At 43.0% G+C, this 72,089-nt stretch overlaps 3 protein-coding genes and 2 pseudogenes across 9 annotated transcripts; 3 read left to right on the top strand and 2 right to left on the bottom strand.

Moving 5' to 3' along the window:
- The first annotated feature begins 16,936 nt into the window (after positions 1 to 16,936).
- Positions 16,937 to 28,307, top strand: LOC136483404 (uncharacterized; annotated as a pseudogene).
- On the top strand, positions 28,169 to 28,803 carry LOC136479220 (zinc finger protein CO3-like). The gene is made up of 2 exons (XM_066477153.1): positions 28,169 to 28,414; positions 28,495 to 28,803. Exons 1-2 carry the CDS (start codon positions 28,169 to 28,171, stop codon positions 28,801 to 28,803), a joined length of 555 nt encoding a protein of 184 aa, XP_066333250.1.
- Positions 28,804 to 36,519: 7,716 nt separating this feature from the next.
- On the bottom strand, positions 36,520 to 42,759 carry LOC136481340 (kinesin-like protein KIN-5A; annotated as a pseudogene).
- A 3,988-nt stretch (positions 42,760 to 46,747) lies between these two features.
- On the top strand, positions 46,748 to 62,063 carry LOC136483402 (phototropin-1A-like). Of its 7 annotated transcripts, none has more exons than XM_066480460.1 (28): positions 46,748 to 47,444; positions 49,442 to 49,913; positions 50,020 to 50,202; positions 50,287 to 50,378; positions 50,470 to 50,746; positions 50,862 to 51,072; positions 51,190 to 51,260; positions 51,377 to 51,483; positions 51,680 to 51,729; positions 51,826 to 51,909; positions 52,340 to 52,399; positions 52,485 to 52,574; positions 52,803 to 52,879; positions 53,009 to 53,093; positions 53,186 to 53,266; positions 53,391 to 53,494; positions 53,676 to 53,725; positions 54,587 to 54,693; positions 54,802 to 54,924; positions 55,054 to 55,105; positions 55,188 to 55,300; positions 58,090 to 58,222; positions 58,765 to 58,853; positions 58,940 to 59,062; positions 61,234 to 61,364; positions 61,473 to 61,491; positions 61,593 to 61,752; positions 61,859 to 62,063. In XM_066480460.1, exons 1-27 carry the CDS (start codon positions 47,432 to 47,434, stop codon positions 61,701 to 61,703), a joined length of 3,108 nt encoding a protein of 1,035 aa, XP_066336557.1. In that variant the 5' UTR covers positions 46,748 to 47,431; the 3' UTR covers positions 61,704 to 61,752; positions 61,859 to 62,063. The 7 variants fall into 7 exon arrangements, 4 of the variants coding, with proteins under 4 accessions (XP_066336557.1, XP_066336558.1, XP_066336556.1 ...); XM_066480459.1 differs by having other exon boundaries at positions 46,749 to 47,444; positions 61,473 to 61,498; XR_010765431.1 differs by lacking the exon at positions 61,859 to 62,063 and having other exon boundaries at positions 58,940 to 59,045; positions 61,593 to 61,711.
- Positions 62,064 to 62,929: 866 nt separating this feature from the next.
- Positions 62,930 to 65,554, bottom strand: LOC136479218 (uncharacterized). The gene is given in 3 exon segments (XM_066477152.1): positions 62,930 to 63,581; positions 63,757 to 64,505; positions 65,459 to 65,554. Coding segments are annotated over 3 exon segments (1,497 nt in total).
- Between the last annotated feature and the right edge of the window lie 6,535 nt (positions 65,555 to 72,089).

Below are 72,089 nucleotides of genomic sequence, written 5' to 3'. Positions count from 1 at the left end.
TTTATTCCCACTTGTTGCAGATGGGCAGATGTATTACGGCTACTGTATCAACTGCCTGTATCCTGCGATGGGTGATGCTTAGGACCATGGGCATGGTCATTCCTTACGTCTCATCTGATGCTTTTGTTGGAGATGATCATTCGCTGGCACTCTATTTAAACTCCGTGTGTGTGTGTGTAGTTTGAACCAATGACTTCCGCTATTTTCATTCGAACTGGTTTGTAATAACTATGTTGAAACTCTGATGTATTTGAGATCGCGAACTTTTATGTAATATGTGATGGTGACCGCTAAACTTATTACGATCATGGCTGGGACACGAGTTGGTTTGAAATCCTTCGTGATTTCACGGACTACCGGGTTATACGGGCTTAAGTTTGCTCAATCGTCTGCTCTGATGGATGATTTTCTTACTTAATTTTGTATAATTGGTCGGTTCTGTTACAGCTGGTATCAGAGCATGGTTTAGCGTGTTACTGTTCACAAGTGTATTTAAAACAAAAAGGCATTTGAAAAACGTGATTTTAAAACTATAAAGTGTGCCAGTGATCATATCCGTTATGCCCAGTTAAGGACTTTAGGTGGCTTAATTAAGTACTGACTGGGGTTCTTGCATCATATTTCTCTTTCGTCGCTCATACGGCGTGCTATTGTATGAGTGCCACTTGTTGAGTGGTAATGAATGGATCATTTGCCTCTACGCCTCGGTAAGTGTGAGTTGTGAGAGCATGATCGGATACACCGCCGATCTAGGGTGAATGCTTATTTGATGCCGGAGTAATTACATGTTTTACAAAGGTATCTCATGTATGGGTCTTCCGTCTATGGAGGCGATGCCGTCAATAGGACGATGGTTCGGGTAGTTACTACCGTTGTACACGTATCTGGGGATTCGTGTAGAGCGTGTAGATAAAACTTTACTGCTTTTATGCATTCATTGGGAATTGGGCTGAAATGAATTTTCTACAGGTACATAACAACGCTATCGTGTAGAACGTATTAGCTACGTATTGAGAGATCGTTGTATGCCACCGAATTAGTCGTTAGAAATTATTTATTTCCTAAGTTTGTGAGAACGTACGACCCGTACATACATCATGTTACTTGTGCATCTCATTCATCTCATGCATACCTCCCCTTATAAATTGATTATCTCATTTTGATAAAAGTGTATCACCTAAAATATGTTTCCCCGAAGTAATAAGAGAACTTTTGCTACAGATGGCCCGCACGAAGCAGACCGCCCGTAAGTCCACCGGAGGAAGAGCACCTCGACGTCCGTTGGCCCTGAGGGAGCACCGCACCACGGACACCTTCTTGAGCGAGTTTGGCATGCCGACCTTGCTTTGGAGAGTGCTCCATGATGTGGGGTACCCAGAGGGTCAAGAGCTGGTGTACTCTTGGAATGAAAGCCAGTTAGCAGAGGATGGACTCGCAGTGGTGGAGATCACGGTTCCTGCTCTCGGTGATGCTCCAGATTGGGATGGTTGGCATTTGGAGTTTGAGGGTCGCACTCCAGCTGAGGGTGCAGAGGGAGCAGCCTTCCGTGTCATCAGGGACATTATGAGCAGATTTCCCAGTGAGCTTGCAGCAGCTCTAGCTGGTACTTTTCCTAGGGATGATCCTCGCGACGCCATTTGGGTTCAGCCTCAAGGAAGTGCATTGGTCAGAGGTCCAGCTGAAGGACAGGCTAGCGACAACCAGGCAATGAGTGCTATGTTCGCCGCTATCAGAGCGTATGAAGGTCTTGAGAGTACTTACTGGACTTTGACTGGCTTGCGTAGTGAGGATAAGCTAAAAGGGAAGCAGCAGAAGAAGAGACAGGCACAAGCTATAGCTAGCTTGCAGGAGCAGTTGGCTGATATGAACTTACAGCGAGATCAGGCGGTTGAGAGAGGTGATAGAGCTATGCAGCGAGTGCATACGTTGACTCAAGCCAACAACAATGCAGACCGCATGATTGGACAGTTGGTTCGGGAAAGGAATGAAGCCTGGAACGCAAGAAACCTTCTGTTGCAGAGAGTCGATGAGCTAGAGGAATACAACGGCAACCTGCACGAGGAGTTTCACGCGCTCTACAATGGGGTTGGCCCATATGCTCCACCGAATGCCGCTGGCATGGACATCGATGACGACAACCAGAACAAGCCTGTAGTTTCACTGGGAGGCGATGGTGACGTCTCCGATCCCGACGATGGCCCCGAGGAGTAGGCTAGTTGCTTTTGCGCTAGTATCTAGGTCCTGTCGCGATGACCTTTCTTTTGTTGGCATGTAATCCATCGTATGTTGTTTCGAACGTATGAGACTTGGTATGTAGTTGGAACTGATTCTCGAATGCGATATCTGAACGCATAAAAAGTCCAGTGTATGTATGCTGGCAATGTGATTGTATGGACACGATGTTTGCCGTTTAAGTAATTCGATTAAGTGCTGTTGTTTTAATTGGAATGCGATTATTGTGCCTCTGTTTTATTGCATGAATTTATTCTCTCCAGTAAATTCAGTACGGCATAATTTTTCCTTCACTCGCAATTATTACAGCTTCACTCAATCGTTACTTGTTGCTGAAATATGCAGATGACAAACACTCGCCGAACCACGTACGAGGCCGCTGAGCCCGGTGCTAACGGTACGGGGACTGGTGGTGGTGGTGGAAACCATGGAAACAACAATGAACCTCCCCATGAACCACATTTGCCACCTCCTCCCCCATTTACCCCGGAGATGTTTCTCGCACAGCTGCTTGGGAGTCAGCGCAACACGGAACAATCCCAGAAGAACATGGAAGATTTTCTGCGCACCATCGCCAACAACGTTCAACGTGGTAACAATCAAGGCGGTGGCATGGGAGTAAACCAATATAGCAGCTTCAAAGATTTCATGGACACCAGGCCACCCGTATTCAAGGAAGCCACAGAGCCACTCGATGCTGAGGAATGGATCAACATGATGGAAGATAAATTCTGTGTGTTGAGGATGACTGAGGTTCTGAAAATGGAGTATGCTGCACTTCAATTGCAAGGACCGGCGGGAATGTGGTGGAAGCACCATCGCACCACCTTCCCTCCAAATGCTCAAATTTCTTGGAGAGAGTTTGCTGAGGCCTTCCATGGAGTCTATATTCCACCAGGGCTGACCGAGATGAAGTTGGGAGAGTTTCTGGCATTAAACCAGGGCACCAAGACCGTGACGCAATACCTACATGCTTTCAACAACTTGTGTTGCTATGCTCCCGACATGGTTGACACAGATGCTAAAAGGATAGCCAGTTTTAAGAGGGGTCTCAATCCAAAAATGATGAAGCATGTCGGTACCAACAACCGCGTCAGATTCAATGACTTCATCAGCGACTGTCTGAAGCAGGAGAAGAATAACAACGCTAGCACCGCAGCCAAGACACGCAAGAGAGCCTTTGAAGGAGGGCCGTCTCAAGCTAGAGCACCTATGGGAGGTCGTCCCCCATATCTCCCATCGGCACCTGGTGCTAGATTCAGGCCACCTCAGCCAAGAAGCCAGAATTTCCGTGGACCTCAAAAGCCGTACAAGATGGCAGTACAACCCAACAAAGCAGCCGCAACTGCGGTGCAAGGCAGTTCCAAGGGAGCTGTGGGATCTGCCGGGACAGTAAGAGGACCCTGCTATAACTGTGATCAACCCGGTCATTTCTCGAAGTTTTGTCCGTACCCGCCCAAGAAGAAGCAGCAGACTTATAATGCTAGAGTGCACAGTACAACAGTGGATGAAATCCCAGAGGGAGAGCCTGTCACTGCTGGTAAGTTTCCTATCAACGAAAACCCTGCAGTTGTTCTATTTGATTCTGGATCATCGCATTCTTTTATGAGTCAAGCATTTGCACAGAAACATGAACAACTATGCACAGAATTGGGTTATGGTTACCGTATAAGTTCAGCAGGGGCTGATGTTTTGACCAACCGGATGGTTCGAGGGGCAACCCTTGAATTAGGTAGCAGGAAGTTCCGAGTAAACTTGATAGTTATGCCTGGGTTAGTCTTAGATGTCATTATAGGGATGAATTGGATGAAGGATTGGGGAGCAGTCATAGATACTGGAAGTCGAGTACTTACCCTTAAGGATCCCCTAGGTGAGGGTACTTTCCAAGTACCATTGCCTCGGAGAACAGACCTTATAAGTGTTACATGTGCTACGGCAGTCATTCCTATTCATCAGATTCCGGTAGTGTGTGAATTTCTGGATGTATTCCCGGATGAGCTACCTGGTCTTCCGCCAGATAGGGAGATTGAGTTTGGAATTGAGTTAGTCCCCGGAACGGCTCCGATTTCAAGGAGACCCTATCGGATGCCTCCAGATGAGTTAGCTGAGCTAAAGAAGCAATTAGAAGAATTGTCAAAAAAGGGGTTTATTCGGCCAAGCAAGTCTGAATGGGGATGTCCCGCTTTGTTTGTGAAAAAGAAGAAAGAGGGCACGTTGAGAATGTGCATAGATTATAGACCACTCAACGCTGTGACCATCAAGAATAAATATCCCTTGCCTCATATTGATGTTCTGTTTGACCAATTATCCAAGGCCAAGGTGTTCTCAAAAATAGATTTGAGATCCGGTTATCACCAGATCAAGATTAGGCCACAGGATAAACCAAAAACTGCATTTTCCACCAGATACGGGTTGTATGAGTATCTTGTCATGTCTTTTGGCTTGACAAATGCTCCTGCATATTTTATGTTCTTGATGAATACAGTTTTCATGCCAGAATTGGATAAGTTTGTGGTAGTGTTCATCGATGACATTCTGGTGTACTCCGAGAATGAGAAAGATCATGAAGAGCATCTGAGAACTGTCTTGACCAGACTTAGAGATCATTAATTGTATGCTAAGTTTAGCAAATGCGAATTCTGGTTGAAGGAAGTTCCTTTTCTTGGTCACATTTTGTCAGAGAATGGAGTTTCAGTCGATCCAAGTAAGGTGCAAGAAGTTATGAATTGGAAAGCACCGACCACAGTTCCTGAGATTAGAAGTTTCTTAGGACTAGCGGGTTATTACCGTCGCTTTATACCAGATTTCTCGAAGATCGCCAAACCGATGACAAGTCTCCTTCAGAAGGATCATAAATTTGTGTGGACAGAAGAGTGTGAAGCAGCTTTCCACACTTTGCGGAAACTGTTGACCACTGCTCCTGTTCTAGCACAACCAGATATCGAGAAACCATTTGATGTGTTTTGCGACACATCGAAGACTGGATTGGGCTGTGTTCTTATGCAAGAAAGGAGAGTCATTGCTTATGCATCACGTCAATTGAGAAAGCACGAGGTCAACTATCCAACACATGATCTTGAACTTGCTGCAGTTGTGCACGCCCTAAAAATTTGGAGACATTACCTACTTGGTAATGTGTGTAATATTTTCACGGATCACAAGAGTCTTAAGTATATCTTTACCCAACCAGAGCTAAACATGAGACAACGTAGATGGTTGGAATTGATCAAAGATTACAACTTGAATGTGCAATATCATCCTGGTAAAGCCAATGTAGTGGCAGATGCTTTGAGCAGGAAGTCACATTACTTGACTGTGCAGCCATTACTTGAAGATGGATTCGATCTAATGCATCCTGCTGTGTTAAATAGTATTCAGATTAGTTGCTCTTTGGAGAGTAAGATAATAGAAGGTCAGAAAACTGACAAGGGGATATTCCACATCAAAGAGAAAATAAAAGAAAAGCCGTCTCAACACTTTAAAGTGGATGAACAGGGCGTATTATGGTTTGACAACCGTCTTGTGGTTCCCAAGGATCGAGAGCTTAGAAGTAAACTCATGGATGAAGCTCACCTTTCTAAGCTATCTATCCATCCCGGAAGTAGTAAGATGTATCAAGAACTAAGATCTCGCTATTGGTGGACCAAAATGAAGAAAGAAATTACAGCATATGTTGCCAGATGTGACACATGTTGTCGAGTGAAAGCCATTCACATGAAACCTGCCGGTATGTTGCAACCCTTATCAGTCCCTAGTTGGAAGTGGGACGATATCATTATGGATTTTATCACAGGTTTGCCCACTACTCAAAAAGGACATGATTCAATTTGGGTAATTGTGGATCGTCTTACCAAGACCGCTCATTTCTTGCCGGTCAAAACAGATTTTCGACCACCTCAATATGCTGAGAAGTATATCGCAGAAATTGTGAGGTTGCATGGTATACCAAAGACCATAATATCTGATAGAGGCTCACAGTTCACGGCTCATTTTTGGGAACATTTACACAAAGGCTTAGGAACTAGTTTGATTCGCAGTACCGCTTATCATCCTCAGACAGATGGTCAGACTGAACGAGTGAATGCTGTTTTGGAGGATATGTTAAGAGCCTGTGTATTGTCTTCTAAAGGATCATGGGAATCATGGTTACCGTTAGCTGAGTTTTCTTATAATAATAGTTATCAAGAAAGCATCAAGATGGCCCCATTCGAAGCTTTATATGGCAGAAAATGTAGAACACCATTGAATTGGGTCGAACCTGGAGATAGAAGGTATTATGGCATTGACTTTGTAGAAGAAGCCGAGAAGAAAGTTCATATTATTCAGCAGAATATGAAAGCGGCCCAATCACGTCAGAAAAGCTATGCAGACAAAAGGAGGAGACCCCTTGTGTTTGAAGTTGGTGACTATGTTTATCTGAAAGTCACGCCAATGAAGAAGAAAAGGTTTGGAATCCGAAGAGAGCTTGCTGCGAGATTCGTAGGACCATACAAGATCTTGGAACAAAGAGGTCCGGTAGCCTACAAGTTAGAGTTACCTGAGACAATGAGTACAGTTTTCCCAATTTTTCATGTATCACATCTCAAGAAATGCTTACGTGTTCCGGAGGAAAGAATAGAACCTCGAGGTATTCAACTCAAATCAGATTTGGTGTATCGTGAGCAACCAGTCCGGGTGTTAGACACTAAGGAACGTGCTACTCGGAATAGTGTGGTGAAAACATACAAGATACAGTGGGATCATCATGATGAGGGAGATGCAACTTGGGAAACAGGAGAGTATCTACAAAAAGCTTATGAAGAATTTTATAACAAATGGTTCGTAACCCAAATCTCGGGACGAGATTTTTATAAGGGGGGAGGGCTGTAACACCCTGGTGTTATGCCTGCATTTAGGCATTGCTAATCATACATATCGTGCATCATCAAGCATCCTATTCATACATGCGTAATCTTGCATATAACAACTGAAACATTACTTCGAAACATACGAAACATGTTTGTGAAAAGTAAATGATGCATACACTTATTAGAGTTGTTTTGCTCTGATTCTTGCTTGCTAGTTGAGTAGAAACTGTTGGTTATGCTTGTAAATCATCTAGAATTGTTTAGCAAAATTTTTGGAGCAAGGTTTGTATTCAAATTAATTCAAAACTTTGCTTCCAAAGTAAATTCCCAAAATTAGGGTTTTGAGTTAAAATTTAACTTTGATTCTATAATTTAAAAATCTAGATAGAATTGGACTTTGGTCATAAAAGCAAAGTTGTAGGGAATTAAATTCTAAGCAACTTTCATTTTTGGTACATTTTCAAAAGAGGTCATTTTCTTTCTCAAAATAATGTTTGAAAGTTGGCATTTAAAAATATCTTGAATTTTTATTTGAAAAAGGAATTTTCTCCTTCGCGGGCCACCGCCTCGCATCTGGCCCACCAGCCGAAGCCGGCCCGGCCTGCCTCCGCGCCCGCCGCCAGCTCACCCGCCTTCGCCTCGGCCCAGCTGGCTCGCCGTGGCCCAGTCCACCGCGCGCTGCCTTCTCCTCCCGCGCGCCGCGCCCGACCGCGTCAGGTACGCCGCGCCGCGTGGCGAGCGCATGCCGGTGACGCAGGCCGGGTGGCGTCCAGTGGCCCCCGCAAGCACGCACGCCGCGCCGATATCACGCCACCGCAGCTTCGCATCCCCGCTGTCCGAGCGCATCACTCCGCACTCAGCCAGCCGCAGCAGCTCCTTCCGCGCGCAGTGAGCTCCACCACCGAGCGCCGCGGTCGTTCCGCCGGCGAATTGCTCCCCCTCCCTCGCCTCATTCTCCGATTCCTCGCGCCAGCAGCTCCGCCTCGTCAAGCCCCTTCAGTTGCGCCCGTGTGTGGCTGCCGTCGATGAGGTGAGAGGCCGTGGTGACCGTTTTCTTCCTCGCTCGGCCATGGCCAAGCTCATCGGAGCTCGTGCCGTGCCGGTGAACCGCTCCACCTCGGTCTTCCTTATCTCGCGCATCAGCACCGCTCTGCCCCCGCGACCTTTGTGCGCGCTTTTCCATGGGTTGCCGTGGCCGGGAAGCGCTGCCCGCAAGTACGCCGCGCCGCCGCGCCTGTGCAAACGCCGGTGAGGCGCTCTGCCTCGGCTGGCCAGGCCGAGCCAGGCCGGGGGCTGACGCCCTGTTGGGCCGTCTCCCCTCCCTCGCGCTCGGGCCGCGCAGGCCGGTGATGGCCGTGGGCCAGCTGTTCCCTTCAGGCCGGCCCAGTATTGTTTAAAGTGAATTGATTTCCTTTATTATTTGTTATTTGAAATCAAAAATGGTTTGAAAAATGTTTGGATGATCAAACTTGTTCCAAATTTGTTGAAACAAAATTTGCTAGGTTCCTTATCACCAGATCTACTTGGGAAAAATAGTGCATGTCATTTTTGATATACTTTTCTGTAGGATTTTATTTCATCATGAATATTGCTGATAACTTGAAAAATGTGTAGAAAAATCTATAGTCTTCAAAAAAATATGATTCCAAGTTTGTTAATCTTATTATGTCATGTACTTCCTAGGAAAAATATGTTTCATACATGTGCTGTGGGAAAATTTTGAGGTGTAGTTCAAGTACTTTTAATGGCTGATTTTTGTTATTTTTGCTAGAAAGCAAACTTTGTATAAAACATGCATGTGGTAATTTTTAGACAGTCATTATATGCTATTAAAAACCTAGGAAAAATACTAATTCTGTTGTTTGACACTTTTCATAGTACAAAGTAATTTCATGCTCATTTTTATGCTATAGCTTGTCATTTTTGTGTAGGATAGTTTACTTATCCAAATGCCATGAAATTTTTATGGTAGTCTGTTTAGGGTAGTAGTATGCTACTGCAATTTTCTCAGATTTTTAGGAGCATCAGAAATATAGGTTGCTATTCAAACCTATTATTAATTAGGGTTTAAGCAAGTGTTGCTTTAAGTGTGATTAAGAAATTAGTAAAGCTTTGGTGTATCTTTGAAGCATTTCATAAGATAGGTTAACTTAACATATTAGTAGTAGAAGAGAATGCAGTAGATGACATGTGCTTATAGTATAGTTTCTTGGATGATGTTGACTACCTTGTATTTCAACATATCCATCGCATTCATCTCCTTCGATGCACCGTTTGCATAATCCCTTACGCGCATTGCATCATACAGGATCGCAAACCGAGAACCCAGTCGTCATACCCGAGGAGCCCGAGGAGCAGCTCGAGGTGCAGCAGCAGGAAGTGCCAGAAGCCGACGAGGAGGACGTTGAGGAACTTCCGGAGTGCCCCGATCACCGTCCGAGCTCCTTCGAGAGAGGCAAGCCCCGGAGCATTTTTCTCCCGGTTTGCAATGATTTAATTAAATGCTTTACTTTAATTGATGCATTACGTTCAGGAGTTGTTTGCAACCGTTGCTGCATTATACCTTGCTTACCTTTGTTATACTATATCCTTGTTACCCTGGTATCCGTAGTCGAGTAAATGCTTAGCTGGCTTAGACCGGTAGAAGTCGGGTGATTTCCTGTCACCTGCGAGCTATAGGTGGTTACCTGGATCTGCTTGGATGACTATGAAGTCATGGTATAACTAAGTGTTAAATGAAGTTGAGACCGGACGGAGACTTGCAGTGTTTTGGACTGTAGTGTTTTCCGTCTGTGTCGATTAAGGACCGGCCGTTGTTGGGCCTCGAGTCATGTTGAACGCATGCCTTACATTTAGCTGGCCGGATAAAGTACCTTCCGACCGCGAAGCTGGGAGAATTTTCAGGCCGAGTAAATTGCCCGCAGCGCACTGTGCCGAAGCAGGTGTGGTAGGACACGGGGGCGGGATGATAAGGCCAAAGTGCAGTCGGTCGGCCCCCGGGTACATGTGGTTCCTGGCAAACTCGAGATTCCTGGAAAGTTGACTCGGTGATCAATATCTCACTTTAGCGGGTGAGTGAGATTTGTGTAAGGAACAAATCACCAGCTGGTTAGGAATCGATTCGAATCGCCATCGCTCCTGGATAGTGAGCACTTGACTTGAGTTACTTCATCGTAGTAAATGTTATGGAACACTTGGACAGTTATAACGAATATGACAGTATGGAAGTTGTTTAATGATCATTGGTTATCATTATCTGCTTAATCACATGTTTACTCTAGTATAGGTGCAAACCTAGTTGACAGGTTAATAATAATTAACTTGGCAATAATGCTTTTCTAAAGGTTCTCGAAAGGCTAAAAATGCTTCTTTTTGCAAATGAGTCAGCTACCCTACTATAAAGCCCTTCATAATCCTTGGTGTCAATTATTTTTGGTTATGTCGGGTAAGTCTGGCTGAGTACCTTCTCGTACTCAGGGTTTTATTCCCACTTGTTGCAGATGGGCAGATGTATTACGGCTACTGTATCAACTGCCTGTATCCTGCGATGGGTGATGCTTAGGACCATGGGCATGGTCATTCCTTACGTCTCATCTGATGCTTTTGTTGGAGATGATCATTCACTGGCACTCTATTTAAACTCTGTGTGTGTGTGTGTAGTTTGAACCAATGACTTCCGCTATTTTCATTCGAACTGGTTTGTAATAACTATGTTGAAACTCTGATGTATTTGAGATCGCGAACTTTTATGTAATATGTGATGGTGACCGCTAAACTTATTACGATCATGGCTGGGACACGAGTTGGTTTGAAATCCTTCGTGATTTCACGGACTACCGGGTTATATGGGCTTAAGTTTGCTCAATCGTCTGCTCTGATGGATGATTTTCTTACTTAATTTCGTATAATTGGTCGGTTCTGTTACAGTCTGCTTCCTCCGACCACTCAAACTTCTCGGATGCTTTGAGCAGTTTAAAGAACGGTAATCTCTTTTCGCCAAATCTTGATATGAAACGGCTGAGAGCGGCCATGCATCCGGTAAGCTTCTGAACATCCTTCACCTTTTTGGGCGGCTTCATGTCCAAGACAGCTTTGACTTTCTTCGGGTTAGGGTGTATGCTATCGTGACTGACGACGTTGCCAAGTAGTATGCCAGAAGGAACACCAAAAATGCACTTCTTTGGGTTTAATTTCCATTGGAATGTGTTAAGGGCTGCAAAGGTGCATTCCAGGTTGTCAACAAGGGTATGTGCTTCCTTGGTTTTGACAACTACATCAACATAAGACTCAACGAGGTCATCTTTTATCTTGTCTTTGAGGCAGGCCTATATAGCGCATTGGTATGTAGCCCTAGCGTTCTTGAGCCCGAACGACATGGTCGTGTAGCAGTAGGCGCCAAAAGGCGTGATAAAAGATGTCTTGATCTGGTCATCCTTTTTGAGAGCGATCTGGTGATAACCAGAGTAGCAATCGAGAAAGGAAAGCAGCTCGCAACCTGCGGTTGAATCTACGACCTCGTCTATGCGAGGTAAGCCGAAGGGGTCCTTAGGGCAGTGTTTGTTGAGATCAGTGTAATCAACACACATTCTCCATTCATTATTCTTTTTGCGTACAAGAACCAGGTTGGCTAACCACTCCGGATGATACACTTCTTTAATAAATCCGGCTGCCAAAAGCTGTGTAACTTCTACCCTAATCGCCTCCTTCTTGTCGCGAGCAAACCGTTGTAGCTTCTGCTTGATAGGTTTGGCCTTGTCGTTGACATTCAAGGAGTGCTCGATCAAGTTCCAAGGTACACCGGGCATGTCAGTAGGTTTCCATGCGAACACATCCACGTTGCTCCTCAAGAACCTGACGAGCGCGTCTTCCTATTTGGGATCCAGGTTGGCCCCGATAAGGGCCGTTTTGCTGGGACCGCCGTCGACCAGCTGGATCACCTTGTGCTCCTTGGACTTGGTGTTCTTGCGTGGAGCCTCGAGCTCTGGGATCTCCAGGTGGTCGGCCGAGGTCTTCTTGGCATCGAGCATGGTCTCGGCCATGCGAATAGAGAGGTCGTGAGCCTCTGCTATTTTGAAGCTGTCGTCCTCGTAGGTATAAGTTGCGTATACGTTGCCCCTGAGGGTTAGAAGTCCTTTCTCGGTAGGCATCTTCAGCACCAGATACCTGTAATGAGGTATGGCCATGAACTTGGTGAGCGATGGTCGACCTAGGATAGCATGGTAGGTGCCGTCGAAGTCAGCGACCACGAAGTTGACATAGTCGGTGCGGAAGTGGTCTGGGGTCCCAAATTGCACAGGTAGCGTGATCTGCCCGAGAGGTGTGGAGCTCTGTCCGGGGAGAACACCCCAGAACTGTGCCTCGTATGGCTTGAGATCCGCCTGGGTTATCTTCAGTGCTGGCAGACTATTCTTGAACAGTATATCGATGGAGCTGCCGCCGTCAATCAGCACCCTGTCGAACTGAACCTTGTTGATACAAGGATCGAGGACTAGGGGAAAACGTCCTGGTTCAGGTATTGCGGCCCATTGGTCTTTTCTGCTGAAGGAGATCTCGCGGTGAGACCAAGAAGGGAGCCACGGATCAGCGATGAGGTTGTCGGTGTTGGCCACGTTTAAGCAAGCGCGGGCGAGCAGCTTGCGTTCTCATTTGGTCTCGATGGACACTTTGCCTCCAATGATGGTGTGCACGCGATCGGTTGGCTTGACATACTTGTGACGGGGATCTGCGTCTTCATCGTCGTTGTCCTCGTTGTGCTGTTCCCCTGCGTCGTTAGGCTTGTCGGACGTATCCGGAGCCTATTGACGCGTGTAGATTGACTTGAGAACATGGCAGTTCTCCATGGTATGGTTTGACTTGGGATGGAGCTGGTAGGGCCATTTCAATGCTTTGGCGTAGTCTTCTTCGTAGTTGCGACGTCTGCCACCTTTTTTTTATGGTGTTGACCTCGCCGTCGTCTTCCCGAGCACGCTTGCCCCTGTAATCATCACGGCGGTTATGCCACTAATTACGTTGGTCGCGGTGGTCGTGGGGGTCGTTGCGCTGGTTGCGGTGATCAAAATTGTTGTTCCGACCACGGTTGCCGCGGTAGTCGTCGTGGTGTGGGGGGTGGTCGGAGCGTGGAACCCTTGCTGCTTCTTCGATGATTATCTTTTTAGCGTCGTCGGCATCCGCATATTTCTTGGCGGTGGCCAGGAGCGCTGTGACTGATTCAGGTCTCTTGCGAAGGAGCTTGTCCCGTAGGGCATCATGGAAGCGGAGGCCAGTGATGAAAGCCTCGATTGCCTCGCTGTCGGAGATTGACGGGACCTTGATGCGCATCTCTGAGAAACGCCGGACGTACTCGCGCAGTGGCTCATCTTTCCAATCTTGAATCCGTTGCAGATCGTATTTATTTCCCGGTTGCTCGCAAGTTGCAATGAAGTTGTCGATGAAAGCCTGCTTGAGCTCCTACCAAGAATCGAAGTAGTTTGCCGGCAAGCTAACCAGCCATTGGTGACCTGCATGACGAACAGCGACTGGGAAGTAGTTAGACATGACGTGCTTGTCAGCCATGGCTGATCTGCACGCGGTTTCGTAGAGCATGACCCATAATTCAGGGTTCTCCTTGCCGTCATACTTCTGAAGTTTTTCGAGCTTGAAGTTCTTGGGCCATATGACTTGGCGAAGGTGCAGAGTAAACTGCTTCAAACCCGGCGGGCCATGGGTAGTATCATATTCCATACGGCGATAGCTTTCGTGGGATGCACGATTGTTGGCTCTCTGGTTGATGCGATCACGTAGATCACGTCCTCCGAGGTAATGGCAGAGATCGTTATTGCCATCACGGCGATCTCGGTTGCCATCTAGATTAGCCCTGTGACCGTGGTTTTCACGGCGATTATTGCGGTTGTCTCGGCGGTTGTCGTCCCAAACGTCGCGGCGGTTGTCCTCCTGACGGCGGTTGTCATCCCGACCACCATCATGGCCACCATTTCCGCCTTGACAGTTGTCTGATGGGTCGTTGTTGCGCGAGCCACGTTGGTTGGGTGGCTGTGAGCAACTTGAGTACTGGCGGCTGTGGCTTGACTCGACTAAGACGAATGGAGCCTAGGCTTGATTTACGATCTCTGCGGTCTGGGCCATAGCAACCGTCAGGTGCTTGTATATCGTCACGAACTGCCTGGGTTTCCGGGGTATTGGGTAGCCGTTGCATTGTCGCCATAGCAATGGCTACGTTGGCGCTTGGAGTCCTAAAGACCTATTTGTCCCCCACCCTATCGAAGGCATTGTTGAGGTCGCGTGGCTAGACCCTTATGCGTCGTGCCTCCTCTTCCGCCTCGGCTTCGATTTGTCGACGATTAAACCGATCAATATTGCGTGCTTCGCGTGCCAGCCTTTCTTGCTCTGTCTCGCCGACTGCCGGTGGTTTGTCATTACTGACAATGTTGATCAAGTCTCCCCGCCTTGGTGGGAAGGATGGGAATCGCGGGTATCCCGGGGCGTGGTCTGGGATATCCAGATCGTATTCGACGCCTTCATCATCGTGATTCTGGAGCTTGGTGCGAACAGAGGCATTAGATGCGGTGCCGGACGAGGAGCTTGAGCCACCCTCTTGAACTGTGTGGACCGATCCTTCTTGACAATCCTCAATCCGGGCCATGTTGACGAAGTTGCGTGGCTTTGGCCGAGGTCGGAGTATAGAATGCAGACCCGAGCAGCGTTGTATATTGTAAGCATAGTTGGAGGCAGCGTTCCGTAGGCCGTAGGGCTGGGCCTGGTAGTTCCCCATCGAGGCTTTATACTCGGAGAGCCGCAGACCCATCGCAGAAGCTGGCCGACGATGAGCAGAGCGCCATTCAAGAGTAGATATGACCACGAGATCTGTACCAAGTCGTGCAGGACGACTGGCCCGAGCTGATCGGGTAGATCTGTTGTGGGGAGCGGTTATCTGCTCATTAGGTTGACTTTGAATTGAACTTACCAGAGCTAGGGTTTCAACGAGTTTGGTGCCGACCCGATCGATGGAGTCGAGCAGGTCGGTGTTGTCGATCTGCTTCCCTTTGTAGCGGGGAAGCGGACGACGGGTTGTCAGCATGGCTGAAGGCGATGCGGGCATGGTCGGAGCCAGATCCACCATGGTCGAAGCCAAATCCACCATGGTCGGAGCCAGATCCACCGTGGTCGGAGCTAGATCCTCCGTGGTCAGAGCCGTATCCACCGTGGTTGAAGCCATAGCCGATGCAGGTGAAGCAGCGGTCGACGCAGATTGAATCCGCGCCTCCTCTGTGATCATGGCGATGAAGTCGTTGGAGCCGATGGTCCAGGTGATCTGACCGACGGTGAACGTGAGGCCGTTCGGTGTAGCCATGGAGCCAGGGATGATGACCATCTTGTTCGCTTGGAGAGCAGTACGCACACCCCCTACCTGGCGCGCCACTGTCGACGAAATATGGTCGGCAGTCTACCTAGGGGTATGCCCAAGGTAGTAGATTGTCGGCAGACAGATGCGCAAGCCACAAACAAGATGGTGACGCAAGACAGACACGAGATTTTATCTAGGTTCGGCCGCCAAGAAGGCGTAATACCTACGTCCTGCGTCTGATTGTATTGCTGTATGTCAATGAGAGATGTTTTTTAGAGGGGTCCCCTGCCCGCCTTATATAGTCCGAGGGACAGAGTTACAGATCTGAAAACTAATCCTAGCCAGTTACAATTGCCATAGGTGGCCGGATAAGGATTCCTATTCTAACCGACCAGGATCTTGCTTGATCGCCAAATCTGTCTTGACTCCTTGCGCGGGACTCCGAACAGGTTGGCCGGGCCGCACGTCGTCTTTTAGTGGACCGGACCCTCTGATCCGAGCCGGCCCAAGCCTAGCCGTAAGGGTATAGGGGTTAATACCCCCACACACATGAAACATGCATCTGAAACACTGGCTGCAACACCATATCTACTTCATATATGTCTGAAACACTTGCAAAAACACCTGAAAATACTTCATATGTGTGAAAGCATATGCAACATCTAGATAAAATACTTGCAAATATACGTCTGGAAAACAAGATGAAACATTTGTAACATACACTTGAAACATACGTGTATAACTACTACAACATGTGCAATATTCCGATCTACTTTTTGCAACGTCAAGATGAAACACTTGCAACATACAGATAAAACATCTAAAATACTTAAAACATACTCTTGCAACATGGGCTTTGCTTGAACGAATAGAGGCATGCCGACGCGGAGGTTGACAGCGACGCATGGACCTCGCTGTGCGGCAGCGGCACGGGCAACTCGCCGGTGGGCACGACGTCACACAAATCTTGTCCCCCTCGCCTGCTTGCTAGAGCATCCGTTATGGAGGCTCGCCGGCTCAGTGGAGGCGGTCGCGGCTCGCCAGCTCGGTGGAGGCGGTTGCGGCGAGCGGGTCGGCCGCAGCGAGGAGGTAGCGCGGTGGAGGCGGGCGAGGTAGACCGGGCCCGGTGAGAAATGCGGCACGAATGAGGCAATGCGGGGAGGCAGAACATAGGAGGGCGCAGGAGATGGGCGCGCGGCGCAGTGGGGGTGCGACGCTGCGGAGGACGGGTGACAGCGAGACGGAGTGGGTGGGCGGATGGGCACGGTGACGCAGGGAGGAATCGATGCAGTGAGCATAGAGGCGCGCGGACGGGACGAGCGGATAGGATCACTGGATGAGCGGCGCATGCAAAAGTAAGCGGAGGGAGGCGTTCGTCAGTCCGCGTGTCTTAATGGTATCATTATCGTTTCCCAAAACAAAATGCACCTAATGTTTTTATTATGGGCCTGGCCTGCTTCCTCCTAGTGGTTGTTAATGGGCTCCTGGGCCGAACGAGTCCATGCTACTCGTCTCGTCTTCTTCCTTTACTCCGTCCCTTCTCGTTGGCTGGCCTTTCCGCGCCGCAGTTGTTGGTTAGGGCGGGGATGGCGGCGCCGCTCCTCTTCTACGACCTCAGCCTCCTCCCGTCCTCCTCCTCCGGTGACGGAGGCGATGGCAACTCCAACTCCTCTTCCTCCTCCCGCCTCCAACTCTTAGCCGCCACGGCGCGCGCTCTCGAGCTCGGCTACGCCGCCGTCGCTCTCGACCACCTCCACCGCGGCATCCTTGCCGACTCCCACCGCTGCCGCACCGAGCTTTTCGCGCCCCTCTCCTTGCTCCCGCTCCCATCCTCCGCCGCTCTCCATCGCCGCCGCCTCGCCTCCCCCGCCTCCGAGCCCTTCCGCCAGTACACCCGAATCACCCTCTCCCTCGATTCAGCTGCTGCCACCGCTTCCGCGCTCGCCCCCTCCGCCTCCCGCCTCCTCCGCAAGACCTCGTCGCAGCCCGCCCCCTCACCCAGGCCGCATTCGATCACCTCTGTCAGGCACCCCTCTCAGCTCAACACCTTGATCTCATCTCCATCGATTTCTCCTCCCACGGTAAGCTGCCCTTCCGCATCAAGCCCCCAATGCTCAAGCTTGCCCTGCAAAAGGGGCTGCATTTCGAGATTGCCTACTCCCCACTCATTTCTACTGACGTCAATTGCAAGAGGAACCTGATAGCTGAAGTCAAGGTCAATGTTATTCTACTCCTACCCAAAGACCCAACATTGTTTTCCCTTTGTGATAACGCCTCTCTCTCTTTGAGAAGATCACCTATTTTCAGACACCATATGGTACATACAACTTTTATATATCTATAATAATACATTCCATTTTCAGCTTTTGGTGGACTGGACTAAAGGAAAAAATCTCATCATCTCAAGCGCTGCTCATACTGCTTCCCAGATCAGAGGCCCCTATGATGTCATAAACCTATCTGCTTATTTACTTGCCATTCCCATCGACCGAGCAAAAGCTGCTATGTCCACAAACTGCAGGTGAGCTATTCATTTGCCAAGCCCCTTGTCTCAGAAATCATGCATGGTAGCCAGCCATTCTGTCAATTTATGCTACTGATTGGGTTAGTTTTGGCTCATGCAGTAACCCCTGTGCAAAGAGCATCTTTTGCTGTTAAAATATAGCAGCTTTTTGTTTTATTTAGTTTCAGCTCTCTGATTGCAACCTGGAACTGGCCATTCTGTCAATTTACGCTACCTATTTTCCATTTAAAAAGACAGCAAATGTTGCTTGCATTGTGATGCGATTTTGTGCCATTTTTCTCATTGTCGGGTCACTTGTTTTGAAGGCTATGAGGAAGAAACACTTTTACAAAGAAACAATTAGAGTTGACAGACTATTACCAAATGAAGAGTTGACTTCAACAAAATTCAAGTTTGCTGATTGGATTGGTTGGAATTCTGTATCATCTGAAGTAGGAGCAAATCAGCTGGGACCTTCTTCCAACTTTGATGAACTTCCTGGTTCACCCATATGTGGTGTAATAGAAGGGTCACATGAAAAACCTCACAGTCCTGATGTGTCTGTCATTGCTAAACTGTCAGAACAACCTAGTGATCAAGGTTAAATCCCATCTGAAACTCAAGAAGAGACACTACAAGTTGACAGAACTGAAGTCCTGACAGATTGTGGCCAATCTATCTTGCCAGCATCTTTCAATTATCAGAATGCTATACTTGAGAAGGCTGAAAACAATGAAGTTTTTGTGAATCCTTTTGTGCAGCCTGGTACAGGTTGTTTTGCTGACCCGAAAATTATCGCCAAACATGTTGAATTCGTGCAGGATGCAATGGAAGTAGATACAATAGAATCATGTAGGCCAAAACTCGTTGTCAGTGACAATATTCTTTCAACCTCTGATACTAGTACGAAGCTAGCATGTTATGCTCTTCCCCATGGCATAGAGTTTTCTGGTACTAGTCTTGAGCATCAGGGGCCAAGTCACTCTAGTGAAATCCTAGCTAATGATAAGTCTTATATGAAATATCACACTGATTGCACCTCTGGTGTGAGGTTCATGAAATTTCTTCTGGTGCTGATGTTTGGCCTGAGGACAAGGATTCAGACAGGTATAATGGAATGCAAGCTGATAATGAGGCTTGCAGAGGTACTTCAGAACCACTGGAGTGTCCCCCATGTGGGGTAGATGACGAGGCACCATCTGATCTTTCATTTTACTCAAGTCATGAATTATGCAGGGATGTTATAATTCAGACGAAAGTTATGGAGGGAAAAGTAGAGCAAAGTAGGGATGAAAACATAGTACAAACTGTGGAAAATGAAGCAGAATCCATTGACACAAAAACAAGAACATCTATTTCAGTGGAACCTACGTCCCATGGTCAGGAGATCAGCTCAACTATTCATACAAGAAGCACTGGTGCAAACTGTGAAAGTGATGAGCTGAAAGAACAGAATTCTAAGGACATAAATGCTTCTTTGGATAAAAGTATTGCTAAAACGCATGAGCTACTTCTAAAATGTCCTTATCCAAGTGGTAAGGCTGGGATGTCCACAGTCATATCAGGTAAGATATGATGCCTTGACTAATCTTTTTTTTTTTAATTTGGAACACTCCTAATCTTTCTACTCTTTAATATTCAGAATTGTTTCATTTATTTACGGTGCATACTGCCGTTTTGTGTTGCATACCTTTTTTTTCTATGTTAATTCTCTAGTTTCTTGAGATGATACAATGGGGTTTCTGTCATCTTTCTTTTATAAGGGAAAGGCAATCAGAAGGATACTCCTTGTTCCTTGCCTCATTTACATATTTTGTTATAGAGTAAAATTCCTTTTGGAGAGGCCTAGAGGGTTTATCTTCTTGTTTCGTGAAAAGGATTTGATTCTGTAGAACACAAAAAATAAGTTCATATTATATCTATCTTCTAAACAAGTCTAAATTATTATTACTTTTGCAGAAAAGCGAAGACATAAACTAAGGCCGCACCATCCAGCTTATCTTCCTTTCTTGGGCTTCCTTCGGTCCGTTTGTTTCAAGAAGAAAATATGCAAAGTAAGAGGACTGATCAAACGTGCATGAGGTTTTATTTCACTCTGACAGGAGTTTGCTGTCAAATACCATCCCTGAATCATTATGTAACAAGGGAAGATCAAGAAATCTCGTTTTAAAGTTTTGATCTGAAATGGAAATCCGTTTACCAATCAGTTGTATTGTACATATGGAAAACAGAGACATACCTGAAAGGTGGAAAATTTTCTTTTTTGGTTCGTCCATATGTAACCTAGGTCTAACTTTCCCCGGTGCCACTACAAATCTCAACTTTCATGTTTTGTATAGTAAAACTCTCCTTTTGGTTCCTACTTTCATGTTTGGTGACTTTGATCAAATTAATCTTGGACAAATTAAGATATATACTGATCTGACCAATGACTAATGGGACTGGCAGTTCCACCTGGCTACAACAACAACAAAGCCTTTAAGTCCCAAACAAGTTGGGGTAGACTAGAGTTGAAACCCAGCAGAAGCAATCAAGGTTTAGGCACGTGAATAGCTATTTTTCAATCACTCCTATCTAAGGCTAAGTCTTTGGGTATATTCTATCCTTTCAAGTTTCCTTTTATTGCCTCTACTCAAGTCAACTTTAGTCTTCCTCTGCTTCTTTTCACGTTACTATCCTGGCTTAGCATTCCACTACGCACCGGTGCCTCTGGAGGTCTTCGTTGGACATGTTCAAACCATCTCAACCGGTGTTGGACAAGTTTTTCTTCAATTGGTGCTACCCCTAATTTATCACGTATATCATCGTTCCGAACTCGATCCCTTCTTGTATGACCGCAAATTCAACGCAACATACGTATTTTCGCGACACTTATCTGTTGAACATGTTGTTTTTTCGTAAGCCAACATTCTGCACCATACAACATAGCAGGTCTAATCATCGTCCTATAAAACTTGCATTTTAGCTTATGTGGTACCCTTTTGTCACATAAGACACTAGATGCTTGGCGTCACTTCATTCACCCTGCTTTGATTCTATGGCTAACATCTTCATTAATATCCCCGTCTCTCTGTAGTATTGATCCTAAATATCGAAAGGTATCCTTCTTGGACACTACTTGACCTTCCAAACTAATATCTTTCTCCTCCCGAGTAGTAGTGCCGAAGTCAGTTTTAGTTCTACTGAGTCTAAAACCTTTGGACTCTAAAGTCTCCCGCCACAACTCTAGTTTCTGATTCACTCATGTCCGGCTTTCATCAACTAGCACTGCATCGTCCGCGAAAAGCATACACCAAAGGATGTCCCCTTGTATGTCCCTTGTGACCTCATCCATCACTAAGGCAAACAGATAAGGGCTCAAAGCTGACCCTTGATGTAGTCCTATCCTAATCGGGAAGTCATCCGTGTCTCCACTTATTCGAACACTAGTCACAACATTGTTGTACATGTCCTTAATGAGCCCAACGTACTTGAAAGCTCTAGTTTGGTTTTGGTGAATTGATGAAACCCTAAGTGCTAACCTAGTTTATCAAGTGATCATGAGATAGGTATCACACTCTAAGTGATGAAGCAAATGAAGATCATAGCATGATGATGATGATACCATGATGATGATCAAGTGCTTGGACTTAGAAAGAAGAAAGAGAAAAACAAAAAGCTCAAGGCAAATGTATAAACTATAGGAGCTATTTTGTTTTGGTGATCAAGACACTTAGAGAGTGTGATCACATTTAGGATTGATAGCCGTACTATTAAGAGGGGTGAAACTCGTATCGGAATGCGGTTATCAAAGTGCCACTAGATGCTCTAACTCATTGCATATGCATTTAGGATCTAGTGGAGTGCTAACACCTTTGAAAATGTTTGTAAAAATATGCTAACACATGTACACAAGGTGATACACTTGGTGTTGGCACATTTACAAAGGAGGTGGTGTTTGCAGGGTTGAGATGGGTTTGGGTCCCTCTCTCCCTCCCGCCTCGCAAGCTCGGCGGGATTCGGCGCTTTCGGGAAAATTGAATGCCTATTTTCTATTGTGCCGGATGCAAATTCTTGGGGTTGGCACATTGGAGCAAGGGTGAAGAAGTTAGAAGTGAAAACGAGTTGACACGGCGGTATAATCACCCTACTCACTTATTTACACTCTTACAAACTAGTTGATACAAGCTCTTTAGTGTAATTAGAATTGAGAGCTTGCTTTATTATTTACATTCATCTAGTTGAGCTCTTTAGAGTAGCAAGATTGAGAGCTCTTAGTGAGTAGTTACATAGTAAGTTTGGGTGCCTAAGTAATCATTGCAACTAGAATTATTGGATAGGTGGCTTGCAACCCTTGTAGAGCTAGAGCAAGTTTGCATTACGCTATTTGTCATACTAATCAAATTGCTCTAGTTGATTTATAGATTTTTAAATAGGCTATTCACCCCCCCTCTAGCCATATTAGGATCTTTCAGTACTTCGTTGGGACTTTATGTTTGTCCAAAGCCCACCACATAACATTCCTTGGTATTTTATCATAAGCCTTCTTCAAGTCAATAAAAACCATGTGTAGGTCCTTCTTCTTCTTCCTATACCGCTCTATAACTTGTCTTATTAAGAAAATGGCTTCCATGGTTGACCTTCCGGGCATGAAACCAAATTGGTTCATAGAGACCCGCGTTATTGCTCTCAAGCGATGCTCGATAACTCTCTCCCATAGCTTCATAGCATGGCTCATCAACTTAATTCCCCGGTAATTAGTACAACTTTAAATATCCCCTTTATTCTTGTAGATCGGTACCAATATACTTCTCCTCCACTCGTCAGACATCTTGTTCAATCAAAAAATATGGTTGCACAGCTTGGTTAGCCATACTATAGCTATGTCCCTGAGGCATCTCCACATCTCGATTGGGATACCATCCAGTTCCACCTGGCTCACTACCTTTAATACACAAGCTCATGAAATCTGGTGAATATTGCAGTAGATATGTTTTAGGTTTGACCATTGACTGATAGTATGGTTCTGGAAATAAATAGAAATATAGGTCAAGGAAAACTAGTGTTGGTTTTACTGTTTCGCAAATGTGCAAAGTTACAGTAACAATCTAATTTATCTTTTTTCACGTAGCAGGCTTAGTACAACAACAACAACAACATAGCCTTTCAGTCTCAAGCAAGTTAGGGTAGGCTAGAGTTGAAACCTACCAAGAGCCCCAAGTCACGGTTCAGACACTTCAATAGCTGCTTTCCAACCACTCCTATTCAAACATGAAGAAGAAGAAAACAACAATATTTTTTTTACCGTGGTAACGCTACGATAACATTCAAACATGCAAATTAAAATAACCAAAAGACAGTTTCCTCTTTGCAGCATAAGACTTGTCATTTACAACTTAGCTGGTTTGATGACCATAGTACTGAAAGAGTTGATATCGACTATTAGCAACTTTATGCATGCTGATGTTCATTCAGAGTCTTCGATCATTGCACTACCCATATTGCAGACCCCTCAGCATCACTTGTGCTCGTCATACATGTGTTCATGCTGCCAGATCCAGTGCCTTTGCTTAGCAGCTTACTGCATGATGACGGATAGAATTAGCAAAGCTTAAGTTTGGAGTGAGATATGACATGCAGCATCTGATTTAACATTTTATATTCCAGCATCTTTGCGAATCACTTAAACAGGCTTTATGCTTATGGTCCATGAGACAATTTTTCAAAAATAGGAACGTCCACTCTAATGCAATCTTAGTGTTATATATTTTATCTACAATAACCAAACATTGTGAAACCAATATAACTTAAGTAGTCCTTTTAATTTTATCATCACTTGGAGTGGTTGTTCAGCATATTATATACATAGGACATAAAATTTTTCAGAAACATCCAAATTTTAGCAAACGAAATTTCAGTCATGTAGGAACAATATTTACATATCTGCTTTGGTGGTAATATGTCTACAACGGTCATTGGTTCTACTTATGGCCGTAATATTTGTCGGAAGTTGTTCAAGGGGAAAAAAAGTGGGTAACTCACCTACTATTCTTTGTCGAAGCATAACCTAAGTTATTCGACTGTTTCTGAGAATTGCAAATAATTTGTGGTGATCCCACAAAATGGAACTCCCTATTAAGGTTATGCAGTTATGCAATTCTCAGAAACGTCTGCAAAACCAAAGCATACTGTCAGCCTCTACTTTGCAAGCAAAAGTCTGTATCATAAGGGAAAGAATATTAACCCACTGAAGATGAGCAACAGGCGAATCGAGCAGAAAACGTCATAAAAAAAGACACCATGCAAAGGAAACAACAAAGATCCCATGTACCAGATCCTGATTTTCAAGCTTGGTCTGTAAAGTTCCTAAATCATCAAAACTTCTTGTGAAGCCCATCTACAGCCTCTTTAGTTATTCATGTCTTTAAAATTGGCCTAATATAACAAAGCAAAAAGCAGAAATCACTCGATGAGCAATCCGAAAACAGCTAAAAGTCATGATAATAATGACATCAGATCAATGCATACAAAAGAAAATAAAGGCTAGCCAGTTAACTCTTAACCTAAAGTTCTCCAAGGTCAGAAGTTGTGTGATCTCCTTAAACAACTCCTTGAATATTGACAGCAATATCATAGTGTTTCTCAAGCTTCTTAAGTGCCTCACAGAAGCGGTCAGATCCTATGTTATCAAGCAAAACACACACATTACTGTTTTACCGAATAAATAAATGACAACAACAACAACTTTCAGTCCCAAGCAAGTTGGGGTAGGCTAGAGTTGAAACCCACCAAGAGCTCCAAGTCACGGTTCAGGCACTTCAATAGCTGCTTTCCAAGTACTCCTATTCAAATATAGATCTCTAGGTATATCCCAAGCATTCAAATATCTTTTTATTGCCTCCCCCATGTTAATTTCGGCCTTCTTCTACCTCTCCTCATATTATTAGCTTGGCTTAGAACTCCACGTAGCAGGCTTAGTAATTCTGCATTAATTTTATTCTTATTAGGTAGTTACATTCTTACCAAGTATTGTTGACTTTATTGTAAATGGAACAGAAACAGTTGGTTGCATGTTTGCTCATGAAATGTTATGTCATGCTAATGCTGAAATTAGGAGGATATTAAACTATTAGCTCAATCCTATCTGACGCTTAATTCTTCACTGCCTGTGAAACATGATTTCATATATTCTTGTTGAAATAGAAATTGTTGGCATTTGTTGCTAGATCCTTATTACAGGATGCTCTACACTAACAAATGTGTATAATCATCAATGTTGGTGTATGCATATGTAACTAAAAGAAAACCCATTTGAAAGTGTTTGCATGTCTAGCCTTGAAACACCTTACATATAGCACCTCAATTTTAGCAGCTTCTTCCTTTCTTAACTGACAATAAACCTGCACGTGACCACCATGTATGGCCATTATGTTATTCTTAGGCTTTGTAGGCTCTCTGAAGTAGCATTATGTTATTCCTACTCATCCTGATATCCTCTATACCTAACAATACTGAAGCAGTAGAAATGTTATGTTTTGTAGTGATTGCCTTGAAATAATATGAAGCAATGGTTACTAAAACTGGATTCATCACCAAAAAAAAATTATACAAAATGTAATCTCATTTTAGTACCTGGCACGGCAGAGCCTGCAAAATTATAAATTATTGTAAACAGACATTGTAGCATATGGTGCTCCCATGTTGCCATAGTATAGCAAATCAACTACAAGATGAACCAGCTATACTGTACTCAAATGCCTCTGGAAAGATTGAGTTGGATGTGCATATTTCTTGTTTTCTTTCATTTCTGCTTAGTATTCTATGGATGTAGTTTAGGGATTAAACATGAACTACTAAAAATTTTCTCTTTAAAGATAGACTGTATTGGAAGGGAAGTTAAGATAAGCGCAGATAAAGTACAGTAAGCTCCGCTAGCATTGCTGTGGCTTTTCGAAAGCATTTGTTTCCTGATTTTGGATGCAGTAACAGTTGATAGCATTATTTTTGGAGGCCAAACAGCAATATCCTATTTTAATGGTATGAGATTCCACTATAACTAGTTAGCTATTACAGCATAGCACATGAACCATGAAATGACCATGCTTCTATTTGATGTGAAAAGTTTCTAGAGACCATGATCGTGGTAAAAAAACCATACCCTACACTTGCACCTGGAGGAAGATTTGGGGCAGGACCAAAACCTTTCCTCCATATGACACATCCCACCAGAACGGGAGGTCTTATCAGCCTCCATCTATGTGGCCTCCTTCAGCTAAAAGTTATTACATTTGAAATGGCCGGTTGGTTATTCTTAACTTCATTTCATTTGAATAGTGATTTCCAATTTTATATTAGGCATCCTATTGGAGTTAATTAAATGAACTTCTCTGTACTTGAATACCAATTATTTCAATAGTTGTGTATCTATGTAGTCTGTCAATAAATTCTCCGTGCACATCAACTAAACAATCATTTCATCACCACTCATGCTATAGTGGTGTGACTATTCTTATAGTTGACCTAGTAGAAGAAAAGGAAAATCTAGGAGAACTGCGCGCTATATCCTATCACCCCACTTGTTTTCATTATCTTACATGAATGATTCGTTGATGTGTTGCTTGACAAAGAGGCATTGGCTTATGAAATACTTGTATTTCTCTTTCTATGCAGTGAAGTGTCAATGGTTTAATGTGTGGTTGCTTTGGTGTCTTGAAATCGATGCAGGTTGCATGTAAAAGGAAGTCGTAAGAATTGTGGTGTACACAAGCAATTTGGCTCATGTCAATGGACAATAGATCTATGGTGCCCTTTGACTTTATCTTGTCGGTTGGCTAAGGCCACTTCAAGTCGTCAGGGCATATATATGGCTATGTCAACGTGATACACAATTCTTGAGTGGGCTACTGTAGGGATTCACGAGAAGCTGTGGCCACAATAGGAGCAGGGAGTGCTGCGATTGGTGTGAGGACACTCCAGTGATTTTACCAACCAATTGCCAACTGAAAACAGCGTCCTGGGTCAATAGCAGGAAACTTGTGCCCAGTAGTTGCTCGAAACAAAACTGATTCTTGTGGGCTCAGCCTTGCTGTAGGCTGCATTATTCAAAAGCGGTATCATACCATTTCTACCTACCCCACCAAAAATCTTGGGAGATGTCACTTCTGATTTTGGAAGCTCATCATATGAGAGCCAGTGCGGTGGACTTTGTAGGGACACAAGTCTTTTCAAGGATGCTTTTGCATTTAATTGCGATCATCATTCGGTGAGCTTCCTTTGCAATGATCTTTGTTTCTCCAAATCTGGATGTAAATGAACTAACTGCATGGGTTGCTTACCTTTGCATATGTGTCCATGCATCACATTACTCTGATTAGGGAATGATGGGGGATGCTAGAATCAGGCAAATATTTTGCATGTTGATTCCCTCCCCAGAACCTGGACCCATACATGGAGTGGTAGTGGTAGGTCCTTTCCCTTAGTTGCGGTGTGGTCAACTGCAAGTTGAGCATGTCTGTCCTGGTGTAACAGCAGCACAGGGCATGCATATGGGATGGGAGTATCATTTTAAGGATATCAGTGGAACCGAAAAGGTATATATAGGCGATATCTCCAACTTACTCATGTCTCCTTGAATAGAAATATAGATAGAATCATGAGCACTATTTTCCTTAATCATTTCCGATTTCCAGCTTTGGTGTTGTTTATGTGCTGTGCTCACAATCTATTGAGATTCTCATTGTCAGAACGTACACATGCATTGTGGTTTTGGTGCTAGCTGCATTGATCCAATTCCTTGGTGCATAGCATGGAGAATTCCTGCCTGCATTGTGGTATGCGCACCAGCTTACTTTTGTTAGGTTGTGGCAGCTAGCCGTGGATGCAGCACTAGCACCTGTACATGGCTCATTGTGTATGTATGTATGTTGGTCTCCATCTCCTCCTGTTGCATGTGTTTGTTCAAGTCTATAAAACCCAAGAGGGCCTGCCTGCCTGTCAGCTGTCACCACATACTACCGATCGAGATACATACATTAGCAGCACCCATAGGCCACAGCCATGTATCAGCAACACCATCACTGGGTCAATTCCTCTTGTTATTGCGTTGATGGTGAGCTCAAAGGTAGTGATGCCATCTTTTCCTCTCGGCCAGACGCCTTACTTGCCAGTGGAGGAGCATTCCTGCCTTCTCCATCGCCGCTGCCACCGCCGTCGAGCTACATGTCTCATTACTATTCGCAGCCCGCCCCTGCCATTGTTCCTCCACCCATGGCCAGCCAGCTGCACGCCACCCCCCACCTGTCCCCGACGACGTCGTCGTCCGGCATGGCTGCAGCAACGTCCTCCCCGTTTCGCCGGGCGTTGAGCACAGGAGATCTCATCGTCCGGGACCGGGAGGAGGAGCAGAGGGTGGGGGCGGCAGCGGCAACTAGGTACAGTGCGGAGGAGAGGCGGGAGCGCATCGACAAGTACCGGAGCAAGCGCAACCAACGCAACTTCCAAAAGAAGATCACGGTCTGCCTGCTGCAACATATATATCCATGCATATTGGTATAGCTGCTTCCTCTAACATATGCAAATGAATGGTGGCGCAGTACGCGTGCAGGAAGACGCTCGCAGACAGTCGTCCACGGGTGAAGGGCCGCTTCGCGCGCAACGGCGGCGACTACACGGAGGCGGATGCCGTTGCAGACCACCATGTCCATGTCCCAGCAGCAGCACATCAGTCAGAGTCAGAGTCAGAGTCGCCGGCAACAACAGCCGCACCAGAGTGGTGGCCGGCAGTGCAGGAGGAGGGCATCAACCTAGCAGAGCTCTGTGCCGACGACGACGAGATGCTGGCCGCCTACCCTGGAGTCTCCTCCATCAGTATAGCTGATCATCACTACAGCTGCCAGCCATAGATAGATAGATAGATGCATGAGTAGATGCTGCTCGCTTTAATTTATATTATTATATATGTCATTGCTTTTTTTCCTTTCTGCTAGTTAACATTATATACATCTCTGCACGGGATTTTCTTTTACTAGAAAGAAATTTGATATTGCCTTTCGCTTTAATTTATATATAACTTTTCTTTTATATATTTCCTCTGCTCGTTGTTTATTTCCTGATCAATCGATGTGCGTATCTATCCATGAGTCTGATGTACACAAGACAACATTCGTGTACTAGTCTTCTACATACATGATTTAAACATAAAAGTGCCTGCATCTGCAGTTTATTTCCTTCTCAATGACTTTGTTGTTTTATATCTTTTACATTTCATTTAACAAAATATGTATGTGAGACCTTGTTGGTACCGTGAACACACAAATCCAAAAGTTATGTTTTTCTCTAGAATGATCTGTTACATCTCAATCTCCTTGAGAAGAAGAGATTTTATTTTTTGTACAAGTTTTCATAAGAGAAGAAGAATATAAATAAGTAAGGATCCACTTCGTTAGTGAAAACCCGGTCCAAAAGAATACACACAACTCACAACCAACTTTTGTCGCTAGCCAAGCCACACCCAAAGTAGACGCACATAGCCATCGCTTAGCTACCATGCCACAACGAAGTGTAGCATTGAACGACAGTCACAACAACCCTATGTGGTTCCACCATAGCCGCACCACCCCTGCACAGCATGAGAAAGCGCAATGGCCAAGCATACCGACACACTTATGTCACGTGTAGCTGACCTAGCAGCCCAGTCAGCCACACATTATACACAAACACTACGCCAGCCACCATTTGTAGGGGCGGAAAGGGCAATGGCCAAGCATGACCGACACACTTATGTCACGCGTAGCTAACCTAGCAGCCCAGTCAGCCACACATTATACACAAACACTATGTCAGCCACCATTTGTAGGGTGGTTTTGCCAGCCACCCCTACGAAGGGGTGGCTATAAATCGCTGATTTGTAGGGGCGGCTGACAAACCCGTCCCTACAAATCAATTTTTGAAAATTCATGAAATCGGGCCCCCACCGGTCAGCCACCCGCCCACTCATTGAAGTCGCAAATCGCGGCATTTTTTGCGCGAAAATCGCGCTCTTCGCAGCCGGCGGGATTTGAACCCGGGACCTTTCCCTCGCGCGTACCTTCCTCTACCACTGCACCTCACACTCACTTGTGTCCATATTGCATTTTAGTTCCCCACATATTATACAAAACCGAGTATAAATTGATTGTTTGAGGCCCTAAACGAACTCAAATGAAAAGGTTGTCAACTACAAAGTTTTATAACTTTTCAAGATCTACAACTTTTATTTTGGTAGTTTCTCCATCCGAGGTCGTTTACAAAATTTGAATTTTAAATTTGAGAAATTCAAACGTAGTTTTCCATGACAAGATGAATTCAAATCAAAAAGTTGTCAACTACAAAGTTTCATAACTTTTCGAGATCTACAACTTTCGTTTTTCTGTTTATCCATCCAACGTCGTTTAAAAAATTTAAATTTCAAATTTTAAAAAATTCAAACATAGTTTTTGATTTCAAATCAAAAAGTTATCAGCTACAAAGTTTCATAACTTTTCGAGATCTATAATTTTCATTTTGGTTGTTTCTCTATCCGAGGTCGTTTGAAAAAATTAAATTTCAAATTTGAGAAATTCAAATGTAGTTAACGTTGACAAAATTGATTCAAATTAAAAAGTTGTCAACTATAAAGTTCTATAACTTTTCAAGATCTACAACTTTTATTTTGATCATTTGTTCATCCGACATAGTGGTAACAATGTTAGTACCACTTTGTCATATGAAGAAATGACTAAAATAAAAGTTGTAGATCTTGATGAGTTCTACAACTTTTATGTTCATGACTTTTTCATTTGAAATCATTTAATATTTTAAAATGACGTTTGAAGTTGCCATTTTTGAAATTCAAAATTCAAACAGATAAAACACAATCACATTAAAAGATAGATAAAATAATAGATGTAAGAACATAATAATTTGATAGAGCATGATTTTAGAAATTTTTAAGAAACAAATCATCAAATTTGAAGTTGGCCGGTATGAGGAAGAAAGACTAGTTACAAGTTTTAGCCAGAGATTAAAAAGAGAAATCATAGTTCTTCGTCAATTTCAAAATTGAATTTCAAACAGCATTTTGAAGTAGTAAATGATTTCAAATGAAAAAGTTGTAAACAACAAAGTTTCATAACTTTTCGAGATCTACAACTTTTATTTTGTTCATTTCTCCATCCAAGATCGTTTGAAAAAAATTAAATTTCAGTGCTTAATTTTTAATATTCGGCGTCTATTTGTAGGGGCGGCTCAATATTGAGCCGCCTTTACAAATCTAATTTGTAGGGGCGCTAGATATAGAGCCGCCCCTACAAATCGGACCATTTGTAGAGACGGCTAATAACACCAGCAGCCCCTACAAATGGATTTATAGGGACGGCTTATTTGGGAGGCATTTGTAGGGGCGCCCCTAAAAAAAGGAGGCATTGCTACAAATCGTTTTTGTAGTAGTGAAATGTAGTGTCACCGTTTGCCACATAAGTCAGGAGTGAGGACTCTCTACCCATTACGGTATAGATCCGTCCAACCAACCATGGGTGAGATTAGGTCCGACTCTCAGGACAATGGATTTAAACATTACCAAGCCTATGGCCAAGCTAGCCATCTCACATATGCAAGCAACATCGATAACCGTCAACACTAGCACAAGAGAAAGGAGTCGAGGATGATGATGATGTACAGCTTGCCACCGCCACTGCCCTTAGATCCGACTAGACTTCTAACTGCCCGCTTAGGTAGCAGCAACGGACATGGGAGGAGGGATGAACATCATTGGTGTGATAGTGTCAGACTCATGTTCTGGCAGATATGGGAGGGAAGAACATATGGGGTTGTTTGGTTTAAGGAATGGAGACATGAAGTAGTCTATCATCTTCTCACTTTTTTTTTCACTTGTGGGATGAAATGAGTTGATCCGGCACTAACTTATTTGACAATATAGGTACAAGAAATGAGGTCATTTCACTGAATTTGAGAGATGATCATGCTTCACATCATCCAGATTTCCTTTCCTCAAACCAAACATCCTAATAGATTATGCATGTTTGTTTCATCAACTGTTAAGGTCCAACAGAGTGCATGAAAACAATAATAAAAAAGAACGTGAGATTTTAATTCATGGAGAGGCATAAGAGGAAACATATTAAAAGAGACAAAGACACCGGTTATGGGGGGATTGGCAAATGTGCTCTAGTATCCATAGATAGTATTATTACAAGTATATGTAGCTCTCACCCAATGATCGATACGATACTTGCAGTAGTTTCTTCTAGGTATAGGTAGCTCTCCGGTCGAGAGGGGAGAGATGGATCGATTGCAAGCTTGCAATAGGATGCTGTCCCGCAGCTATTGTACTAGTGGTGACAATATAATCCCATTGGATTTTCTTTCATGTCTTCTTTCTTTGTAACTTACATAATTAATTTCTCCCAAGAATGCAGTAGCAGATCTCACGTGCATGATATGATGCTAGGCTACTGGCTAGCGTATCAACAGAAGTCTCATCACTACTAGAGTTCAGGGTGTTAACAACCAAATATATATGTTAGCCACCACCAACTGCATGTGGTGGTTGTTCGACTTATCCAGTTATTAGTGTCTCCTAAGTTTAACTCTAGAGGAACGTAACTACGCAATCTCTGTTGAAATCAAGAGTGAAAAAAATGGAAACAAGGCTGGCTACGTATCAGTGCTTGCTTTCTAGTGCAAGCTGTAGAGTCTTACCGCCTATGATTGGAAGGTCCCGGGTTCGAGTCGCGGTCTCCTCGCATTGCACAGGCGAGGGTAAGACTTGCCACTGACACCCTTCCCCAGACCCCCCCCCCCCGCACAGAGCAGGAGCTCTCTGCACTGGGTACGTCTTTTTTATATTTTGGAGTGGAGCACTTCTACAGTCTACTCCGGTCCTCATGTATATGATTCCATTCACTAGTGCACAGCCTGCTAGTATTTGTCATACATCGGATGAATCTAAAGACACATACATACACCTAACACCTTGAACAAAATATGCATACAAACAGAGAGACCTTTACCATTAACTTCTCTCAACCTTCTTGATCAATATTACTTGACCACACGTAGCAGGCTCCAGAAAGCAATGATCTTCCAACTGCATATTTTAATGGTTCAATTCCAAGACACCGCCACCTGAAACTTTGTCTATACAGCAATGATGCCCTTAGTTTATCGCGGCAAGAGGGGCTCTCTGTGATTCGGGTGTCGTCGACCCTGCCAACTGCTGCTTCCCGTTTCCATTTGTAGGGTGGTTTTGCCAGCCACCCCTACGAAGGGGTGGCTATAAATCGCTGATTTGTAGGGGCGGCTGACAAACCCGTCCCTACAAATCAATTTTTGAAAATTCATGAAATCGGGCCCCCACCGGTCAGCCACCCGCCCACTCATTGAAGTCGCAAATCGCGGCATTTTTTGCGCGAAAATCGCGCTCTTCGCAGCCGGCGGGATTTGAACCCGGGACCTTTCCCTCGCGCGTACCTTCCTCTACCACTGCACCTCACACTCACTTGTGTCCATATTGCATTTTAGTTCCCCACATATTATACAAAACCGAGTATAAATTGATTGTTTGAGGCCCTAAACGAACTCAAATGAAAAGGTTGTCAACTACAAAGTTTTATAACTTTTCAAGATCTACAACTTTTATTTTGGTAGTTTCTCCATCCGAGGTCGTTTACAAAATTTGAATTTTAAATTTGAGAAATTCAAACGTAGTTTTCCATGACAAGATGAATTCAAATCAAAAAGTTGTCAACTACAAAGTTTCATAACTTTTCGAGATCTACAACTTTCGTTTTTCTGTTTACCCATCCAACGTCGTTTAAAAAATTTAAATTTCAAATTTTAAAAAATTCAAACATAGTTTTTGATTTCAAATCAAAAAGTTATCAGCTACAAAGTTTCATAACTTTTCGAGATCTATAATTTTCATTTTGGTTGTTTCTCCATCCGAGGTCGTTTGAAAAAATTAAATTTCAAATTTGAGAAATTCAAATGTAGTTAACGTTGACAAAATTGATTCAAATTAAAAAGTTGTCAACTATAAAGTTCTATAACTTTTCAAGATCTACAACTTTTATTTTGATCATTTGTTCATCCGACATAGTGGTAACAATGTTAGTACCACTTTGTCATATGAAGAAATGACTAAAATAAAAGTTGTAGATCTTGATGAGTTCTACAACTTTTATGTTCATGACTTTTTCATTTGAAATCATTTAATATTTTAAAATGACGTTTGAAGTTGCCATTTTTGAAATTCAAAATTCAAACAGATAAAACACAATCACATTAAAAGATAGATAAAATAATAGATGTAAGAACATAATAATTTGATAGAGCATGATTTTAGAAATTTTTAAGAAACAAATCATCAAATTTGAAGTTGGCCGGTATGAGGAAGAAAGACTAGTTACAAGTTTTAGCCAGAGATTAAAAAGAGAAATCATAGTTCTTCGTCAATTTCAAAATTGAATTTCAAACAGCATTTTGAAGTAGTAAATGATTTCAAATGAAAAAGTTGTAAACAACAAAGTTTCATAACTTTTCGAGATCTACAACTTTTATTTTGTTCATTTCTCCATCCAAGATCGTTTGAAAAAAATTAAATTTCAGTGCTTAATTTTTAATATTCGGCGTCTATTTGTAGGGGCGGCTCAATATTGAGCCGCCTTTACAAATCTAATTTGTAGGGGCGCTAGATATAGAGCCGCCCCTACAAATCGGACCATTTGTAGAGACGGCTAATAACACCAGCAGCCCCTACAAATGGATTTATAGGGACGGCTTATTTGGGAGGCATTTGTAGGGGCGCCCCTAAAAAAAGGAGGCATTGCTACAAATCGTTTTTGTAGTAGTGAAATGTAGTGTCACCGTTTGCCACATAAGTCAGGAGTGAGGACTCTCTACCCATTACGGTATAGATCCGTCCAACCAACCATGGGTGAGATTAGGTCCGACTCTCAGGACAATGGATTTAAACATTACCAAGCCTATGGCCAAGCTAGCCATCTCACATATGCAAGCAACATCGATAACCGTCAACACTAGCACAAGAGAAAGGAGTCGAGGATGATGATGATGTACAGCTTGCCACCGCCACTGCCCTTAGATCCGACTAGACTTCTAACTGCCCGCTTAGGTAGCAGCAACGGACATGGGAGGAGGGATGAACATCATTGGTGTGATGGTGTCAGACTCATGTTCTGGCAGATATGGGAGGGAAGAACATATGGGGTTGTTTGGTTTAAGGAATGGAGACATGAAGTAGTCTATCATCTTCTCACTTTTTTTTTCACTTGTGGGATGAAATGAGTTGATCCGGCACTAACTTATTTGACAATATAGGTACAAGAAATGAGGTCATTTCACTGAATTTGAGAGATGATCATGCTTCACATCATCCAGATTTCCTTTCCTCAAACCAAACATCCTAATAGATTATGCATGTTTGTTTCATCAACTGTTAAGGTCCAACAGAGTGCATGAAAACAATAATAAAAAAGAACGTGAGATTTTAATTCATGGAGAGGCATAAGAGGAAACATATTAAAAGAGACAAAGACACCGGTTATGGGGGGATTGGCAAATGTGCTCTAGTATCCATAGATAGTATTATTACAAGTATATGTAGCTCTCACCCAATGATCGATACGATACTTGCAGTAGTTTCTTCTAGGTATAGGTAGCTCTCCGGTCGAGAGGGGAGAGATGGATCGATTGCAAGCTTGCAATAGGATGCTGTCCCGCAGCTATTGTACTAGTGGTGACAATATAATCCCATTGGATTTTCTTTCATGTCTTCTTTCTTTGTAACTTACATAATTAATTTCTCCCAAGAATGCAGTAGCAGATCTCACGTGCATGATATGATGCTAGGCTACTGGCTAGCGTATCAACAGAAGTCTCATCACTACTAGAGTTCAGGGTGTTAACAACCAAATATATATGTTAGCCACCACCAACTGCATGTGGTGGTTGTTCGACTTATCCAGTTATTAGTGTCTCCTAAGTTTAACTCTAGAGGAACGTAACTACGCAATCTCTGTTGAAATCAAGAGTGAAAAAAATGGAAACAAGGCTGGCTACGTATCAGTGCTTGCTTTCTAGTGCAAGCTGTAGAGTCTTACCGCCTATGATTGGAAGGTCCCGGGTTCGAGTCGCGGTCTCCTCGCATTGCACAGGCGAGGGTAAGACTTGCCACTGACACCCTTCCCCAGACCCCCCCCCCCCCCGCACAGAGCAGGAGCTCTCTGCACTGGGTACGTCTTTTTTATATTTTGGAGTGGAGCACTTCTACAGTCTACTCCGGTCCTCATGTATATGATTCCATTCACTAGTGCACAGCCTGCTAGTATTTGTCATACATCGGATGAATCTAAAGACACATACATACACCTAACACCTTGAACAAAATATGCATACAAACAGAGAGACCTTTACCATTAACTTCTCTCAACCTTCTTGATCAATATTACTTGACCACACGTAGCAGGCTCCAGAAAGCAATGATCTTCCAACTGCAGATTTTAATGGTTCAATTCCAAGACACCGCCACCTGAAACTTTGTCTATACAGCAATGATGCCCTTAGTTTATCGCGGCAAGAGGGGCTCTCTGTGATTCGGGTGTCGTCGACCCTGCCAACTGCTGCTTCCCGTTTCCATTTACAGCAAGCTTCGTCGGTGTTCTACTGTCCCAAAATGCCTTCACGAGATCTTCAAGTGGGGTTACCAACTCCCTGATCAATTGGCTATCCGGAATGTTGATCTCACGTATTCTCGGTGTTGAACAAGTTGCTTCACCCACCTGGTCCATAAAACACAGATTTCGATATTAGAATACTAAGGAACCATCATGCTTCAGCAGGTAAACAAACAACTACATATATGTGCATATATATATGCCCAGCAGACTAATATTGCTAACCTTATAATCATCTCCCAGAGATCTATCGGCATTCCCTGTTATTACTTTTGTCTTCTCATAGTGACCATGTTCCAAGTCATGAAGTTCTGTTCTGGATGTCATCACGATGGATTTCACATTGTCGCAAATACCATGGTCTAATTTTAATGAATCTGGCAAAGAAATCAGCAATTTGCAGGAAATTTTAGACAACAGAAAATGCATGTGCTGGGAAAAAGAAAGATGTCCCACTGTGCGGAAATAGTACCGTCAATAGAACTAAGAAGGGATTTGCTTGAAATGTCACTATCTTCAAATCCAGCAGTGGCAGCAGATGAAAATCTTGCATCCAGTTGGTTGCTCACCTCATTCCCAGCACTTCATTCGAAGGATGCACATATGTTTAGCTTACAACAAGTTCAAGTTGCTTCTCTTCAAACTATTTATCCAACAAAACAAACTTCAATTGTCAGTATCAATTACCTTATGACTGAACCGATGGCTTCTGCATTGTTTCTTCCAAGCGCCAACACCAAATTTTGTGCAGTAACCCATTGTTCTGAACATGATTCTACACTTCCCTTGCTGTAGAATAAATCATATGTGTTAGTTTCCATGTTCTAAGATTCTCATGAAATCAACAATTTAACTATTGAGATAGACAACTTACCACTGCTGCAAATTCCCTGCCAAGAAGCATCGTTTCTGTTCAATAGATGATACATTTTGTTGGAATGCCTCTTCAGTTCTCTTCATGTAGGCTTCCCATTGCTCTTTCATAGAAGATGTAAAATCATGAAGCTTGGTAGTTTCAGTTTGTAAATTGTTTGAACGCTCAGAAGCAGTCCTATTGAGGCTGCATATATCATCTTGAACCTGGTAAAATGACACACATATGTCACTCAGTCAGCTCAGTAGTTGGTTTTAAGCTGTTGCACAAGTAGATGTTTCTCTGAAGATATTTGACTAGGATGACCAAATAACAGTATGCACATATGCATTGGTTTATGACAACAAAGGGCCACACAGTAGTGACCTATACATTATTAGGCATCCTCCAGATATTGAAGTGAATGGAATATACCATATTTTTCTTTCTAGCATTCGATTCTGCAAGTAACCCTGCGACCTTCTCCATCAAGTACTTCTCTTCATCAGCAACAAAGGCCTGAATCCATTTCATGTCATCAGATAACAAATCATACAAATAGATCCTTGCAGACTAATGAGAAACTTACAGCTGCAAAAGAAGATTACCTCAAACTTCTTCTGAAGCTGGAAGAGTTGCTTTTGATGTTCCATCTCTGATTCTTCCAAAATCTTTATGAGCTCCAATGCATGGGAATCTATAGTTTTGAAGAAATTCATTGTAGTTGTCGAAATAGACTTTGTTCTCTCCAAATTTCTAGAGAGCCCCTGTAAGTGCAACTTTTTCTTATACTACTGTAATCAACAATATGAGCTTAATAAATGGGCAAAAATTTAGCATTTTGTAATAAATAATGAACCTCATGCTGCTGCTCAATAAATGTAGCAAAGTTCACTTCTTGCTGAGAAAGCCCATTTTGTAGTGCAACGAGTATTTGGTCAGCATCAACCAACAGGCCCTTCATGCACTGCAACCAAAGAATTCTCAGTATGTGTTTACAAAAATAGGGAATAAAAATAAAGATGATGAGCATAGTATGAGGATTTCAAGATAATTAAGTACACTTACATCCTCAAGGCCAGATGTGTGTGTGATAACTTGCGAATTAAGATTTTCAAAGCTCAACACAGATTTATGCTTGAGCTCATTTGCAAAACCATGCAATTCTGCTATCCTAGAATTGAAGCTCTCTTTGAGCTTTCTTACATGCTCTCGAAGTCCTCCAGCAACCTAAGAAAATGCGGCATTGTTAGACTTATACAGGCAAAGAATGAACTGATAACCACATGTTTGCTTTTTGGTGCACCTTGCCCTTTGAGGTGACAAAAGATTGCATCTCCTCTTCAAGTGATTTTAGTTGACTCTCCTGTTGAGAAACCGAGGTTGAGACTGTTCTATGCAAGACACTAATGTCTTGAGTCAGCTGGGAATGGAAATGTTGAATTGTACTTCTATTTGTATCTTCAATCTTTTCCTTCCTTTCTGAAAATCGATACGAAGAATGAATATGAATATTTAAATTGAGAAAGGAAAGAGGGAGGGAGAAAGAGAAATGGAGGCGGACCTAATTTTGAAAATAGCCCATATAGATCCCCTGCTGTATTCTCCAGCTCTGATCGGAGTCTTTGTGCTTCACCAACAAGAACTTTTTCTGAAGACATTTAAAAAGGAAAGGACGTAAGAGAAATGGTAAGCACAATCACCTCAGCCAAAAATCTGAAAATTTTCTGCAAGTATGAAAATAACACGGTGCAGCTGTATCAAGGCAAAATGGAATGAAACAAACAGTATTTTAGTATTTTCCTCACATGCATTCTGTACACAGCAAGCTAGAGAACCTTGTCAAATGCTTAATTAAGCCTATGCAACACATTTCATATGCAAACTCATATATAAATCAATGAAGTCTTCATTATGATAAGCTTTGCCTTGAAGGGGCAAATTCTAACCTGATTTAAGAAGATTTTCTATCAAATATTGCTTCTCCTTAATAGTATTATTTGCCTTCATGTATTTTGCTTCAAGATCCGCTAGGGTGCACTCTGTTTCCTTCATTCTTTTCTGCAAAAAAGATGAGAAGTTGTAAATACAAACATTATAATTCAATTATATGATAGAAATATGACAATATAAGTATACAGCACACATACCTGTAATGTCTGAAGTTGATCACTTAGATCTGCACTCAGAACTTTCTGAGAATCATAGAGTCCTTGAAGCTCTTCTAATTGCTGGTACAGTTACAGATTCCGAATTATAGCATTATTTTTTTCAGCAAGATACAAATCCTCTAACTGAACTAAAGGCATACCTTATCTTTTGATTCCAAAATAAGCTCCAAACGATCCAGTTTCTCTGACATAGCCTGAAGAATTCCTCTGTCATGCTATAGAAGAATATGCACAATCTAATATGTCATAAGCGATGAAGGGAGTAAGTACCTTCTTTTCAGCTTCATCTGCTAAGTATTGTTCCCTTGGAATATAAACACCATTTTTCTCCCTTGCAGCATATAGTTCTGTTCAAAAAGCGGAATCCAATTTAGTAACTATACTAGCTTGAAGTATCTGGCTTTTCAGAAAAATAAAATTGATGAACAATAATATACAGATAATGATCGTAGATTTTAGTGTATCTACAATGAAGAACTAAAATCTAGAAATACCTCATCTAGACTATGCACTTACAGATGTGCATCCGTGGTCTCTGCATTTTTCAAAGAACTGGAAGAATGTGGTAAACAATTTGATGGCATAGATGTTCATGTATAGTTAAACTCAGCAATTGTTATATTGTTAAGAGTGTTCATGTACATGGTGTCAAACAATTCTGACAATAGAGAAGATGAATCAGATGCAATGAAGCATTAAGCACATTTGGTGGATTCTGTAGTAAGATTCATCCAGCAGTAACCATGTTTCTCAGAATCAGCTAATATTCAACCCAACTTTATTTCAAGAGCACAAGATTAACTCACATGCTTGGATGGGAGAATGGTCCTGTTGTATTTTTCTGAAGTTCTCAACAATAAGTATAAGCAGTGTTGAATGTTTGTAAGAAGAAAAGGATACCTTGCTTGAGACGGTCCATTTCAAAGTACAAATCTTTGATGAGCGCAGATTTCATCATCTTTTGATTGACCTGGAAATCATGGGCAAGTTATTAAAATTAGTTATCCATGAGAAAGTTTACATTGCAATCAATGATAATTTGACAATAAAAAAAGCAGAACCTCTGGCTTATTCTTGATGTGTTTTGCACGATGCGCGTAATCCAGGGTGCTTAGCGTCTCCTCAAGGCGGTGTACTGAAGGTGCGATGGTCGCTATGATGCAAGTCTTTGTCTTCCCTCCCAAGGAATCCCTTAACAATCTTGTTAACTTGCTATCCCTGCATGAATAGCAGCCAAATTTCAGATGCCTGAACAACCTCAATGAACAGTCTGAACAGCTAGTGTTTGATTGACCTGTATGGTATGTGTCCAGAGTGCTCAACAAGAGTATTAATGACACGCCCAAGTGTAAGCAGACTCTTGTTAATTTCTCCTGCTTCGCGAGCTCGCCCCTATAAAAACAGATGGCATCTATGTAAGTATTCTTCACTTGTGCGCAGCTTGATCATGGTATTTAGTGATGAAGTGGAAAAGGAAACAGGAGCTCCCAAAAAAAACTTACGTCTCTAGCACCGGACCTAGATATGTTTTCAGAGCCAGCAAGGTCAATGAGATTAAGCTTTCCACACTTGATCATTTCCTCACCCTCAGGTGTGCATTCCTTAATATGGATGGTGATAGAGAAAATAGAGTGTGAGCGACTGCTTTGCTTGTTGAGAAGAGTTTCAGCAGTTTTTCTCTTTGCAGAGCCTCTCTCCAGTATCCTGTAGATCTCGGCAGCTCAAGAAACTAGTTCTTCCTCGAGCCCTCTAACAAAGACTCCTCCCTTGCCATCCTCCATGAGTGCCATAGGCTTCTTGGACTTGTCATCAGAGAATTTAGATTCCTCCGGGGCTAGAAGATCAGTGAGCTCCTCGTTGTACAACTCAAGGAAAGAAACCTTCATGCTGTACTCTGCACTTTGTGCCTCAAGGATGTCGAATATGCGCTTAACAGCCCTTGGAATAACACCGGCATCAGATGGGAGGTCACCGTTCTACAGAAATGCAGGTGGAGTGGAGTTATGACCTCAGTTGAGGCAGCAAACTAACTGCATCAGAATTGAGGAACATGTGTAGCATGTGAATACATAAATAAAATAAAAATTTACCAGTGATTTGCCTCCTCCGCCTTCCATGGTGTATGTTTTGCCAGTTCCAGTCTGACCATATGCAAATATTGTGCAATTGTAACCGTCCAAAACCTCACTGACAAGTGGCACAACAGCATGGTTGAAGATATCCTGCTGTTGCGATTTTGGTCCGAACACCTGCATGTTTCGATTGGTTACTGAGTGATGAATCAATCAAGTGAATGCCTGGTTGTCATGCGGCAGTGATCAACAAGTGGAAGTGGTAAAGGGAAATAAAATAGTTGGCATGAGTTACCTTGTCGAACGCAAAGGTGCGATCAATTTGCTTGTTAGCGATGTTCTGGGCAACTGAAACCTCCCGTCTCTGGTCATTGCAAGTGACCACAACAGGAGTGCCGACGTGGCGTTCCTCCTCGCTCAGTGGCCTAGGAATAGGATGCAGTGACGTTGAATCGATGAGTAGTGATCATGAGTAAAATAAATGATACAGTGGATTAATTGACAGGCATTGTATTGGTGGATCGATTAGACAGTGACATGTACTGGAAAAGCATAGATAAGTACAGTAAAGCACATACTCCACTGGTGATCTATCGGTTGATCGTGGGGCTGTATATAGAAACGCTAGTATAGTAGATGCATGCATAGGTAGGAGGAAGTAGTATTGATTACTGTAATTAGGAAGCAGTGGATATTATTATGGTTAAAAAAAATTAATGTACCTGCATCTGAGGAGGACCTGGACGTTAACGCCTCCGGATCCGGACCCCTTGGAGGAGGAGGAGGAGGTGGTGGTGGTGGAGGTGGAGGTTTGCTGCTGCTGAGCGGCCTGCTGGGCAGCGCTGATGCTGCTGTTACCGTTGCCGTTGAAGAGGAGGGGGCCCCGATCCCGGTGCCTGCTTGTGGGGGGCTTGTGGGCGGAGGAAGAGGCGCCGCTCCTGGGCGTGTGGGGGGAGGAGGGGGAGGGGGTCATGGCGGCATAGTCGGCGGGGGCTCCGCCTCGGCGATGGGTGGGGGTGGAAGCCTCCATGGATGATTGATGAAATGAAACGCAGGGAGAGGAGCGCAGGAGGTGACGAGGGGAATCGTCTGACTCCGTTTGATTTTGAATGCCCTGCCCCTGGCCCGCCGGGCGGCACCCAGCAGGCAGTCTAGCCGAGCCGAGGACTTGCTTCTTGGGCCCCGCACCACACACCCTTGGATTCCAACGGAACTGAAGGGGCCTGGGCCCCACCCCCTCTTTCGAGTTGCATTTGAATTCCCCGACCGAGGAGGGAGAGAGAGCTCCCTTCTTCTTCTTCTTTTTGTCACATTAAATTATACATATACTAAATATTAGCGAATATGCACGTGCGTCGCTACGGAAGAATAATCTATTACGTTGCCGGTGGCACGAGCAGAGACAATTTTCACACTCACCGAGTTACAAATAAAAAGTTGTTAAAATTCTTCTCCAACTAACTTTCCATATTCAGTAGCAAGTTGTTTCCTCCTCTCTCCGGTTTTTTCGTCATGTGTGTACTTTCTTTGTCCTAGCTCCTTATATCGATTCAGGTCAAGCACGGCCACTGTCAACTTGCCACCAGCTACTGATTGGCGACATGTGTCCGCACCATTTGGGGTTAGGGTGGGTGTTGCAATTGCACCTAGCCGGCGCTTGCTTCCCTAGGGCTGTCCCCAGCCGCGTCAGCTAGCCACTGGCTGCGACTGGATGTGGCCTCTGGCGACCCTCCAATTACCCGGACCAAGTTTAAGCTGTCATCATTGGTTCACATTCAACTTGATCATCTTTAGACATGAGTTGTTCTAACTCGTATAAGCATGGCATATGAGTCCGCATTATATACGCAACCCAATACTTCTTGGAATCGGACTCCGTATCGCGCTAGATGTGAGCTGTTCTAACTCACATGAGCATGGGTTAATAAGTCCGGACGAAAGAAGCTACGCTATCGGGTAGTTAGGGGATGGTGGCCCAAAAAAGAGGTTGAAATTTTGGTTCTTTAATATACATATAATTAGGTATAGGTAGATCTACAATGCGTAAAAAATTAAGAAAATTAATTACATAAAAGTATAGACCTATAGATACAATAAAATATTTATACTAAAACATATGATATTATATGTTTACTGTGTAGCCCTAGTTAAAGCGAGTGGTTTGGTATTTTTTTTGGATTTTTCTATAATTTTGTACGATTTTCAGAATTCTCAACTGGTTTAAAAGAAAAGAAAACAAAAAAGGATGGAAAATGTGCGGCTAGGCCATAGGCTTTGGCCTAGACCACTGCACAGCCAGCCGAGCCTGGGGCCGAATCCGAGACCCACCACAGCAGGCCCAAGCGAAAAAAGAAAAAAAAGAAAGTTTTGCATTAGGAACCCTAAATTTGTTTCTAAACCTGTTTAAGCCCTTCCACTATTTCTTTGTCTCTAGTATCTTTGCATCTGGAACCCCGTTATTTGTTTCTAATCCCTCCCTCAACTCCTCGTTCTTTGGTCGCCAGCCAGATGACGGTCTTCCGGGCGGAGGGAGGAGGCGATGAGGAGACCGAGGTGGATTAGTAGGTTGGCAGAAAAAAATTTGGTGGCGGAAATTTTGCCTCTTTAGTATTAGGTATAGATATAGGTATAGCATACTCAGTTATCTATTGTTCTAATTATTTATTCAAACTATGCTTCTTATTGATTGCCTAACTTAGTGTAATCAATTTTTCTATTACAAACACTTGTTCATTCCGTTTGCTTTCATTCGTCTCTCTCTATTCCTCCAAACGGAAAACCTTGTGACCGTGTTTATTTCTTTCCAGTCCAAAGCACATACCCCAAAGTTCACACAATTAACAATACTAGTTCTTCCAATCCTTTTCTTTAGAGATTAGAAATCTTTGTACCAGTACTTTTTCTACAACTTGCAAAGGCAATTTCTACATCTCGTCGGTTTCCTTTGTTAAAGGCAAGTCCAATAAGTATTTTGGCTATAAGACAAGTCTTAAAAAACAAACCATATAACAATAGCCTCCTTGTCTACAACTAATTTAATATATAATTCTTAGTATTCATCCATTCCGTGCTTCCTTTTCTATCCTCCCTCTCATCTGCCAAAGGCAACAATTTTTTGCGTGGGATTACGTGATTAGCTCAGATAGAGAAGCGCCAAGGAACCTCGTTTCTCTTTTCCTTTGTCCTTTTGTTCGGCGAAACTTCTGACACGTATGGCAATGCGCCGCGGTCATTAGGCTCGCTCTAACTAGTACAAGGGGAAACTTCTGACATGTAGAAACAACACTTTTATTCGGTGGTAAGCAGCCTGCACTTGAACCATGATGTGCTTAATTATGGGACTATGGTGACTTCACTAATTAAGTCTCTAGACTGTTCCACTAAATCGGGGTACGACGTGTATGGGTGGGTTTGCAGGTACGTGCCTGTGTATGTCTAGTGTCTAAGGGTGTGTTTAGTTTAACCGAGCCACTCGATCCTAGATGATGTGGCGTATCATGAGTTCATTCCTCAAATCGTTTTGATCCTAGATGATGTGCCTGGGACCACCTTATTCCCTAAACAAGCACAAAAGATCCTCCATCTCCATCGTATGATCGCCCACATGTCTTTGTCGCTACGAAGGGCTGTGATTGGATCAAAACTCCCTGTTTAGTTTTGAGGTGCATAGCACATAGCAGGTAGCACCTCCCCCCGTAAGGGCCTGTCCGTCTGTCCTCAAAATCATGGGATTATTGAGGGGGATGACTCGTAGGGGATTTAATTCTGCCTCAATCCCTTTTGTTTTTTTTTATCAAACCAACAGACCTTAAGGGGGGGGGGATTAAATCCATTAATAGTCAAAATCCTCTTCAATCCCTCTCCATCCACATGGTTAATGAGGCCTAATCTATTTCTCTGTTACGTACTTACTTGTGAAGCATGCATGCGCACGTGTTTTGATACACGCAGATATAGTATATTAAGAAGAAGATGATTATTATTAGGTTATTATGTGCTGAAGGAGTTCTGAATGAATATAATGATGAAGTGGGCCGGGGTTCAAAGTTGAAACACGTGGGGTGCGGATCTATGAGGTTGGAAGGATTAAACAATCTCATGTCTAGATATATAAACGAGTAGATAATACCTAGATAGATACGTAATATAGAACTAGGTGATCTAGTAGCAAAAGAAAATACTATCTCTATTCCAAACTACAAGTCGTTTTGATTTTTATAGATTCATATACATAATGTATATGCAGATATGTAGCGAACGACTTAAGGTTTGGAACGGAGACACTACAGGAGAAACAACCTTTAGTCCCGGTTCCCATCCCCCTTTAGCCCTGGTTTTGGGAACCGAGACTACGTAACCAGGACTAAAGGGACAAACAGACTTTCCCGGTTCCCAACCCCCTTTAATCATGTAATCGTTACTAAATGTCTCGATTTTTAGTCTCGGCTTTATTGAGTAAAAAAAGGTGGGTTGTGGAGATTCAAACTCAAGACCTCCCACGCTTTAGTCCTTGCACGCGGTGCCATCTTAACTCCACCGTACATCTAACATAGGCAAGGTATGTTTTCCTTTTAAATTCACTCTGGAGGTACCTTTAGTCCCGGTTTTTGAGATACAACCCAGTACTAAAGATACCTTTAGTCCGGGTTCATGTCTCAAACCGAGACTAGAAATCTTAAATCAGACTAAAGCCTCCCACACTGATATGCCTTGGTGACCGTTGTAACCGGGACTAAATGGTGAAATTAGTCTCGGTTTGTATTATAAACCGAGACTAAAGGTCCCAGGCTTCCTTTAGTCCCGGTTGTAATTTTAATATAGGACTAAATAGTTTCTGGCGAATTGAAATGTCGTTTATCTACTTAGCGAGAGTAACAAGCAACAAGTGTGGTTTGCTTTCTGCCCTAGAGTAGAGAGAACAGGAAGGAAGAAAAGGGCCCCACTGATGGTCACTCACTGCTGTGCTGGATGGACCCCGATGGAGATATTATTTATCTGCTTCTCGGCCTTGTTCTCGGTTTCAGCTAGGCACGGGCCTCAGATCTGATGCCTTCCTTTCGCTCCTAGCGTGCTCTCATGGGCAGGGCAGGGCCATCTAGTTGCATCCTCCATATCACTGTCGTCGTGATGCATATGCTAAGAGGAGAGAATTTACGTCCGTATTTTCTCCATCTCCTCTGCATATGCTAGCTTGCTGCAATTATATTTGGTAAGGTTGAGCTCCCACTCCCAGCTATTAGCTGTGCTTTCATGTCTTCCTCCATGCCATAGCCATGCCCATACGGCCGGCCGGATATGATATCGCTCGCTCGCTCGCTGCACATGGCCTTCCATGGGGATGGGGATAGATAGATGTTCATCAGCAGCAGCACATACAGTAGCACTCCTCAGCTCCACTAATATATAGTTGCGGGGCCGTCGCATCGCCATCCCAATCCAAGCAATCAGCAATTATTAAGCTAGCAAGGTGCTCCAATCTGCTCCGATTCCGATCCTATATATATAGCACCAGCAGCAGACGCCGGGCGCGGGCGGATCGGAGTAGTATCTCACCGACGAGCGACGAGTGCCGCCGGCAGGGCAGCCTTGCTGCTTGCTCCTGCTCCTGCTCCTGCTCCGGTCGATCCATATCCATCCGCATCCGCTCACCACCCACCGGAACAACAAGCAAGTAAACAACTAGTATCTAGCTACATCTATCAATGGCTTTCAAAGGTACGTACCTACTATATATACGTATATATATGTATACATACATACATACACTGTACATGCATACGTATATACTCTGGATTACTTTACTCCTTTTGTACATGCTATACTATACGCACTACTCTAGCTATATACTGTGTACTGATTAGTTTATTATTAATCGCTTCGTTTGCTTGTTGGTGATGCATCTATCTGAGAATTCTAGCATACCTCTAATGTAATAAATAGATAGTATTACCTCCGTCCCAAATTATAAGACGTTTGACTTTTTTTTAACCTCAAGTTTGACTACCTGTCTTATTTAAAAAATTTGTACAAACATAGTTAAATTTCAGTTATTCTTGAAGAACTTTTATTAATAAAGCAATCTACGACAAAACAAGTGATATTTTACACAAATTTTTGAATAAGACGAGTAGTTAAACTTGGTGTCAAAAAAAAAAGTTTTATGCATCTATCTGTAACATGATCCTTTCCCCTCCGCAGGCTGCTCTACTCTACTCCATCGGCTCTAAATTATGTCGTTTTGACTAACACACACGGTAGATATACAAAGTGGTAATTTGAAATGCCTTACAATTCACAATCGAGGGAGTAGCAATTTACTTTCAGCTCTAGCGAAGCTAGCTATACAAAACTATACTAGTTTTACGAAAGTACTCCATCCGTTCTAAATTATAGTTCGTTTGACTTTTTTAATCTTAAGTTTGATCACTCGTCTTATTCAAAAAATTTGTATAAACATAGTTAAATTTAAGTCATTCTTGAAGAACTTTTGTTAATAAAGCAAGCCACAATAAAAGAAGTGATATTTTGCACAAATTTTTGAATAAGACGAGTGGTCAAACTTGGGATAAAAAAAATCAAATGAACTATGATTTGGAATGGATTTAGTACGTAATATATACTCATAGCAGAATATATACTCCTGCATGCTAACTTAATTTAGATAGATTAATAATCATAATATTGCGATATTTATTATAGATGTATTAACATTGATCGTCAGCTAGATTCATCCCCTTTTTCCCTTCAGAATATATAAATTTGGTACTACTACAGATAGCGCTAGCTAGCTTTTCTTTTGATTGGTTCTGAAAATTCTTCCTTATCCGATCCATCATCCAATATATGGACCCAGTCAGTTACGCAGCCGGCCGGCCACGCAGTCAAGCATCCACTAAATTCATTGCTTCTCACATGTGTGCGCGACTTAACTTGGATTGGAGGACATCGGCCAACTACCATCCACATATAATTACGTTCCTTTCTCTAATAATTTGTTACGGAGTACTAGTATCTACCTGAGCATGCATGTGAGTACTGCTGTCTTTCTCACATGCACCCATCTGCTTTTTTTCGTCTTTACATATGCATACATCCTTTCCATCTTTACTCTATCTTGTACAATTTGTTTGATCCTGCTGCATGCCTTTTTTTTTTCCTTAGCTTTCTCAAAAATACATCCATCAACAAGCATATCTCTCCTTTATTTATTCTTTTTAACTAGAAAATATACTTGTGCATTGCAACCGAATACATAGCTTTGTTGCATGGACAGAGACGGATAGAGGGATGGAAAAAATTCCGACCAGCATTATTATAGTTACCTGATCGAGCTAACTTTACATATGCATACATCATGCACGCACCTGCAAATATGTGCATCCAACTGACAAACACCCAAACCTATCCAGAGAGCTAGCAACGACCTAAACATATGGTTTTTCTTTTCCATCATTAAACGCAATGCTCACATGAAAATCGTCACTACTACTAGATAGACGACATAGACCTTAATTTTACATAATCCGGACATATACATAAAAATCAAATTATTGTACCTCGTTTGTGCAAAGCCTCTCCTAGCACTACTTTTTGCTAGACATGTGTTTGTATCATAAATAATATAGATATCTTAATGAGAAGAGAGATGGCATTAGTATTTATGAATTTTCATGTGGTGGATGAACAACACTAATCTCGTACGTGTGGTGCAGGACTTCCGCGTGACTCCCGCGGATCCCTCGAAGTCTTCAATCCAGACTCCGCTGCCGCCGCTTCAAATCGGGCGACCACCTCCCCATTCCTCCTCCCTCCTGCAGTTGCTTCCCATCCTAGCCTCGCCGGGGATAATGAGGATGCTGACGTGGGTCGGGCGACACAGAGGGCCGCCGAGTGGGGCCTTGTCCTCCAGACCGACGAGCACACCGGCCGCCCCCAGGGCGTCGTCGCCCGCCCCTCCGGCGGCTCCAACCGCACCAGCGAGAGTGGAAACTCCATCGACGAGAGGGTCGCCGCTGGTAGAGCGCTCCCCCGAGTGTCGGAGGAGCTCCGCGCCGCACTCTCTGCGTTCCAACAGACCTTCGTCGTGTCCGATGCCACCCGCCCTGACCACCCCATCCTCTACGCCAGTGCTGGATTCTTCAACATGACTGGTTACTCCTCCAATGAGGTCGTCGGAAGGAACTGGTTCGTCGATTTCAATTCCATTTCATTCTATTCTATTCTATTCCATGCCAATCCAATTCAATTTAGTACGCACTGCACTTATGCCTCCACCATCTCTCAACTGCAGCCGCTTCCTTCAAGGTTCTGGGACCGACCCCGTAGAGATTTCGAAGATCAGGCAGGCTCTCGCAGCTGGGTCAAATTACTGTGGTCGTATTCTCAACTACAAGAAGGATGGTACACCATTCTGGAACCTCCTAACCGTTGCCCCCATCAAGGATGAGGATGGCAGGGTCCTCAAGTTCATTGGGTCAGCTTTTTCATCATATATATGTATCATCATGCCACTTTATAGTTATTATTATTACAAACCTTGGTGTGCAATGTGTCACAGGATGCAAGTGGAAGTGAGTAAGTACACAGAAGGTAGCAAGGATACAGCTCTTCGCCCAAATGGATTGCCAGAGTCACTCATCAAATATGATGGTACTATTACTACTAGTAGTCTTGCTTACTTTTCAAAAAAAAAAAAAGGTTTTACCTTGCTCGACTGTGAAAACAATAATATTCTTTGCAGCAAGACAGAAGGATCATGCCCGTAGCTCAGTCTCGGAGCTTCTACTTGCCCTGAAGGATCCACGGTCATTGTCAGAATCAAGAAACAATACCTTAAAAAGGAAATCACAGGAATCAGGAGATGTGCTTTCAGGTGATGAAGTACCCGGCAAGAGAAGCTCCGAAAGTGGATCCCGCCGTAACTCACGGAGTGGAACGAGAAACTCTCTACAAAAAATTAGTGAAGTGCCTGAAGGAGGGAATAAGACCAGGAAATCTGGTTTGCGTTCCTTTATGGGGTATGATAATAAACCACATGATATAATCATAGCATTTGCTTTATTTCAAAGTTTCCTTGTAGAGTCTCTATTAGTTTTGCATTTGTTCTCACATTTAATTCGTTTGTGCATGCAGTCTTATTGGTATGGGTCATGGAAATGTGGAGAAGAACATTCTAAAACCAAGGGAAGATACGCTACTTGATAGCGATGATGAGAGACCAGAAAGCTTTGATGATGATTTTAGGAGGAAAGAAATGAGAAGGGGTATAGATTTGGCTACTACGCTTGAACGTATTGAAAAGAATTTTGTCATCACTGACCCGAGGTTACCGGATAATCCAATTGTAAGACAAAAACTCGTATATCTTCTACCTTTAACATCATTGTTCTTTTCTTTCTATCAACATAGATATCAACCTTCCATTGAACTACATCATTATATTTTCGGGTGAATGTCACAGATTTTTGCATCGGATAGCTTTTTACGACTGACAGAGTATTCACGCGAAGAAATATTGGGAAGAAATTGCAGGTAAATTATGACATTAAATATTACCTAAATTCATTGCTTTCAACTGTTCATAAACTACATATTACAGTGACTAATGATTTAATGAATCCCTTCACCTATATATGCTTCCCTTGTAGGTTTCTTCAAGGGCCTGAAACTGACCGTGGGACAGTAAAGAAGATAAGAGATGCCATAGATAACCAAACAGAAGTTACCGTTCAGCTGATAAATTATACAAAGAGTGGTACATACTCTTCACATGCTTCCATGTTCTTGTAAGATCATGATGCAATTTCTATACCCCAAACATTTATAATAGTACATCACTCTAGTGTTCTGTTACTGCATTAGTACTGCAGGCATATAGAGGCTAATAATGTGCAAATGTTTTTTTTCCTATAGTAATGAATCCAACTAAAATTTCTTGTGGTTTTGAGCAGGTAAAAAATTCTGGAACCTCTTTCACTTGCAACCTATGCGTGATCAGAAGGTACCGTAATAAGAGATATGAAACTTTTTTACCTAGATATTTGGTTTGGAACTATTTCATGTGATTTGAGAAGCATCCAATTTGATGGTTGATTAGGGTGATGTTCAATACTTCATTGGGGTTCAGTTGGATGGAACTGAGCGTGTTCGAGATGCTGCTGCAAAAGATGGTGCCATGCTGGTTTGTTTCTACCTTAATGGCGACTAGCATATATGGGCTTGGTCTCACAAATATCTGGAAAAAAATTGAGAATACAATGCCAAACAACTTTATCGTGACTTCTATGTTATAAATGCAAGCCATCCAAAGTGTAGTACTTGCAATGTTTATTAGCATTTAGCATCATCTAAGCGTCATTAAAGATTTATATCTCTTAAACCATAATGATCAACACTGGGACTCATAGAGTAGTGGTAAAGTTCCATAGATGGCATCTTTAAGGTTAGTTCTTTAATGCTCTGATGAATTCCCTCCTTAATTGACTTCTTTTGTGTTTTAGTTTGCAAAAAGTGATTTTGACAACTAAATTTTGTGTACCTTACTTTCTAAATTTCCTTGTTGGAAAACATAGTTGTCTTATGCACATTAACTTGAATTATTCATGTACTAGGTTAAGAAAACTGCGGAGAATATTGATGAGGCTGCAAAGGAACTTCCGGATGCTAATTTGGTTTGTCTAAAAAAATATTAATTTTGTATAATATGAAATTAAGTATTACTAGGCACTTCTAATAGAAATTTGTGGTTATATTCAGAGACCAGAGGATCTATGGGCTAATCACTCAAAACCAGTCTTGCCAAAGCCACATATGAAGGATACCACATCATGGAGAGCCATCCAAAAGGTATGTTATACACAGTTCACAACATAGATACTTACATGCAATTTATGAGCCCACTACATGAAAGGGAACAATCATGAGACACTTGAGAAAGCAATTGGCATGCATTCTTCCATAGAATTAGGTAGTCTATACAATATTATATGCCTAATTTGGAAACCATTGGAAACAAGCACATATGACATTTTTTTAGAAATCTCCTAGATGGTTCATGCAATTTTTTTCTTGTAGGTTCTTGAGAATGGTGAAAGCATCGATTTGAAACATTTTAGACCAGTAAGACCCTTAGGATCTGGTGACACTGGCAGGTAAGTACTTCTCTATTATAGTTTCAAGTATAGTAATGACTCATGAATCCAGTAGACATACTCCTTTCTAATTTTCATTTCCCATATACGTTTTAAATAGTAAACATGTGAGTTGTTGTTGAATTGTAGTGTCCATCTGGTGGAGTTGCTTGGCACAGGTGAATACTTTGCCATGAAAGCTATGGATAAAAGTGTCATGCTTAACCGAAACAAGGTATGAGTAACAGATTTCATCACACATGACATTTTAGTTACTTCCACCTTTAATTGTTTCTTTCTCATCCGATTTGTCTATAATACCTCTAGGTCCATAGAGCTACCGCTGAACGACAAATCTTGGATATGTTGGACCACCCATTCCTTCCAACATTGTATGCATCATTTCAGGTTTGTTGCATAATGAAACTTTGTAATATATTAATATGATGTCAGAGTTGTTAATGTTTGTTCTCCTTGATTTTATTATACTTTTGTGGATGACTATCATCTCAATGTCATATATATGTTGCAGACAAAGACACATGTATGTCTTATTACCGACTATTATGCTGGCGGGGAACTCTTTATGCTCCTCGATAGACAACCTATGAAGGTTCTAAAGGAAGACGCGGTTAGGTGGGTATTGACATTGAAATTGTTTCTTTTGCTTAGATTTAGTGAAAACTCTTTATGCTTCTCGATTGTCATTGATGTGCTACTATGATCCTTAATTTGTTTGTTGTTACATAATATAATTGGTAGTTGGATAAAGAAACCAAGAAGTATTGTTTGATGTAATTGTCCATGATTATTGTAGGTTCTATGCTGCAGAAGTGGTCACGGCACTTGAATACCTACATTGCCAAGGTAGTCATATATGACATACCAATTATATGAATGAAATTCTCTTTGGTGGTGGTCGATAGCATGCATGTAGTGGGTAGTCAAACACAACCCAATATTCAATAACCATATTGTTTCGCTTGACCAATAGTAATTATCTGCCAACATCTCGAAAGATTGTTTTAGGTAGGCCTGGACGTTCGGTCTGACCGAACCGAACTGATCGGTTCCTCAGTCTTTTCAAAAGTTCGATCATCTAAAAATGGAGACCGATTGGTTAGTTCTAGAACTCATGACCGAGTAAGTTCAATCTCGGTTAGTTCGGTTCGGTCTCGGTCATGACCGAACTAACCGGACTAGACAAAATAGCTACTAAATAACATAATTTGTAGCAAGTTTTAGCAATTTTTTTTCTATTTCAAGGCAAAAATAACAATACAACTTATAGATTAAACAAAGTGATAAGAGTGATGGTTGATATAAACCCATTAGAATAAATATTATATTACTAACAATAGTCTAAAGTACACATTATGTCAACACAACCCAAGCAAATTTTCGGTTAGTTCGATTACCCGAGGCACATAGCCGAACTAACACTAAAATGTTCAGGTAGTATGAAATCAAGACCGAACTAGTGAGCGAAAACTTCGATCTTGGTCACTTCGATCTCGGTCTTGGTTAGTTCGGTTCGGTCTTCCTTCTTCGATCAATTATACCCAGGGATAATTTTAGATAAGAATTTAACCATTCATGAAAGTGGTAGGCTTCCTTAGAAGACAAAGGGTGGAAGGGTTCCTTGCACTTATTCATCACATTTTACTAGAGAAACTTGAGATGTTTACTATTTCTAAGCATTTGCTCCCCCTATTCTTTTTTTCTTAGGTATAATCTACAGAGACTTAAAGCCAGAGAACATTTTACTTCAAAGAGATGGGCACATTTCCCTGACAGACTTTGATTTGTCTTGCTTGACATCCTGCCGACCACAGGTAATGTCACTTCATTAATAACCTTATTGGACAGTTTCATGACTATTATTTTAACTTGTTAGTCTATTTTCTTGGTTGCATTTCATGAGTATTCTTGTTGTTTGATAGGTGTTTCTTCCAGAAGATGATAAGAAGAAAAAGAGAAGGAAGAGCAGGAGCAATCCCATATTCTTTGCTGAACCAATGCGAGCATCAAATTCTTTTGTTGGTACAGAGGAGTACATTGCACCAGTATGTATATATATGTTGTTACTTCGCTCTATTTATGTGATTTTCTCAACATTTTCATTTCTTGTCTCTATTTGACATGTGTGATAGTCATCATCATTTGTGGCATCAATCCTTGTATGCATGTTGTAGGAGATTATTACCGGAGCCGGCCATACAAGTGCTGTGGATTGGTGGGCGCTAGGTAACTAATCTTGTGCTAAAGGAAACATGTATGATACACACCACTATATAATAATGAGTATTCTCCCTATTTGTTGGATTAGGAATTCTTCTATATGAGATGTTGTATGGTTATACACCGTTCAGAGGGAAGACAAGACAAAGGACCTTTGCTAATATTCTGCACAAGGATATCAGATTTCCTGCGAGCATACAGGTAATAATAAAAGCATTTATTCTAGTAGGTGAGCCTTGCAGCAAGTGTTTGTGATGTATATATGTTAATTGTAGGTGAGCCTTGCGGCAAGACAGTTGATATACCGGTTGCTACACCGGGACCCTACAAATAGGCTAGGTTCCTACGGGGGCGCCATGGAGATCAAACAACACCCCTTCTTCCGTGGCATAAACTGGGCTCTAGTCCGTGCCGCCACGCCCCCAGAATTAGAGGCTCCCCTACAAGATACATTATTGGAGGCCACAGGAGAGACACTGCCTCCTCCTGATGCAGCTCACACTGATATGTTCTAAACATGCATTGATCTATGAAGCTACATGCTAATTTGCTCAAAGGAAGCAAAAAATAAAATATTAGATGATGAAGATGCATGTTTGTCTATACATGAATGTGACATAGATAAGAACAATAATGTATGTTATGGACTAATTAATAATCTCAATCCATCTTTATGCATGCGGGTGTAATGAAAATAAGATTGTGTGTGTATATTATTTCTACGATTGCAATATGCATGTGGGTCTAAAATATCTCTCTCTAGCAAACATGTATGCCCTTGCGTTGTAACGGGAGAAAAAACCATCAAACAAACTATTTTATGGATGGTTTCATGTTGTATTCAAGAGATAGTGAGTTTCAGTTGTGTTATATGATATTGTTTATATCTAAAAATTCCTTAACACAATGTAATATATGTTCTGAAAGGATCTTTCCCTACGAGGGTTCTAGCTCCAGAAGTAGGTGAACTCAGATAAAATAGGAGACTACAGAACAATGATAGACTACCTCTTGGACCTAGTGCATGAAGGTAAACTCAAATATAAGTATGTAATGTCATTCTGTTGTTAGTTTGCTGTTAAATCTTGCTGACATGCTCGCATCTAGACATTGTCGTGTCCGTAAATAGAAAAACAAAGTGAGTCCTTGGAAATATATTAATTTGTTTATAAGATGGAGTTGATTTCTTTCAATAAGTTTAGCTTGACTGGAGAAGACCCTGGGTAGACATGGAAGCCAGCCAAAGCAAGTTATCATGTTCTGAAATAAGGGTAGACTAGGAGATCAAAGAGCATGCAATTGGCATTGACCTATATGAACGGTGAATCCTATAGTTGGTTATGTCAAAGTGTCAGAGTGACTTAGAGCTGTAAATAAAATAAGGGCAACCATCTTTGGTGTAATTAGGAAATCAATGGCTTATAGCTACACTTAAGTGCGAGTTCATTTTGCAATAAATGTTCAACATGAGCGTTTGTATCAATATCTAAAATGCTATGTTCACTTGGTGATGGTAGGCGGTTGCACACATGGACTGTGCATAAAGTATTTTCTTTCGAGAAAATGATATGTTCGTTATTTTTTAGGCAGATGGTTAATGCGAATTCAACATGAGTGTTTGTATCAATATCTAAAGTGCCTTTATATCTGTCATAAAAATGTTTTTGTTGTGTAGATCATAACTCGTTAGATTTCATTTATGTTTTTGAAATCATCCATAATTTATGGATACCATTTGAACAATAAATGTTCTAGTAGGCTATATAATAAAATGCAAACGGTGTATATAAGTAAACTGTTTTAATTAATTAAAAAAAGGTGAAGTTGTAAATTGGACAAATAGACTCGTACTTTAAAAAAGAGTTTGGTGAATTCTTTTTGTTTATATAATATATAATAAGTATAATAATAACGAAATAAAAAAGCTAAAATTATTGGGCCCACCTGTCAGTCAACCTTTAGCCTACCCCGTTCCCCAACCTCTGGCGTTGTCGTGTTTATCTTCGATCTCCCTCTCCTCTCTCTCTGTTTGAGGAGATTTGAGGAGAACTGCCTGCTCCTGCTCCTGCTCCCTCCGCTCCTCCGTGCTCCCACTCGCCATCCCCAGACTTCATTTCAGGCGGGGATGGACGATTACGCCCGGGAGATGATGGAACTCAAGACGCTCGTCACCCGCACCCTTGAGAAGAAGGGTGTCCTCGCCAAGATTAGGGTTCGTACTTCCCACTTCTTCATTTCCCCAATCCCTCCATTGATCCGGTGCCTCCACCACGCCCCACGGATCTAGCTTTTCCTCCCTCTCTGGTCTGGGGATCTACACCTCCGCTTCTGCAATTTGCCAATTTCCTTCCCAAATCCGCGCATTTTTTTTTCAATTCCTAATGTGCACATTCTGAGCACCCTGGCGCTATTGGGTAGGTTCTTGTTTAGGAATATGAAAGAATGCTCACACATTGCTCAAGAAAGTTTTTTTTTTCACCTGGTCCATTTTTGTTGTTCTAGTTGCCATTACCAATTCGTGTGCTCATTTTGGTGAAACTCGTTTGGAGCATATGAGGATGCTCGCACATTGCTGAAGAAAAGACTAACCTTGTATTATTTTGTTGGTCTAGTTGTCATTACCAATTGGTGTGCTCATTCTTGGCACAGTCGTTAGGAGGAAACACGTCTGTGTTACTGGAAATCTTCTTTTTCATGTTGTGTTGTGACTATTACACCTAAACTTATCAGTGCTTTTTTGAGATTCGACTCTGATGGTATGATGCCAGGGAATCTTACTGTAAGTGACAACAGTTTCTCTAGAGAGAGAGAGATAATTTTTTTTGGGGGGGGGGGGGGGGGGGGGGACAAAAGAATCTATTTATGTGTAACATAGATAAATACAGTTAGCGCAGGTTTCTATCTTTTTATATGTTGAAAGCATGCTATGGTCCATTGAATACACATACTTCCGCCACCTTTCCTGATGATGTTTCTGGCTGCATGACTAGGCTGAGCTAAGAGCAAGCGTGTTTGAAGCCATTGAAGAGGAGGATCGGGTGGTGGAGAATGATGATGGCGGGAATCCTGCTTTGCTTGGTAGCTGTAATGACCGGGCTAAGCAACTGCATGCTTCACCTTCAGGTTTGCCTTACCCTTTGAATGTGCTGGCTAATCAGTTGTTTCAAATATGTCTGCAGAAGCCAAAGCTTTGTCTCTGATGCATTATCAAAACAAAAGAAATCAAGAGAAGCCTGTCTCTAATGCTGCTACGCATATACACCTTTTCTCTCATATACTGACCTGTAGAAATTTATACTACTGTTCTGAAATATTCGAGAAGGACAAAGGTTGATATTCTGCTGCATGATAATCTTTTCCCTGCTGGAAATTATGCCATTTTTTAGCAAGCAATTTAGGACTAAACCTGAAAGATACACATTTTTTCTCTCCTGATTGATGACTAGCGTGAGTCTTTGGATTTGAATGCTTCTGCACTGGTGATAATTCAAAGAACCATTTCCATAATGTATTTTGTTGTTTTTAAGTCCGATCAAGGATATCTCAAATGTTTAAGGTTGTTGTGCTGGCCTTAAAATGATTTTCAGTACTAAGTTTAGCCATGTGTTTTGCAAGCTGCACATAACATGGAATGTTTTACATTCTAGGAATTCTGTTGCTTGCAGGTAGGTTACTAACTGCACTTGTATGCGAATACTTGGAGTGGGCGCAACTAAGTCACACAATGAAAGTTTACTTGCCAGAGTGTAACCTGGTAAGTGGTGACTGTTCCTGATATTTCATTTTTGCATTTCGGGAATCAACATCCATTAATGTTTCCCGGTTTTGTTTTTAAATCAGCCCAAGGACTTCTGTAAGAATGAACTGAAAGACTTTTCTAACAAAAGTGGAGCTGAAGGGAGCAGGAGTGCTGAAAGTGGTCCAATGCTTTTAGACGTTCTCGAAGGTTATCTGAAATATGAGGTTTATCTCTCGCGTGATCATTAGCAGAAGCAAAAATCATCCTTTTGTTTCTTTATGTTTCCCAGTAAAGACAAAAAAAGGGGGAAAGCTTTTGGGGTAATGTAGCCAATTCTTTTTTCCCCAGAAAACTGTGTAGTCCTGTATGGATCAAGGTAACAAATCTCTGGCAATAGCTGCCGCTGTAGCCAGCTATAGCTGTTTTAGGCACTACACCACTATTTGTACCCACATTCATTTTAGCCTGTTTTAGCCAGGTATTAGCCTTATGAGAACTCTGCAACTAAATGTCTATAGCCAGCTATTTGTTACAGTAGTATGGAATCCTCTTATGCATTATGTTCGCTATGTAGAAAAGGTAGTATATTGAGTTGTGAGCAATAATCCTTCATACTATTGGTGTCTTGCTTAATCAAACTGTCCAAAAAATTAGATTGTTTGCCACAACTACAATACTCATCAAGGTATTGCCTTAGAACAAAAAGTAGGTGTTCTTATTCTGGAAGCTTAAGGAGATAGGTTTATCAAGACCCAAGCATTGTCAGAATGTATAGAATGATTCTAAGAATAACCAGAATGGATAAAAATTGATATACTCTTTTCTGAGTTTGGTCAGTTGTCTTGCACCATGTTTTTGAGGCGTCGCCTAGTCGTCGCCTAGTCGTCGCCTAGGCGACAAGGCGTGGCAGAGGGGCTGGGCGTCGGGGGCGCCACGACCTGGAGTGGTATGGCGTCCGCTTAATCGCATTAGGCGTCGCCTAGGACTGGTTTGGCGTCGGGCGGACGCCTACAAGCTCGCCGCGGACGCCGGATGCCAGTTCGCGAGGGGAAGGGCGCCAAAAGACCGTGGCCCTCGCGGTCGCGGGAAATCGACCGCGCAAAAGGAAATCGACTGCGCGGTGGCTGCGCGGCGGGAAATCGACTGCGCAGGGGGCAAATTGACCGCGCGGGAAGTAGATAGGCCCTTCCGCGCGGGAAATTTACCGTGCGAGGCCTTTACCCGCGGCCACGACTGAGATCGAGGGGAGAGGAAAAGAGAAAGGCGGCAGGAAGACCGGGCGACCGGAAGAGGAAGAGAGAAGGCGGCGGGCTTACCTCGAGCTCCGCTTGGCTGCTCCTCTGCTCCAGTCCACCGGCCGGCCGCCCCTGCTTCGCACATCGCGACTCTGCCTCTGCCTCGAGTCCGCACATCCGTCCGCACCTGCTCTGCCTTGCCTTGGTCGGGTACTTCCCCTTCCGCCTGGTATGCCTCTCGTCTCCTCTGCTTTCCCTCCTACCTCCTCTGCTTTCCCAAATATTTGAGGCGTGTACTCTGCAGTCTGCTTTCCCTCCCCTCCTCTGCAGCCATCTGCTTCCCTCCTCTTCCTCTGTTTCCTTCCCTCTTCCTCTGTTTCTTTCCCTGTCTCTCATGCTTTGTTACAGAGAGGTGACTGGAACTGCTCGAGTTCTTTGTTTTTACAGTTACAGCTAATAGCACAATGGCGAGTACATCTTCCATTACCAGCAATTATGATATTAGAAACTAATTTGTTGCTATTGAGTGATGAGAGATTTCAGATTTGCTATTTTGCTACTTTATTATGTTGTGCACTAGCACTCTTGGTAGCTAATTTATTATGGTATTACATGCTAAGACTTGCAATATTAAGGTATGATTTGCTTCTGAATTTTAGTAGCATATATATTAAGATGATCATATGGCGCCTAATAAATGTGTGTATGGCGTCGCCTAGGCGTCCGCCACAAACGCCTAGGCGTTGTGAAGGGGGTCGGGCGCCGCGCCTCGCCGCGGCGCCTCAAAAACATTGGTCTTGCACTGCATGCATGGGATTTATATTTACAATGCATTGTCATTATCATTGTACTGAGATCTGCTTACATATAATTTTCCAATCTCAACTTATTGATGCAAGGCCTGTACTCAAGGTCTCCTTTTGATGGTCTGTGGTGCTTGGGGTATGAGCTGCATTTATGCTGCTTTCTGCCTATGACCTTTAGTTCACTGCACACACAAAATTTGATTTTTTTTTCCAGCTTGGCTTTCACTGTCCTTATACTTTATTAATAACAAGTTTATTTATTATTAACCTCCAAATATAGTCAATATGCTCTAGCTTAAAAGTTTTGGTTTTCTACAGCATGCTTTGGTCATCTAAATATGTTGTTTTGTTCAGAATTTGTCTCAAACAAGGATGGGCGGCAGGAGGATGATGAGTTCAGAGTCTGATCCATCGCTAAACGCTGAACATCGGAGCATGAGGAGGCCACCATCAGCGTCAGTTGGGAGCCTGCCTCCTATGGGGAGGTAAGCATGATGCCATACTGCTGTGCCGTTGTAAATATGCACAGCTATTTGTTTTTGGCATTAGATATTTGGATGTGAGTGTAACATATAGTACTTTGAAATTGCCAGGCCAATCTCTTCGTCGCAGGTATCAGGTTTGTGCACTGCTATGTAATCGTTTCAGTTTATGGTACGTAGATGTGTTGTTCCGAATTCTGAAACAAATCCACTTGGTACGTTTGCTTTCAGATCGCAGAGGGGGATCTTCAGCTTCCAATAACACAAGGAAAGATGAGTACAACTGGAGATACGATGCCGATGATATATCTGAAGAGGTGCTGCGGGCATCGGCTGCTCTAGAAAGTGTCCAGTTAGACCGGAAATCTCGGAATCTGCCAACATCTTGGAGGTAGGTGGGGATCGATTGATTAATCGCCCCTCCATCATAATGTGTGTCCAATGCAATTGCTTTTTGGCCGAGAACACTGTGATTAATGTATGGTGTGCCTTTGCAGGCATTCAGGGGATGGCGCCGAGTGACGAGCAACAAGGCTTTGGAGCTGGTTGCTTGACTGACACTGTATCCTGTAATTTGTATACCACTCATTTGTGGTGGTACGATGCTTGGATTGCTGTTATATTAGAGAAATGGTACACTGGTTATGTATGTGTTGTCTTGTAACGAACAAAACAAATCAAGTATTAAAGTTTGTTGAACTATGGGTGGACTTGATCCGATAAGATTGGCACGCCGTTTCAGTGCATCTATCGCTCATGCGCTGCCAGTCCAACAGCGTGTTTCCTTGTCATTGGCTTACTCAGATGCATGCTTCATCCAGTCCAACTGTATTGTGTAATGCATATATTAGGGTGCGCATGTAGAATTGTACTGTACAGCACTGTACTCCGTAGGAAGCAAGGGCAAAACACTTGTCTTCATCGTTAATCATTCGCTGATGCTAGCTAATATATAGCACGAATTGAATTGAAGGGGCTGGGAAGACAAGCACCAAGGGCCGGGCTGAGCCTAGGAACTCTGTTGGCTGGCCAGATATGTGGATCCGCCCCTATAAAATCAATTACTATTTGGTACTGTGTTATACTCCACTCTATTTTCGATTGAATTGAAACAACGTGCATTCAATTAGTAACTAAAATAATAGTCCACCGTTTTTTTAATTTTAAAAAGGTGTCCAGCTCGTAGCTATTCACGTGCCTGAACCTGATTGCTTCTGTTGGGTTTCAACTCTAGCCTACTTCAATTTGTTTAGGACTTAAAGACTTTGTTGTTGTTGTTGTTGTTGTTGTTGTGTCCAGCTCGTAGCTACTTAAGTGCGCCTTTAACTTTGTGCCAGATGCACGCAGTGATCTAGAGATATTTGTTTTCTGCCAAAAAAATAAAATAAAAATGAAAGCAAAATATGCATGACCAAAAGATAATTTATTAGACAAAATAAAGTTGAAGATGTATGTGCACTCTGATTATTACATGCATACTTATAAGCAAGTGCCGGGGGGTCAACATCCCTTACATGCTTATCTCCAAATAAACAGAGTCTAAATATATTCGATACAGGCCACTTATATCAACTGTTTTCAAATAATCCCCGTATCCAACATGGCGTGTATGGGAAACAGGTTCTCATGCCCACTGGTATATGTATACGTCCGCCCAACTGTTGAAACTTTGAGGTATTCAAATTATAAGATATTGTCCCAGATGGTACGCAAAAGAAGACAATCTCTTTGTAAGGATGAAATCCGAGGAAATCAACAGGGTAGTGCCCGTCTGCTTCAGTGAGCTTATTATCTTTGTCTTCATCGAGGACAATGTCAGCATTGTCAAAGTCCCATTCATCATCATCATCAGCAAACTCGTCGTCGCCATGTGCAGCAGCAGGTGGTACTTCCTCCTTGTTATTATAGTCACGGATGACCCTCCATTCATCATCAGCAAAGCCGCTGTGAAGAAGAGGACGTCTATTTGCAAGCAGCGGTGGAAGGCTGATGTTAGTCTTCAACACCCACTCCATGTGAATGTGATCATTTTCTTCTTCTTCTTCCTCCTTAAGGAACCAGACTCGAAACTGGGGGCAGCGACCACAGTCGACCCAATAAAGTAACGCAGAGTGTACCCCTTTCTCTGATTTTCCCAAATAAAAGGTAGCACCCTCACCAAGTTTGTCGCCTGTTGCTGGAGATTTCATCATTTGGTACTTGTCATTGGACAAGGCTATACTGCAATTAATTAATTACAAAAAGCATGAATATATATGCATGTGTGCTTAATTAGCACTAGATTGAGCAAATAATGAATCATATATATAGCATGCAGTTGTACAATGATGATGATGACGACGACGACGACAACAATACTAGATGAAACGTCGATGCCTACTAGTTAGTTAGTTACCTCATGATAGAATCATTTTGACAATGCACAGAGAGTGCTCCCCGGAAATATACGGCCTTGCGGTCCCAGCAATCGGATTGCAGCATATCGGCCATGGTCCCGGCAGGCTCCCCCTGGCGGACCCAGAACCTCTCCTCCCACCTCCATCTCGACGAGAAGACATGGATTCTCAATGTCGATGGTGGCCATTCTTGCTCCTCAATGTCGATGGTGACGTTTTCCCGATTGCCCAGATCACGGGCTAGTAAGGGGATAGGAAATACCTAGAAGTGCTACGGCGACTCCGCCATGGGATCGTACACAAGGTAAAAGCTTGAATACAACAAGTGGTGGTCGTCGTTCTCCTGATCCTGATCCGTCGTCGTCTCGGCCCAGACCCTTACCCCACCAAGCATGTCGCCAATGGATGGTTCCGGGGAGGTACGCAAGTTAGCCCATTGCCGTGTGGCCGGGTTGACCACCATGTCACACTCACACACCAAGAGCAGACCATTGCAGTGATCCTCCACTTCTAGACCGTAGTAGTCTTCTTGTATGAAGTCGAGGCGGCTGCCCCCCGGGATTCGGCGCGCCGTCGAGGGGCGTGCGAAGAAATAGGTCATCCGATCGATGAGGTCGAGGGAGATGCAGAAGAAGGCGTCGAGGCGGAGAGGGAGGAGGTCGACGTGGAGGAGGCACCGAGCGTCGATGATGGAGCACCGGTGCTTGCGGACGCAGCGCAACTCCAGAAATATCTTGGTACTCGTCTCCTTAGAAGTTCAGTTTATCATCCGTAAACTGACGGTCAGACAGAAAGAGTCAATCAGGTACTTAAGGATATGTTGAGGGCTTGTGTCATCTCTTATCTAGAAAAGTGGGACAAATGCTTGACTTTAGCTGCGTTTTCCTATAACAATAGTGAAAGTGCAATCAAGCCATAACTGTGGGTTTTGGTGATAATGACCACGCAATTAGAGAACTAATGAGATTTATCGAGTTAACAAGCAGGGAATTTATATTCAAGGATGCTACACGAAATGGAGGAGCCCCCAATTATAAATGTAGATGACTTCAAACTCAATGAAGGTTTAAATTCTTTTTTATATTGAATTTGAGTATAGGAGAAGCCGTACTATAAAAGGGGCACTATGCGTAAGCTAATATGTGCTACAAAGTGCTCAAACAACCACATGCATCCTCAGATTCACAGCCAAGACAGTCTGCACTTCACTATTACCCTTGTTGTCTTGCGGGGTGCGAGACCCGTCTCACCCGACCCCTTGGGTGCGAGATCCGTCTCGCCCGACCCCTTGGGTGCGGGCTCTATCTCGCCCGACCCTCTTGGGTGTGGGCTCCGTCTCACTCGACCCCAAGGTCGCGGGATCCGGCTCGCCCGACCCCAAGGTTGCGGGATCCAGCTCGCCCGACCCCTTGGTCGCGGGATCCACCTCGCCCGACCCTAGGGTCATGGGATCCGGCTCGCCCGACCCCTGGGTCGCGGGCTGCTTCGTCTCGCCTGACCCCTTGGGTGCGGTGTCCATTGGAGGCTGGGGTATATATACCTTTTTCTTTCCTCGCCAATGGCTATCTGCGATTTAAAGTGACCGTTGGGGGCTAGAGGTATATATATACCTTTCCCCTTCCTTTCCAACTGCAACCAACCTGCTCTCTTCTTCTTCACTTCAACACGCCCAAAATAGAGCAGGAGCTCTCTCTCTCTCACTCCATTATTGACCTCAAGCCTCCAAATAAATCCATTGATTTCTCCATCAATCCTTGAGGAAAAATGGTCCCAAACTTGAATAGAGAGCAGCTCCATTGATCCCAAACTCTAAAGAGCACTTGGTTCATGTTTTAGCCGGCGGTTGTGTTTGTTACTCTTGGAGCTTGGCTCCTAGCCGGCTAGAGCGTCACCCGTGGAGCTTGCCAACTTGTGTGGCAGCCCCAGAAGGTTTGTAACCACCTCTTGCAGTAAGTAAAATCACCCCTTATCTCATGAGTTCACTCTCTTGACTTGAGAATGGGGTAGGGTTGCAAATCCCTAAGCCTTAGTGGTATACCTCAACAACGTGAGCCTTGGTGGCGAGCTAAACCACGAGATAAATCCTTGTGTCATCTTGTGCTTGTGTTGCTACACTTGTGTTCTTATTGTTGTTGAGGTGATTTCTAGGATTGAGGCCGATCTACTTGTGTGTGGTGTTTCCACCACTTTCAGCTGTCGATCTGTGATCTACTATCCTACAGGAAGCTAAAAAATATACCCGATCTAAATTTCGTTGGGTAGATTTTGAACTGTGAACTAATCTCTCCTGCAGGTGCGACAGTGCCGCACTCACAGAGCGGTAGTGCCGCGGGTGAATTTGACTTCGGTTTGAGTTGAATTTTTACAGGCCTATTCACCCCCCTCTAGGCGTACTAGAGATCCTACAAGTGGTATCAGAGTGAGGTTACCTCGTGTGAGCTTCACCGCATGAGGTATGGAGCCCGGGGGAGGATCCAGTGTTGTGAAGCCCATCAATGTCGATCCAGAGGATGTTGGGTTGCATGACACCGATAGTAGTGAGCTTAGCGCCTCTACAGTGAGCAACTCCACGCTCCCGCAGCTAGAGGCAACTGATGCTGAAAAAGCTCAAAATGAAGAAGAGAGAAGAAGAAGAAGAAGGGCAGCTAGAAAAGAGAAAAGAGAAGCAAGAGAGAAGAAGAAGAAGGAGCAGCAGCGGTTAGAAGAGAAGAAAGCAAGAAAAGAAGAAAGAAGACTCAAGAGAGAAGCTAGAAGAAAAAGGAGAGAAGCAAGAAAGAAGAAGGAACAAAAAGCAAAAGCCTCCAATGCATCTTCAAGTGAGCTATCTAGTAGCTCCGAAGATGGTGATGATGATGAGTCCTACCAAGTGTATAGCAAGAAGGACAAGAAAGGAAAGGGCAAGAAGAATGACAACAACAAATATGCCGTCGTATCCTTTAACTATTCTTCTATGTCTATGACTAACCATGATCGCATGTCTTTCATCAATGTGTCTGCGGGCAAGTTACCTCATTTCAATGGGACTAACTTTGCCAAGTGGAAGCACTTGATGAGAGCCTATCTTATAGGTCTTCATCCCAGTATTTGGGAGGTTGTTTGCAATGGATTTGAGCCATCGGTTGATCCCAAGAATCCAACCATGGAAGAAATGAGAATCATCTACCTCAACGGTCAAGCTACTAGTGTGCTACTTAGTGCCTTGGATGGTGATGAGTATAATAGAGTGATTGGTGTGGATGTTACCAAGTAAATTTTGGATACTTTGCATCTTGCACATGAAGGGGTTGACAAAGTGAGAAAAGCAAGAATTGATTTGTTGATGTCCAAGCTCAACCGATTTGTTATCTTGGATGGAGAAGGGCCACAAGATATGTTTGATAGGTTGATGACCATGGTGGGCAAGATTAGAGGCTATGGTTGTGATGAGCTAGATGATCACAAAGTTGTCAAGATTATGTTGGAAGCTTATTCACCAAGAAATGAGACCATAGTAACTCTAATTAGAGACAAAAAGAAGTTTGAGTACTTCACACCAAATGATGTACTTGGGAGGATCTTGACCTTTGACATGCAAAGAGAAGAAGCAAATGTGAGGAAGAAGCTTGGAGAATTGCAAGCAAAGCTAGAAGGCATCAAGATCAATAAGGATGTAGCTCTCAAGACCAACAAATCAAGCAAGCAAGGCTCTACTAGCAAGTCCAAGACCAACAAGCAAGCTTCAATTAGCAAGCCCAAAGCAATTAAGCAAGTTCAAGAAAGAGTAGAGACCACCTCATCCTCTAGTGAGAGTGAACATGATGATGACCAATATGAGAAAGTGGATGATGTTGCTCTCTTTATGAGGAGGTTTCACAAAGGGTTGAAGAAGCAAGGGTACAAGGTAGTAAAGAGGAAGTTTCCAAATAAGAAGAAGAGGACATGCTACAATTGTGGAAGCACCGATCACTTCATTGCCAAGTGCCCACATGAGATCAAGGAGAACAAGTATAAGAAAGAGAAGGAGGACAAGGCCGACCGGAGAAAGAGCAAGAAAAACATGGGAGAAGCTCACATTGGGCATGAATGGGATTCATCTATTGAAAGCTCAAGTGAAGAAGATGAGAAAGTTGCAACCATTGCCATCCATGAGCCATCTTCTTCACCAAGACTCTTCACCAACATGTCCGATGATGACTACTACTCCCCTCACATTTGTCTTATGACAAAGGGTGAGAAGGTAAAATCTAAGTCCAAGGCCAAAGCTCCTCCATCTCCACCTCCTAGTGATATCTCTAGTAGTGATATTAGTGATAGCTCTAGTGATGAAGAAATTAATAAATTAACTAAGAACTTAGATGGAAAGACCAAACTATTCATCACTAAACTAATGGAGGACTTAGAGAGTGTCCAAGCCGAGCTAGAATCTAGAGAGGAAACTCTTATCCAACAAGATGATCTCTACATTGCTAGCAAGGAAGCTCTTGCATTAGAGAGAAGTGAGGTGGAATCCTTGCGCAAGGCCTTAGCCAAAGAACAAGGGGACCATGCTATCACAAAGAAAGAAAATATTGCTCTCAAGAAAAAGTATTATGACTTAGATGAAAAGCACAAAGAACTTGAGCTACAATATAACATTCTTTGGGATAGCAACTCACATCCCTCTAAGTCAAAGGATACCTCTACTACCTCCACTAGTCAAGGTTGTGGAAAATGTTATAATATTGATTTGAATGCTTATTCCACTAACCTTGCAAAATGGAGGCAATGAGAAAAGAAATTGCTAGACTCAATGAGATCATTGGCAAGGGCTTCTTGAGTGGTAAGGCTCAAGTAAGTGACAAGAAGGCAAATGATTCAAAAGTGCCTCAATTCAAGCAAGGGAGATACCCCTCAATCAAGTATGGGCTTGGGCACACTGCAGGAGCCAAGACAAATGGAAGGAAGATCATAAATGGCTATGAGTGTGTCAAGTTTGAGAGGAAGGAAAGAGTTGGTATAGATCAACCTGCATAGATTGTGGTAGTGCTGTAGTCTAGAGCGGCAGTGCCGCACCACGATAGTGCCGCAGTGAAGGCCAGTTGTGCCGCTCTCCGCAAAAATGGGAAGGCTACCAATTCTGCTCCTGATCAAACTAAGCCCAAGAAGAAGGTGTCCAAGTAGAAACAGGTTCAGCAGAAGCCAAAGGAATCAGTGTGGGGCACTATGAACAAGTATGCCTACCAACCAAAGTTTCAACCACCTCGACAAAGATTGACTTCGTGTTTTGTTTTAAGAAACAACAGCAGTGGAAAAGTGGTTGCCAAATATATTGGAAAGGAAGCCAACACATATAGGAATACTTCTATTTGGGTTCCTAAATTTCTTGTGACTAACATGCAAGGCTCCAAGTCTAATTGGGGACCTAAATCAAGCAAGTAAATCTGTTTTGCAGGCATACTCCTCCAGTGGGTCAAGTTGGGTGCTTGATAGTGGATGTACAAATCATATGACCGGAGAAAGGAGTATGTTCTCATCATATACCCCAAAGATGGACTCAAATGAAAATATTCTCTTTGGAGACAACTCTAAGGGGGATGTGATTGGTCTCGGTAAAGTTGCTATAACCTTTGAGCATTCAATTACAAATGTTTTACATGTTGATTCGTTAGGTTACAATTTGTTGTCCGTCTCTCAATTATGCGAGATGGGCTTCAATTGTCTCTTTACGGATAAGGGTGTGGAAGTCTTTAGAAGGGAGGATTCCTCTATTGTCTTTACAGGTCATTTAAAGAACAAGCTTTACCTAGTTGATTTCAACAAAAGCAAAGCTAATCTTGAGACTTGTTTAGTGGCAAAATCTAGCATGGGATGGCTTTGGCATCGCCGACTAGCCCATGTTGGGATGGGGAACTTGGCCAAACTTCAAAAGGACGAACACATCCTTGGGCTAACAAGTGTTCACTTTGAGAAAGATAGGATATGTAGCGCTTGTCAAGCTGGAAAGCAAGTTGGCGTACCTCACCCACCAAAGAGCATCATGACCACGACGCAACCATTGGAGCTCATACACATGGATCTCTTTGGACCGGTCGCCTACCTAAGTATCGGGGGTAACAAATATGGTCTTGTTATTATTGATGTTTATTCCCGTTTCACTTGGGTATTTTTCTTGTTTGATAAGTGTCAAGTTAGAGACAAAGTGAAGACTTTTGTTAGAAGAGCTCAAAAGGAGTTCGGTCTCCCCATCAAGAAAATGAGAAACAACAATGGGACCGAATTCAAGAACACCCAAGTTGAAGAGTTTCTTGATGAAGAGGGCATCAAGCATGAGTTTTCAACTCCATACACCCCTCAACAAAATGGTGTAGTAGAGAGGAAGAACCGCACACTAATTGACATGGCAAGGACAATGCTAGATGAGTACAAGATGCCAGACCTTTTTTGGTGCGAATCCGTCAACACCGCTTGCCATGCCATTAACCGCATCTACCTACACAAAAAGTTGAAGAAAACTTCATATGAGCTTCTAACCGGTAACAAACCAAAGGTGTCCTACTTTAGAGTGTTTGGGTGCAAGTGTTTCATACTTAATAAGAAACCCAAAACCTCTAAGTTTGCACCTAAAGTTGATGAAGGTTTTCTTCTTGGTTATGGATCAAATGAGCATGCCTATCATGTTTTCAACAAAATGTCCGGGAGAGTTGAAATAGCGGTAGACGTGACATTTGATGAATCTAATGGCTCTCAAGTAGAGCAAGTAGATTCAAGTGTTGTAGGAAAGGAGGATCCACCATGTGAAGCAATCAAGCAATTGGGTATTGGTGATATAAGACCACAAGAAGACAAAGTCACTGAAGTGGAGGTTCCTCAAGCTGCTGATGAACAAAGTTCCACCGATGTACCCGATGCTGAGGGGAGCCGGCCCCTGCTGCAAATCAGCAGAGCGGTAATGCTGCACATAAGAGTGGCAGTGCCGCACTCCCTCTGACCGCAGCAGCAAGTCCAACTCTAATTCAAGGATAGAACCTATAACCTATATTCGAGCAAGAAGATAATGAAGATCCAGAAGATGGACAAGAGGTCATTGATCATCCAAGGCTAAGGCAAACAATACAACGGGATCATCCCATTGACAACATCCTTGGGAGTCTTCAAAAGGGGGTAACAACTCGTTCACATTTAGCAAACTTTTGCCAATATTACTCGTTTGTTTTCTCTTTGGAACCTCTTAAGGTTGAGCAAGTACTTGGTGATCCGGATTGGGTGATGGCCATGCAAGATGAGCTCAACAATTTCGAAAGGAATCAGGTGTGGACCTTGGTGGAGAGACCCAACACCAATATCATTGGCACCAAGTGGGTCTTCCGCAACAAGCAAGATGAGAATGGCGTGGTGACAAGAAACAAGGCAAGATTAGTTGCTCAAGGTTTCACTCAAGTAGAGGGCTTGGACTTTGAGGAAACATATGCACCGGTGGTAAGACTTGAAGCAATCCGAATGCTTCTAGCCTATGTTGCTCATCACAATTTCAAGCTATATCAAATGGACATGAAGAGTGCATTCCTCAATGGCCCCATTCAAGAACTTATCTATGTAGAGCAACCACCGGGCTTTGGAGATCATAAGTTTCCCAACCATGTCTACAAACTCCAAAAGGCGCTCTATGGGCTTAAGCAAGCACCAAGAGCATGGTATGAATGCCTTAAGGATTTCTTGCTTAAACAAGGCTTTGAAATAGGCAAAGCCGACCCTACCCTTTTCACTCACAAAGTTGGTAAAGATATATTTGTGTGCCAAATATATGTCGATGAAATAATATTTGGTAGTACTAATCATACTTTTTGTGAGGAATTTAGTAGGATCATGACGAAGAGATTTGAAATGTCCGTGATGGGTGAGTTGAAGTTCTTTGTCGGATTTCAAATCAAGCAAGTGAAGGATGGAACTTTATTACTCAAACGAACTACACCCATGATATGCTCAAGAAGTTTGACATGGTGAATGCCAGGCCTATCAAAACTCCCATGCAACCAATGGACATCTTGATCTCAACATTGAAGGGAAAGCCATGGATACCAAGGTATATCGTTCTATGATCGGCTCTCTATTTTATTTGTGCGCATCTAGGCCCAATATTATGCTTAATGTGTGCATGTGTGCTAGATTTCAAGATAACCTGAAAGAGTGTCACTTAGTGGCCATTAAGAGAATCTTAAGATATTTAGTACACACTCCTAACCTTGGCTTGTGGTATCCTAAGGGCTCTAGGTTTGATCTACTTGGGTATTCGGATTCCGATTACGCCGGTTGCAAAGTAGATCAAAAAAGCACTTTGGGGACATGTCAATTCCTTGGACGATCCCTAGTGTCTTAG

The sequence above is a fragment of the Miscanthus floridulus genome, chromosome 9 (assembly GCF_019320115.1).
Source record: "Miscanthus floridulus cultivar M001 chromosome 9, ASM1932011v1, whole genome shotgun sequence".
NCBI lineage: Eukaryota > Viridiplantae > Streptophyta > Magnoliopsida > Poales > Poaceae > Miscanthus > Miscanthus floridulus.
The sequence above is the reverse complement of the archived record's forward strand: the minus strand, read 5'-3'. Positions and strand labels throughout refer to the sequence as shown.

Bases quoted from the DNA above. Each gene is read 5' to 3' on its own strand.
- LOC136479220 (XM_066477153.1), top strand. From the start codon at position 28,169: ATGGCCAGCCAGCTGCACGCCACCCCCCACCTGTCCCCGACGACGTCG. The intron at 28,415-28,494 runs GTCTGCCTGCTG...ATGGTGGCGCAG, and splicing joins ACTTCCAAAAGAAGATCACG to TACGCGTGCAGGAAGACGCT.
- LOC136483402 (XM_066480459.1), top strand. The intron at 50,379-50,469 runs GTACTATTACTA...TATTCTTTGCAG, and splicing joins GTCACTCATCAAATATGATG to CAAGACAGAAGGATCATGCC. The intron at 52,575-52,802 runs GTATGTTATACA...TTTTTCTTGTAG, and splicing joins CATGGAGAGCCATCCAAAAG to GTTCTTGAGAATGGTGAAAG.